Below are 71,190 nucleotides of genomic sequence, written 5' to 3' on the forward strand. Positions count from 1 at the left end.
GTGAATGATCTTGATGAACCTGTGAGAGTACACTATAGAGTGTGATGATGCTCATGAACAGGCTGAGAGAATTCAGGAGATTCAGGAGAAAGCTCACAAATTCTTGAGAAAGGCTCAAGAGTATCAGAAGAGATACTATGACTTCAAGCATATTGCAAAGAGTTTCAAGAAAGATGATAGAGTCTGACTGAGTCTAGAAAACATCATCATACAGAGATCTAGTAAGAAGCTGAATCTCTTGCAGACAGAGCCTTGTAAGATTATGAAGAAAGTTAGTCTGCAGTTCTATAGATTGAAACTGTCATCTGAGTTGCAGATGCACAATATTTTTCATGTCTCTTTGCTCTGTAAATACAAGGAATTCTTAGAAGAGAACTCTGTGACTCATCACCCTGTTCATGAAGCACTAGAGAGTGAAAGAGAATATCAGATCAAAGAAATTATTGACTCAGAGAAGTGAGATTGTGAGCTCTGATTCAAGATTCAGTGACAAGAGTATTCTGACAAGATGAATGAGTTCACTTGAGAATCATCTGGGCAGATAAGACATCTGCAGAAGCTGAGACATGACTTTCATGCTGTGAATTCTAATAAGCTAGAATGATGCAGTCTTTGCTAAGAATCTGATTGTGATAAAGATATTAACACTGTCATTTGTGAACTCTAGTCTATAAGATAATGAATTTCTACTGGGATGAACAGTCTGCAGTGTACACAAGAAAAGAAGAAAACATATTCTCATTAAAGCTAAAAAACAAGAAAACAAACAGGACTGTGAATGCAATTTAGAGATCAACAAAGAAAAAACAAAGAAAACTCACACTCACATTATCAATATTCACAACACTCAATTCTCTCACAACTATCAATTTCTCTCTTCAAAGAAGCAGAGAGCATCATGCTCATGATACAGACAATTATTACATTTGACATGAAGACTGTCAGAAATGCACAGACTTCAGAGAAGTCAGACATCAGAGCATGCACAGTTGCAGCAGAGTCTTGAAGACTGGTCATCTGTGCATGTGATCAGATACTTCTCATGAAGCTGTGTTCACTCTTTCAGTTATGCTGAAGTATTCAGCCTGGAAACAATGAGGACACAGAGAGAGAGCTCATCTGTTCAGGTCAACTCTCATCACAAATTCATAACATTCACATTGTCTTGATTACCCGGATTTTGCAGGTACTCAGGGACTCATCTTTCATTAGTAATGGGATTGTGGAAATGCGCTGCAGTGTGAGGATCATTGATAGAAAACCTAGACATATTTGCATATGCCTGGTCAGAGATTGTGCAGGCAGAAGAGAGGTGGTTGTAGGCCCGCGAGGCTGCAGAAGACACTGGCAACATCAGAAGCTTTACAAGAACTGTCAGCTAGAGTCTGTAAGAAATTACTTGTGAGAAGACTTACAGCAAAGAGAGGAACTGCACTGCTTGAAGCCAGAGGCTGGTCTGAAGAAGGCAGGGGATTGGCCGCTGACCTGAAGATTGAATGCAGTGGCAGGGCTGAGAGGGATGAAGATGCAGTCATGAGCAGCAGCACCCCTGCTTCACCAGCCAGCAAAAAGCAATCAGAGAAGTTGTGAGAATGCTCACAAGAAGCTCAGCAGTAACCAGACATTGTTTGTGAAGAGATTGAAATTGAAAAAATTTTTATTCTTGAGAAGTTCTTGAATCAATATATGAACACTGTCAGGAACACTCTCTCTCTGTCATCTGAGTGAAAACACTTTGTAAATGAATGAGAATACTCACAGTTTGTGAAGATGAGAGCTGTTACAGAAAAAGAGAAAAGAAGATGAGATTCTACAGACAGATCTGAGATATTTATACTACTCTAGAGAGGTTTGCTTACACTGTGAGTGATCTCATGAAACAGTCAGATCACTCTAGCAAATAAGAGTGATTGTGAATTGCAGGCCTGAATCTTTCTATATAACTACAAAGAGTGATTGCAGACTGCAGATATCTTGATTCTACAATTCTACAGAGTTGATGAAAGAATGAAAAATTTCTCACAATTCTACAGTGTCAAAGAGCAATGATTTGTGAGAATGAATGAAAGATCAACTCATAAATATTTCTCTTTGATAAGAGTGATCTCACAGAGAGTGATTTATCTGTGAGATGAATCTGTGTGATGATCACACAAGAATCTTATGAAAATGATTGAGAGTTAACTGAAACTCTTCTGTATGAAAGGTGTGAGATGAATCTGTGTGATAGTCAGAGAAGAATCTGTAGATTACAAAGAATCTTATGAAACAAGGAACTGAGTGACAGACTCTTTTCTCTTCATGATAACAAGGGATTTTTCCTCACTGAGGTTTTTTATAGATGTGAAGGATTTTTAGTGAGTATCACTGCAGTGCTGAGCTGACTATGAAGTCACTCAGTGAAAGGCTTCGCGGACAAAGCCTTAGAGAGAGGGAAGTATGTAAGAAATCCTGCTTCTCATGAATTCTTTACCCCTATTCCTATCTCTCACATAATCAATAGGGCTAGCGGCCCTTGGCTACACATAACTATATAGACTGGAGTTTGTAAATACTATTCACAACTCAGCTTGAATGCTATTATACATTTGATCTCTACATTTATCTTTCTACTGCGAACACTTCTAGTAGTTAACAGTACATATCACGCCAAGCTGCAAACACCCGAATAATCGCCTGCGAGCACTTATTCTTACACTTTTCTAGGCAGTTCAATAGAGATATTACTCTATATGACTTAGAAATTGAAGTTGTTCTATTAGGTTTTGCAAGAATCACTTCAGTGGCTTCTCTCCAGCATTCAGAATGATATTCATTTTTCAAGAGATTGAAAAAGAGCTTAAAATATTCATTCTTTAAGTAGGAGTATGTATTTTGAATAATTAAGTGATTAATTGAATCAGGCCCTGCAGCAGTCTTAACTGAACTTGAGAAGATAGCTGACTCTAGTTTATCTTGAGTAAGATCAGGCCATTCCCAGTCATTTTCATCAATATAGTTGAGACATGATATATTCTCTTCCTCTGAATCTGAATCTGATGAGTTTTGAAAGAGAGTTCTCATAAAAGCTTGACATTTTTCCTCAAAAGAGTTTGCTGTATATGATTATTATTATTATTATTATTATTCTTCAATTATAGATGTATGCAGTCAGAGACTATGACATCTACCTGAGAACTTTAGTTCTCAGGGTTTTTTCTATGTCTGTAAAGTTAACTATTGTACATTCATCAATTTCAGATATGCAAAATCAGAAAATTCCAGCCCAGAATACAAAAACTGTTTACAAATTGCAGTGTTTTAACATCTTTTAATACTTTGAAACCATTTGACAATATCATGACAAAAGAAAAGAGAGAAAGAACACAGTCTCAAAGATAGACACATTAAATAGATAGATAGAAAGAAATTGAAAGGAAAAGATACAGAAAAAGATAAAGTAAAGAGAGACTATAACAAAACAAATTATTAAAAGAGAGTGTATAGCTGTTTTAACAGACTATATCTGATTGATTTCCTCCTCTTCATATTCAGATAATTCTGAATTTAGCCATTTTCTTGTAGCTGCTTGAGTTTCTGATAGAAAGTCTATTAAGTATTTAATTCCTGTCTCAGTTGAGAATAAGAATCTCATATTTAATTGATTTAGATCATACTTCTCTTTCAATCTGGCTCTGAGACTATTGTATAATGCACAGTGCATTATAATATGCTCAGGGTTCTCATTTGTATTACAGAATGAGCATTCTATTGAGTCAAATCTATCATCAAATCTTTGTATATAAGATTTGAAATAGCCATGTCCTAGTTTCAGCTGTATTATAGATGAGAATATTTTCTTTTTACATTTAATTGAACAAGATTTCCACTTGGGTTTTATTTCAAATCTTGAATAATGTATACTCTTCTTTTGTTTCTGCCAGCTTTCATTCCACTTGTCTAAACAAGATTCTTTTATTTTTCTCTTTATAAAAGACCAGGACACAATTTTTTGAATAGATCTGCTTAATTCTGCACCCTTTTTTGCAGCTGAATCAGCCAATTCATTGCCATGAATATTCATATGAGCAGGAACCCAGTGCAGATGAATTCTCAGCTTTGATGTTCTTCTCTTTTGAATTTTTAAAACAGAGTTTAAGATCAGTTCAAGATTCATTTGACTATTATGAATCTGACTATTTCTAAGTCTTTTTAAAGCAGCTTGACTATCAGAGAATATCCATGCCTCTTTCAAACAATTTCCTCTTTTATGAGATTTTATTTCAATGAGTTTGAAAGCTTTCACTATTGCAAATAGTTCAGCATCAAAGACTTCACATTCAGAGCCTAGATTCCAGAAATCTGAGATAAAATTAATATTATCTTCAGTATAAGCAATGCCTGCGCCTAATCTATTCAAGTTCTCATTTTTTGAGCCATCTGAATAAATCAGAATAGAGTCTTTTATATTGATTGTAGAAATTCTCTTCAAATGCTGTTCATATTCTTTCTCTTTTGATAGTTCACTTATTTGTAAGTCTATAAGAGATTCAAGCTTTTTTCTCCAGGGAGATAACTTCTCATGATCAACTTTTTCAACATTTAAAGAAGAAAATTGATTTTTAATCAGAGAGCATAGTCTGTACAGTTGAGAAGGCATTTTCTTTGAAGAATTATTTTCATTCCAATCAAGAAATCTATTCCAATCCAGTTCATTTCCAGAGTTAATTGATGGAAATGAAGAAGAGACTCTTTCTCTGATTATATAATTTGAGCTCATCTTTACAACTCTCAGAGCATAGTTCATACAAGCCTTTTCAAATCTAATAGCAGGAGGAGGAATTGAAGCTTCAATTTCCATTGCTTTAATAGGAGATGATTTGAATGCTCCCAGAATTCTTCTCAAGGCTCTGTTTTGCAGACTTTGAAAGAGTTCAGTGAAATTCCCTTGATTATTCCATCAAACTTGAACTCCATAATCAGCTACTGATGTAATACAGGCTATATATAACTGTCTCATAGCCTGGAAGGATAGACCCCTCTCTGTATTTGATAGTCTGATTATGTTGTTCAATAGTCTTTCTGCCTTGACAGTTCTTTGTTGAATGTGATATTTAAAATTCAACTTGGAGTTTAACCATACTCCTAACCATTTGACATTTACACTGGGTTTAATCTCTCTATTTAAAAGAGTTAGAGATAGTTCTTTCTCATTGAATCTAGGAAAGAAATGAATTAACTCAGTTTTATCCATATCAAATTGAATTTGATTGATATCTGCTCTAACAAAGATTTCCTTTGCAGCTTCTTCAATTACTTTCAAATTCTCTTTGATAGTTTTTAAGCTGTAGACTAGACCAATATCATCCACATAACTCAGAGATCGCACTATTCTCATATTTCTATTTTTGAATAGATATGCAGTGTATATTGCAAATAAAATAGGTGAGATTGGAGACCCCTGTGGTACTCCTATTTTTATCTCAGTCTTGTCTTGTTTCATTCCATCAAAGAAGAGTTGTATAATTCTTTTAGACATAAAACAGTTAACCCATTTTATTAGAGAAAGTGGCAGTTTTAATATCTTCAATGTCTGAATTAACTTTGACTTTGAAACATGATCAAATGCTCCTTTTATATCAATAAAAACTGCAGTTGAGACCAGACCCTCATGCTTTGCTATTTGAATATCATGAACAACTGAGAGAACAGTGTCAATTGCAGAACACTGTTTTCTACCTCTCATTTGTTCACTGAATAAAAGAGAATCACCTATAGAGCTTATAAAAGATAGTCAAGTAGCTATTATCTTTTCTAAAACCTTTCCTAGGCAGTTCAATAGAGATATTACTCTATATGACTTAGGAATTGAAGTTTTTCTATTAGGTTTTGCAAGAATCACTCCAGTGGCTTCTCTCCAGCATTCAGAATGATATCCATTTTTCAAGAGATTGAAAAAGAGCTCAAAATATTCATTCTTTAAGTAGGAATATGTATTTTGAATAATCAAGTGATTAATTGAATCAGGACCTGCAGCAGTTTTAACAGAACTTGAGAAGATAGCTGACTCTAATTCATCTTGTGTAAGATCAGGCCATTCCCAGTCATTTTCATCAATGTAGTTGAGAAGTGATATATTCTCTTCCTCTGAATCTGAATCTGAATCTGGTGAGTTCTGAAAGAGAATTCTCATGAAAGCTTGACATTTTTCCTCAAAAGAGTTTGCTGTATATGATTCATTCTGAAACTCATATTCTAGAGCTGGAAGTTTTGCTACACTTCTTGTTTTAGTATAGTTAAAAGCTTTAAAAACTTCCTTCCCTTGTGCTTCTTCAAGAAATTTATTCCAGCAGTCTGTTTTAGCTCTTTTAATACCTGAAAAATATTCATTTCTGACAGCTTTGAACTCTTCATCAGATATTACATCATTCTTCCAATCTCTTCTAGCAGTAGCTAATTCTTTTCTTTTAGATGAGATATTCTCATTCCACCAAGGTTTTGAATACTCAGAAGATTTTCTTTTTGAAATATTATCTCTAACACTTGTTAGAATAATAGATGTAATAAGCTTCACTCTATTCTCAAGCATTTCATTTGAGATATCTTGATCAGAATTCCAATATAGCTCATTCTGTCTTTCAGATTTTAACAGTTTTATACTTTCTTCAACTGCTTTCCAATCAGCTTTTTCAAAGTTATACTGATTAGAGAGAAGAGGATTTTCACTCATTTGTTTTTCACTCAGTTCAATATCAAATTGAATAATCTCATGACCTGATCCTGATGTCTCATTTGAATCAATAAACCAGTTTACAAGTCTTCTTTCCATTAGATTTTGTGACATGAATGTTAGATCTATAATAGACTTCTGTTTCATGTCTTTTCTAAAGAATGTTTGTTGATCAGACTTATTAATCAAATCTATTGAATGCTCAAAGATTCATTCAACCAGATTATCAGCTCTCACTGCTCTCTTGCATTCTGAATTTCATCAGAGATGATGTGCATTGAAATCTCCTGCAATTATAGAGTTTCTTGATGAAGTTATGTTCAGAAATCCTCTATTAATTGTCCAGATGTTATTATTTTCCTTCAATGACTTTTCCTTATAGATATTTATAAGCTGTATAGTATCAAACTCATTCTCTTTATCTATAATATCACTCACCAGAATATCAGGGTCAGACATGATATCAAATCTTAGATTAAATTGATATCTTGATCTCTTTCTTTCATAGATCACTACTCTCAACTTTATCTCAGACTTTTGAGGTAAAAAGCAGTAGTAGCTTGAATGAGAAATGATATATTTTTGCTCAGCATCAAAATTTGGCTTCTGAAGCAGTACAAAATCAACTTTTTATTCAAATGCAATTTGAAGACAAGAATAAATGCAATTTGAGTTTCTATTCACATTATTTTGAATAAATGTGATTTTTGAAGAGTTTTTAAACTTTTTTTGTTGTTTTTGTTGTATATTCATACTAAAAGAGTGTAAGAAATCCCGCTCCTCGCGGATTCTTTACCCCTATTTCTATCTCTCGCATAATCAATAGGGCTAGCGGCCCTTGACTACACACAACTATATAGACTGAAGTTCATGAATACTATTCATAACTCAGCTTGAATACTATTATACATTTGACTTCTATATTTATCTTCCTACTGTGAACACTTCTAGTAGTTAACAGTACATATCATGTCAAGCTGCAAACACCTGAATAATCGCCTGCGAGCACTTATTCTTACATTTCAAGCTCAGTCAGTCAGCAACCGCCTGTTATGACTGAAAGAACTAGAAACTTGCATGCTTCAACCCCTGTGAACCCTACTGCAGGCACTCAGGAGCAGCCACTCAAATTATGAATAACCTCTGTGAAAGAGGTCTCAGAGAACTTATCAATCACTCACAGAACATCATTCTCTGCATCTGTGACAGAGGAACTCTCTGAACCCATGAACAAACTAATCTCAGTGAAGAACATTCTTGAGCATCTTCTGCAGAATCAAGCTATTTTTCTACAAGAAATACTTACTGCCTGCAAACACCCTCAAACTGAGTCTCTAGACATGATCTTCAGAGACACTCACAAACTGAAAAGAAACTTTCTCAAGCTGTGATCACTTAAGGCCATCTATTGAACCACAACCTATAAAAGCTTTTGCAAGTTTGTATTTGAAATTGACTTACAAGCCCGGCTGTGTGACATGAAAGATGAAGAAGCTGTCACCTACACAATGACAGGCCTCTATTACACTGAAGCCAAGGACTGACTGAACCATCTAGGAAATGATCATGAGAGATCTCAATGATCTGTTCTCAAGACCTATCTAGAGAATAAGTTGAGAAACTCTGTGAGCTGAACAGAGAACACCTGAACTGCAATCATCAATATTAGAAAAAGAGGTGAGAAATCTGATGAAGACTACTCACAGCACTTCATGAAATTGTGGTGTGAATTAAGACCTGTGGAAACAGGGTCCTGAAATAAGACCTGAATGATGATGTTCATAAAGAGACTGAATAAAGGCATGCAGAACAAGCTCATTGAGCAAGGCTCTAAGTCCTTGACTCTGAAGAAACTGATGACTCTCATCCATCACTTGCAGATCACTGTGAGAGCCACAGACCCGCGGAGAGCAGACCATCAATCAGCCTCACAAGGGCCAGGACAACAGAGGACAGATTTGTCAGAAAAAGATAACAAGATACAGAGAGATTTGTGTCTGACTGCTGAGCAGAGAGAAAGAGCTTTACAAGCTTCTGTGAACAGAGTGCACAACAGAAAGATCAAGAAAAAGAAACTCTGCTTTATCTGTTCTAAATCAGAACATCTCCGTGCAAACTGTCTGAACAAATCAAAATAGAAATTTGAAAAGTCGCGGACAGAGTCAGCAACAGCCTTCTTAAGGGTCTTAAAGCTGACACCTGAATCTGTTGCTTCTTCAATGAAAATGCTTGCTCACAGGAAGAGACTGCATCGCGGTGCTGCTGCCCTGCAAGCATGGAAAGCATTGATGAACTCAGGATCCCAGGTCACTGTGATGTCTCTAAAGCTTGTGGAGTGAATGAGCTGGAAGGTGAAGACTGAGAACCTGCTCTTGTAATAAGCAGAGTATGAGAACTCAGATCTGAGAGCTGAGAGACTTATGAGAGTCATCTTTGAATTACAAGATCTCTCTGAAACCTGAAGAAGATTTGTGAAAACTGTGATTATCATGAACATCACAGATGACATGTATTTGAAACTTGTATAACTTCAAAGACACAATCCACACATAGCTGTCTGTGAGTCAGGTTTATACTTCTGATCAGTGTTGACAGACTCACTCACAGAGATAGAAGCAGTTGATGCTGCAGAGTTGATTAGAGAAGACAAGCTCATCTATATGATGACTTTGTGAGTGTCTGAGAATCTTGCAGTCATGGAAACTGAGCTTCAGATATCAGAGAAATATCAAGATCTCACAGAGATGTTCAGCCCAGCTAAGGCAGCTGAGCTTTCTTCTCACTGTGAGGAGAATCTGGTAATAGATTTGATAGAAGAGCAGAAACTCTTCTGAGAATCAATCTATAAGCTCTCTCATCATGAGACAGAGGTCTTGCAGACCTATGTAAAGAAGAATCTGAAGAATGACTTTATCTGATCTTCACAGGCCTTCATGGGAGCCTCTGTGATGTTCATGAAGAAGAAGAATGAAGATCTCAGATTGTATGTAGACTACTGTGACCTGAACTTCAAGACAACAAAGAGCTGCTATCTCCTGTCTCTGATTGAGAATGTGATCAACTGTCTCACAGAAGCTGTCATATTCACACAACTGAATGTGATCAATGCATATACACAGCTGTGAATACAGTCTGAGAATGAATGAAAGACTGTCTTTAGAACTGCACTGAAACTGTTTGAATATCTAGTGATGTCTTTTGATCTGACTAATGCCTCTGCAGCATTTCAGTCTTTCATCAATAAAACACTTTGTGTATATCTGAATGTCTTCATGGTAATATATCTGAATGATGTGATAGTGTACTCTGCGAAGGAGAAAGAACACACTGAGCATGTGTGAAGTGTGTTGAAGGTCTTAGATGAGGCAGGACTGTATGTTAAGCTCATGAAGTGCAACTTCAGTGCTTATCAGATTAATTTCCTAGAATATATAATCACTGCAGATGATATTCAGATGAAACCTTTGCAGATTGAGACTATTCTATCATAACTGAAGTCAACTAGTATTCATGAGATTCAGATCTTTCTGAGCTTTGTGAATTTCTATAGATGATTTATCTTTGCATTCATGAGAATCTTCTTGACCCTTACAGACATGCTGAAGAATGAAAATAAGAAGAAGTTATCCTGTGAACAGAGAATGAAAAGGTTGTTGAGAAGAGAGAACTGTGAGGACTTTCTTATCTCAGAAGCTCATGAGGCCTTTGCAAGGTTGAAACAGGCATTCACAGACACAGTGATGCTGTTTCACTTTGATCTCTTACTCTTAATCAGATTGAAGACAGATGCCTTCTTCTTTGCAATTTCAGGAATAGTCTCATAACTACAGTCAAATGAGAACTGGGTTTCAGTGACCTTTTTCTCACAGAAGATGCAACTCACAGAGATCAACTATAGCATTCATGATCAGAAGCTTCTTACAATAGTGAAATCCTTTCATCACTGATATCACTACTTCAAGAGCCTTGCAACAGTGATTACTGTGAGAACTGATCATGACAGCTTATAACAGTTTACTTCAATCAAGGAACTCTCACAGCAGCAGGTTTGCTGAGCTCAGAGACTGAGTGAGTTCTGATTCAAGATAGAACATATCAAGAGAACTAAGAACTCAGTGGACAGACTCTCTCACAGGCCAGACTATGTTAAGAAGATCAGGGTGACAGACACAGAGAGACTAGAGAAGGCAGAAAAGCTTCACAGAATGCTTGAACTGAGTGTTGCAAAGAGATTGACTGAAGAGTCTTTCAATCCCTCATGAGAGAAGAAAGAGAAGAGAGAGAAGAAGCCTGCATAACTACTCTCTGTAACACTGAGAGTCAACACTCTGAGAATCTCTGCAAGAATTCTTGAAGAGAGTATCTATAATCTGAAGGATTTGCAGACTTTGAGAAGTGCTGTGAAAGACCTGATGCAAGGGAAAACAGAGTATAAGTCTTCATAAGATCTTCTATTCAGATTGTCTGAACTGCAACTGAAGAATGAATATGCTCAATATATTCAGAAACTGCTCACAGCAGGAATCAATCCTGCAGAAACAAAGAGTTGAAGAGACTTAAATAACCTCTTGCAAAGAGAGGGCTGGATTTATGTGCCTGTAAATGAGTTTCTATGTGTAGAACTCATCAAAAGGCATCATGACTCTTCTCTAGCAGGTCATTTTACAGACACTAGAACTCATGAGTTACTCACAAGGAAATACTTCTGACTGAAGATATGAGGACTTGTGAAGAAGATAGTGAATTCTTGTACTGTTTATCAGGGTTCATGAGTAGTGCAGTTCAGGTCATATGAAGAACTTACTCCTCTACTTATCTCACAGAAACCTTGAGAACAGCTAGGAATAAATACTCTTATGAGCCTCTCTGAAAGCAAGAACATATATGATGCCTGCTTTGACAGTGTGCTGATAATAGTGAATCACTTCATCAAGATGACACACTTTATACCCACTCACAAGGACTTGAAGTCAAAGAATTTGACTCACATCTTCATTCATGATGTGATCTGATTGCATGAATTGCCTGTGAACATTGTCTCAGACAGAGAATTAATCTTTGTAGAAGAGTTCTGATCTGATCTGATAATTATACTGAAGATCTCATGAGATTTAAGCACAGCTTTTCATCAACAGACAGATGATCAGACAGAATGTCTGATGAGTATATTGAAACAGTATCTGTGATACTTTGTCAATTACAATCAGAATGACTGAGTGCATTGATTATCACTCACAGAGTTCATGTACAACAACTCAAAGCATGTCAGCACAGATAAAACTCTCTTTGAGATGCTCACTGAGACTCATCTGCAGATAATCTTGATGAACTCATGAGAGTACACTATAGAGTGTGATGATGCCTGTGAACAGACTGAGAGAATTCAGAAGATTCAGGAGAAAGCTTATAAATTCTTGAGAAAGGCTCAAGAGTATCAGAAGAGATACTATGACTTCAAGCACATTGCAAAGAGTTTTAAGAAAGATGATAGAGTCTGACTGAGTCTAGAAAACATCATCACACAGAGATCTAGCAAGAAGCTAAATCTCTTGCAGACAGGGTCTTATAAGATTATGAAGAAAGTTAGTCTGCAGTTCTACAGATTGAAACTGTCACCTGAGTTGTAGATATACAATGTTTTTCATGTCTCTTTACTCTGTGAATATAAGAAATTCTCAGAAGAGAATTCTATAACTCATCACTCTATCTGTGAAGCACTAGAGAGTGAAAGAGAATATCAGGTCAAAGAAATTGTTGACTCAGAGAAGTGAGATTGTGAGCTCTGATTCAAGATTCAGTGACAAGAATATTCTGACAAGATGAATAAGTTCACTTGAGAATCATTCAGGCAGATAAGACATCTGCAGAAGCTGAGACATGACTTTCATACTGTAAATTCTGATAAGTCAGAATGATGCAGTCTTCACTAAGAACCTGATTGTGATAAAGATATTAACACTGTCATTTGTGAACTCTAGTCTATAAGATGATGAGTTTCTACTGAGATGAACAGTCTGCAGTGTATGCAAGAGAAGAAGAAAACATGTTCTCATTAAAGCTAAAAAACAAGAAAATAAACAGGGCTGTGAATACAATTTAGAGACTAACAAAGAAAAAATAAAGAAAACTCACACTCACATCATCAACATCTGTGATACTCAACTCTCTCACAACTATCAATTTCTCTCTTCAAAGAAGCAGAGAGTATTATGCCTGTGATACAGACAATTGTTGCATTTAGCATGAAGATCATCAGAAATGCACAGACTTCAGAGAAGCTGAACACCAGGACACACACAGTTGTGACAGAGTCTTGAAGACTGGTCATCTGTGTGTGTGATCAGATATCTCTCATGAAGCTGTGTCTGCTCTCTCAGTTATGCTGGAGTATCCAGCCTGGAAACAATGAGGACATGAAGAGAGAGCTCATCTGCCCAGGTCAACTTCTGTCACAAATTCATGACATTCACATTGCCTTGATTACTCAGATTTTGCAGGTACCTGGGGACTTATCTCTCATTGGCAATGGGATTGCAGAAATGCGCTGTGATGTGAGAATCATTGATAGAGAACCTAGGCATATTTGCATATGCCTGGTCAGAGATTGTGCGGGCAGAGAGAGAGTAGTCATAGGCCTGCAGGGCCGCAGGAGGCACTGACAACACTGAGAGCTTTGTAAGAACTGTCAGCTAGAGTCTGTAAGGAATTACTTATGAGAAGACTTACAGCAAAGAGAGAGACTGCGCTGCTTAGAGCCAGGGGCTGGCCTGAGGGAGGCAGGGGGTTGGCCGCTGGCCTGAAGATTGGGTGCAGTGGCAGGGCTGGGGAGAGTGAAGATGTGATCATGGATGATGATGTCTCTGCTTCACCAGCCAGTAAAAAGTGATCAGAGGAGTTGCAGAAACACTCACAAGAAGCTCAGCAGCAATCAGACATTGTTTATAAAGAGATTGAAATTGAAAAAATTTTTATTCTTGAGAAGTTCTTGAATCAACATGCAGACACTGTCAGGAACACTCTCTCTCTATTATCTGAGTGAAAACACTTCACAGATGAATGAGAATACTCACAGTTTATAAGAATGAGAGCTGTTACAGAAAAAGAAAAAAGAAGATAAGATTTCACAGACAGATCTGAGGTATTTATACTACTCTAGAGAGATTTGCTTACACTGTGAGTGATTCTGCAGAACAGTCAGATCACTCTAGTAAATAAGAGTGATTGTGAATCACAGGCCTGAATCTTTCTATATGACTACAAAGAGTGATTGCAGACTGCAGATATCTTGATTCTATAATTCTACAGAGTTGATGAAAGAATGGAAAATTCCTCACAATTCTACAGTGTCAAAGAGCAATGATTTGTGAGAATGAATGAAAGATCAACTCACAAATGTTTCTCTTTGATGAGAATGATCTCACAGAGAGTGATTCACCTGTGAGATGAATCTGTGTGATGATCACACAAGAATCTCATGAAAATGATTGAGAGTCAACCAGAATCCTTCTGTATGAAAGGTGTGAGATGAATCTGTGTGATAGTCAGAGAAGAATCTGTAAATCATAAAGAATCTCACAGAACAAGAAACTGAGTAACAGACTCTTTTCTCTTTACAGTAACAAGGGATTTTTCCTCACTGAGGTTTTTTATAGATGTGAAGGGTTTTTAGTGAGTATCACTGCAGTGCTGAGCTGACTATGAAGTCACTCAGTGAAAGGCTTTGTGAACAAAGTCTTAGAGAGAGAAGGGTATGTAAGAAATCCCACTTCTTGCAGATTCTTTACCTCTATTCCTATCTCTTGCATAATCAATAGGGCTAGCAGCCCTTGGCTATACACAACTATATAGACTGGAGTTCGCGAATACTATTCACAACTCAGCTTAAATACTATTATACATTTGACTTCTACATTTATCTTTCTACCGCGAACACTTCTAGTAGTTAACAGTACATATCACATCAAGCTGCAAACACCCGAATAATCGCCTGCGAGCACTTATTCTTACAAAGAGAGTAGAGAAGAATTTAATCACTATCATCAGATAGTAGATTATAACTGTTCTGAAAAGTAGAAATCTCAACTGCTTGCATTATATCTAGTTTATCATCAGAGTTATTTCTCAATTCTCTAATCTTAACAGGAGTTTGAGAATTCAAATTCTGTTTACATTTCACTGAAGAATTGGAGTTTGAAGACTTAGATAATTGAGAGTTTCTTCTTTTTGAGCTTGCAGTTGTGAGTTTACTGGCTTGACTCTTCTCTTCAGTTCTAGATTGACTTTGAGCTTCATCTTTTCTCCAGTTCTTTTGAGTTCTAGGAGCAAACATACATTCTTTTGAGCTAGATGCATGTTTTTCTTTGCAATTAGAGCACTTAAGCAGAGTATGTTGACAAATTTCATCTCTTTTTGAGCATGTTTCACATTTATGCTCACTAGTTTTATGATCTCTGGCACAGAATGCACATTTTGAGTCTCTAAAACATGAGATTGCAAAGTGTTCATATCTTTGACAGTTTGAACACTGTGTTTGAGCTTTGAGATTCATTCTCGAGTCTTTGTATTCATGAACTCTCATTTTCAAACCTGCTACTCTTACTTCAGAGATCTTTGACTGTTCAAGTGTTTTTGTATATACTAGAACAGAGGCATTTCTCCTGCTTTGTCTGAACTCAATTGAATTTAGTCATACAGGCTCCTTTCTCAGTTGAATGGAGTTGTATTCTTTCAATTCATTTTTGAGAAGTAGCATTCCTTCTTCACAGTCAAAAATTTCAACTGGAATATCATGAAGAATGAATTTGTCCCACTTTTCATCTCTTTCAGATAGAATTGTTGTGTTTAGCAAAGATTCTACTGCTGACTTCCAGAGATTCTCATTCTGAATAAGGAATTCAGCACTGAATTCAGGCATTGTAGTCAGAATGATGGAGTTTTCAAAGAATGATGACTCAATTGAAGCTATAACTGGTTTTTGAACTTCAATATCAGTCATCAACTGAGAAAAGAACTGCTGATTAATTTCATTTCTGATTCTGAAAATGAGATTTGAGTTTAGCTTGTTTCTTTGCAGAATGTCCTGGTTTGAGACTTTGAGAATAAGTCTTCTATTTCTGGAGATTTGGAAGTTTTTCTCTTTTTGCATTTTCTTTTCCACTTTTCTATGAATAGAGGCATGAGCAGTATTCTTCTCAGTTTTCTCAGGATTTTGAGCTGGTTTTGAGACAGCAGGTTTAGAGACAGCAGATTCAGCTGCTTGAGCATATGTTTTCTTCTGATTCAAAGAAGAAGAAGAAGTAGGAAGAAAGAAAGAAGAAGAGCAAGATGAAGAGTCAGTGATTGTACTAGGAATTTTCAAGGTTTTTTGAACTGTGTTTGAGATTCCAAGTTTGAACTTGATCACCTCCTGTAGTTGTCTAGCCTGAGCATGAAGAATTAACAGAACTTCTTCATTCATCTCACTCAGACACTGCTTTCCAAGAATCTTGCTTGCTTTTTCAAGTTCCTGTATTTCAAGAACTTGTTGTTTCTCTATTTCTTCTTTCTTTCTTCTCTTCAGAATTTCAATCTCAGGAATAGCATTTGAGAAAGCATCTTTTTCCACATCAACTGAGTGTATTTTTGAACTCATTGTTTTCACTCAATGAAAAGTTGGTCAGACTGTTTCAATTGAGATATTTCTAAGTCTGTTTTCAATTGAAAAGTTGGTCAGACTGTTTCAAAAGAAGAATAAAAGACTTTTGTGTATAAAACACCTGATTTTTTTCACACTAGTTCAGTAACTAGGTTAGATTTTTGAAGAGAATCTAATAAACTAAAATTGATTTTTAAGATAAATCAATAAAATCTTTACAATCTCTTTCTTGGGATACAGTGAGGAAAAGTATGATATCAATTGATAATAAATCAGATGATATGACAGTTTTTGAGAGAAAAACTGACAAAAAATAAATCAATTTTTTGCAGAGAAATTGATTAAAACTATTCAATTTTATTCTAAATCATTCAATTCTCCTCACACAACAAGTGTGCAACTCAAATCAGTTAATAAAGAGTGTAAAAAAGAATTAAGTATTAATGAAAGCTCTTCAGCCACTGAAAAAGTAATTCTTACTTAAAAGAATATGAAATTATGACAGAAAACAACTCTGTTTTTAATTCTTTGTAAGAATATTGTGTAAAACCCAGAGAAAAACACCTTACTTTTTCAAGAGAAGTAAAAAACTATTTCTAAGATCTTTTTTTTGCATTAACTGCTGCAGAAGAATGAGATAGAAACTGCTAAGATATGCACTACTGTATACCCCCTATCAAGACTTTCCCTCTTCAGGGTCTTGATATTATAGAGAATATAAGTCTGTTTCTATATAATAATATAAATATTGCCAGCGAGATGTAGAGGAACTGGTTATTTATATCTCAAAATAGAAGACTTTGTCAATGATTATATCAATATAGAGTTAATTCTCAAATTCAATAGAAACCTAGTGTTGCTGTTCTCAATCCCTTGCAGAATCTATTGAATATTGAGATATTAAAACTAGATTTAATATATCTCACTGTGCAGGGATCAAAGGCTCAGTCAGATCTTGAAATATACTGATTTTATAGTTGTTGATGTGCTGTTGACGTATTGAATACAGTTGTCAAGGTATCTTTTTGTACTTTTCTGCCGGGGATGGGCCAGATCGGAAAGGGGTGAGACTTGGTGTTGAAGTCTAGATACACTGGCGGCGGACCGTGGAGGTTGCACTTCAGAAGAGTCCGTTGATTATGTGCTTGATATTATCGCCGAGGTATCTTTTTGTATTTTTCTGCCGGGGATGGGCCAGATTGGGAAGGGCGGTACGAGGGTGAGACTTGGCGTTGGTGTTTTGGAACATCAAAGATGGACAGGGTTTTCGCGGAGGTCGCTCCTCGGATATCTCCACAACTACAGGTCGGGGATCTTCCAAAATCGAGAAGATTGGTGCATATGGCTAGGTCACTTCACCTTACAATTTGTATGGCACTCTGGCCCGGGGTTGTGGTGTGGTAGGGGAGAACGGGGGATAATCCCACACAGGAGCTTCGAACAACGTCCGGTTCACGTTTGGCTGGATAACTCCACCACCACACGGGGTATGCGGTCGGCGATGGGGTCAAAATGCTCGTATGATCGAGGGCTTTTCGATGGATCTATCGGCGGGTTCTTATTCGAAAAATCGAGCGAGTTCGTGGTGGAGCGGTTGATTGGTGGCTGTATATGATTCATTCTGAAACTCATATTCTAAGGTTGGAAGTTTTGCTACACTTCTTGTTTTAGTATAGTTAAAAGCTTTAAAAACTTCTTTTTCTTATGCTTCTTCAAGAAATTTATTCCAGCAGTCTGTTTTAGCTTTTTTAATATTTGAAAAATATTCATTTCTGACAGCTTTGAACTCTTTATCAGAAATTATATCATTCTTTCAATCTCTTCTAGTAGTAGCCAATTGTTTCCTTTTAGATGTGATATTCTCATTTCATCAAGATTTTGAATACTCAGAAGACTTTCTCTTTGAAATATTATCTTTAACACTTGCTAGAATAATAGATGTAATAAGCTTCACTCTATTCTCAAGCATTTCATTTGAGATATCTTGACCAGGGTTTCAATACAGCTCACTCTGCCTTTCAGATTTTAACAGTTTTATACTTTCTTCAACTGCCTTCCAGTCAGCTTTTTCAAAGTTAAACTGATTAGAGAGAAGAGGATTTTCACTCATTTATTCCTCACTCAGTTCAATATCAAATTGAATAATTTCATGATCTGATCCTGATGTCTCATTTGAATCAATAAACCAGTTTACAAGTCTTTTTTCTATTAGATTTTGTGACATGAAGATTAGATCTATAATAGATTTCTGTTTCATGCCTTTTCTAAAGAATGTTTGTTGATCAGACTTGTTAACTAAATCTATTGAATGCTCAAAGGTTCATTCAATCAGGTTATCAGCTCTTACTGCTCTTTTGCATTCTGAATTTTATCAGAGATGATGTGCATTGAAATCTCCTGCAATTATAGAGTTTCTTGATGAAGTTATGTTCAGAAATTCTCTATTAATTGTCCAGATGTTATTATTTTCCTTCAATGACTTTTCCTTATAGATATTTATAAGCTGTATAGTATCAAACTCATTCTCTTTATCTATAATATCACTCACCAGAATATCAGGGTCAGACATGATATCAAATCTTAGATTAAATTGATATCTTGATCTCTTTCTTTCATAGATCACTACTCTCAACTTTATCTCAGACTTTTGAGGTAAAAAGCAGTAGTAGCTTGAATGAGAAATGACATATTTTTGCTCAGCATCAAAATTTGGCTTCTGAAGCAGTACAAAATCAACTTTTTATTCAAATGCAATTTGAAGACAAGAATAAATGCAATTTGAGTTTCTATTCACATTATTTTGAATAAATGTGATTTTTGAAGAGTTTTTAAACTTTTTTTATTGTTTTTATTGTATATTCATACTAAAAGAGAGTAGAGTAGAATCTAATCACTATTATCAGATAGTAGATTATAACTGTTCTGAAAAGTAGAAATCTCAACTGCTTGCATTATATCTAGTTTATCACCAGAGTCATTTCTCAATTCTCTAATCTTAACAGAAGTTTAAGGATTCAAATTCTGTTTACATTTAGCTGAAGAATTGAAGTTTGAAGATTTAGATAGTTGAGAGTTTCTTCTTTTTGAGCTTGCAGTTGTGAGTTTACTAGCTTGACTATTCTCTTCAGTTCTAGATTTACTTTGAGCTTCGTCTTTTCTCCAGTTCTTTTGAGTTCTTGAAGCAAACATACATTCTTTTGAGCTAGATGCATGTTTTTCTTTGCAATTAGAGCATTTAAGCAGAGTGTGTTGATATATTTCATCTCTTTTTAAGCATGTTTCACATTTATGCTCACTAGTTTTGTGATCTCTGGCACAGAATACACATTTTGAGTCTCTGAAACAGGAGATTGCAAAGTGTTCATATCTTTGACAGTTTGAACACTGTGTTTGAGCTTTGAGATTCATTCTTGAGTCTTTGTATTCATGAACTCTCATTTTCAAACCTGCTACTCTTACTTCAGAGATCTTTGACTGTTCAAGTGTTTTTATATATACTAGAACAGAGGCATTTCTTCTGCTTTGTCTGAACTCAGTTGAATTTAGTCATACAGGCTCTTTTCTCAGTTGAATGAAGTTGTATTCTTCTAATTCATTTTTGAGAAGTAGCATTTCTTCTTCACAGTTAAAAATTTCAACTGGAATATCATGAAGAATGAATTTGTCCTACTTTTCATCTCTCTCAGATAGAATTATTGTGTTTAACAAAGATTCTACTGCTGATTTTCAGAGATTCTCATTCTGAATAAGGAATTCTGCACTGAATTCAGGCATTGTGATCAGAATGATGGAGTTTTCAAAGAAGAATGACTCAATTGAAGCTATAACTGGTTTTTGAACTTCAATATCAGTCATTAACTGAGAAAAGAACTGCTGATTGATTTCATTTCTAATTCTGAAAATGAGGTTTGAGTTTAGCTTATTTCTCTGCAATATATCCTGATTTGAGACTTTGAGAATAAGTCTTCTATTTCTGGAGATTTGAAGATTTTTCTCTTTTTACATTATTTTCTTCACTCTTCTATCAATAGAAGTATGAGCAGTATTCTTCTCAGTTTTCTCAGAATTTTGAGCAGGTTTTGAGATAGCAGATTTAGAGACAGCAGGTTTAGAGACAGCAGATTCAGCTGCTTGAGCATATGTTTTCTTCTGATTTAAAGAAGGAGAAGAAGAAGAAGTAGAAAAGAAAGAAGAGCAAACTGAAGAGTCAGTGATTGTATTAGGAATTTTCAAAGTTTTTTGAACTGTGTTTGAAATTCCAAGTTTGAACTTGATCACTTCCTGTAGTTGTCTAGTCTGAGCATGAAGAATTAACAGAACTTCTTCATTCATCTCACTCAGACACTGCTTTTCAAGAATCTTGTTTACTTTTTCAAGTTTCTGTATTTCAAGAACTTGTTATTTCTCTATTTCTTCTTTCTTTCTTCTCTTCAGAATTTCAATCTCAGGAATAGCATTTGAGAAAGCATTCTTTTCCACATCAACTGAGTGTACTTTCAAACTCATTGTTCTTACTCAATGAAAAGTTGGTCAGACTAATTCAATTGAGATATTTATTAAACTCTTTTGAATTGAAAAGTTGATCAGACTGTTTCAATTAAGAGGTTTCTAAGTCTGTTTTCAATTGAAAAGTTGGTCAGACTATTTCAAAAGAAGAATAACAGACTTTTGTGTATAAAACACCTGATTTTTTTCACACTAGTTCAGTAACTAGGTTAGATTTTTGAAGAGAATCTAATAAACTAAAATTGATTTTTAAGATAAATCAATAAAATCTTTACAATCTCTTTCTTGAGATATAGTGAGGAAAAGTATGATATCAATTGATAATAAATCAGATGATATGACAGTTTTTGAGAGAAAAACTGACAAAAAATAAATCAATTTTTTGCAGAGAAATTGATTAAAACTATTCAATTTTATTCTAAATCATTCAATTCTCCTCACACAACAAGTGTGCAACTCAAATCAGTTAATAAAGAGTGTAAAAAAGAATTAAGTATTAATGAAAGCTCTTCAGTCACTGAAAAAGTAATTCTTACTTAAAAGAATATGAAATTATGACAGAAAACAACTCTATTTTTAATTCTTTGTAAGAATATTGTGTAAAACCCAGAGAAAAACACCTTACTTTTTCAAGAGAAGTAAAAAACTATTTCTAAGATCTTTTTTTTTTTTTGCATTAACTGCTGCAGAAGAATGAGATAGAAACTGCTAAGATATGCACTACTGTATACTCTCTATCAAGACTTTCCCTCTTCAGAGTCTTGATATTATAGAGAATATAAGTCTGTTTCTATATGATAATGTAAATATTGTCAATGAGATGTAGAGGAACTGGTTATTTATATCTCAAAATAGAAGACTTTGTCAATGATTATATCAATATAGAGTTAATTCTCAAATTCAATAGAAATCTAGTATTGCTGTTCTCAATCCCTTGCAGAATCTATTGAATATTGAGGTATTAAAACTAGATTTAATATATCTCACTGTGCAGGGATCAAAGGCTCAGTCAGACCTTAGAGTATACTGATTTTATAGTTGTCATGTCTGCCGATTATGTATCGAGTACAGTTGCTGAGGTATCTTTTTGTACTTTTCTGTCGGGGATGGGCCAGATTGAGAGGGGTGGTACGAGGGTGAGACTTGGCGTTGATGTCTAGATACACTGAAGACAGACCGCGGAGGTTGCACTTCAGAAGTGGCCGTTGGTTATGTGCTTGATATTATCGCCGAGGTATCTTTTTGTATTTTTCTGCCGGGGATGGGCCAGATTAGGAAGGGCGGTACGAGGGTGGGACTTGGCGTTGGTGTTTTGGAACATCAAAGATGGACAGGGTTTTCGCGGAGGTCGCTCCTCAGATATCTCCACAACTACAGATCGGGGATCTTCCAAAATCGAGAAGATTGGTGCATATGGCTAGGTCTCTTCACCTTACAATTTGTATGGCAATTTGGCCCGGGGTTGTGGTGTGGTAGGGGAGAATGGGGGATAATCCCACACAGGAGTTTCGAACGACGTCTGGTTCACGTTTGGCTGGATAACTCCACCACCACACGGGGTATGCGGTCGGCGATGGGGTCAAAATGCTCGTATGATCGAGGGCTTTTCGATGGATCTATCGGCGGGTTCTTATTCGAAAAATCGAGCGAGTTCGTGGTGGAGCGGTTGTTGCAATCAGTGTCATAGAATTCTTACAGATTATTGAGAAATGAATGAAGCAATTCAAGCTTGAAGAGATTTGTAAATTATATATCAACTTTCTCTGATATCTTGCTTGATAATAGATAATTAAAAATCTTCAGAGCAATATGATCTTTTATTGACATTAACTTAACAGAGTAGTTCAGTGAATTATCATTCTCATCTTCAGCTTCTTCATTCATTCTCAGCAAATTATTGAAAAGTGCTGAGCAATGTGTATACAAATTCTGAATTTTCTGTATCAGGCATATGTCAGAGCTGTCAAAGAAATCTCTTAATACTAGTTATAAGATTTGCTGAAAACTCTTCTGTAAGAGCAGTGTCTTTTTCATATCTTAATAATTTATTCACTGCACTAGATTCTTATAATCTTAATGCCTATTCTCTTCTATCAGAATATTGTAATTGTTAGATACAGTATATTCTTTAATCAGCTCAATGTAGTGTAAGTTAATATGCATATTCAGTCAACTCTTCATATATTATATAAGCTTTGCTTTTTTAGTATAATTGCTGCTGCTGATATATATAGCAACTGTGCTCATAGTTGAAGCAGAGAATGATTGATAACTAACAACTGAACCAGCTTGAAATGATTCAAATGTTACTGCTGCTCTCACTGCAGCTTTAATAAGAAACTGTAACTGTCAGCAGGCTGTAAGTATGATTTAACAGGCCACTTCAGAATCATTTTCTCTCAGAGATTGAGATATCAATAAGACTATTACTTCTTGCAATGACTGCATATACCTGAATAATAAGAACAATAGATGATTGATTTTGACTTTGTGCTGAAAATGCTGCAGAAATAATCTGCTTAATCACTGAACTGAGTCATTTCTTTCTGAGCTCACACTATAAGACAAGAGATATAATGATTGAAGCTTAAGCATGTTCTTGAAGCTGATACTTCTTGAGATGAGTGATTGATAACTGTAAACAATTTCAATTATAAGAAAAGAGAAATGTCTATAACATTTGAAAGTATTCTTACTGATTATACAGTAACAAAACAGAACAGATCAGTAATAAGTGTAAAATCTCTAATATTTTAGTAAACTCACTATGATATGAATCTGAAGGAAAAAATGAGATCAAATTCAAACTTGAGTATATTTGAAAAAGAGATACTGTCTGTACTGTCATACCCTACTCTTGACACATTTGATCTCTGTGTGTGAGATTCAGCAGATCATCTAGTTTAGTCTGAAGATGCTGCATATGATGATGAAATCAGCTGTTACTATGTAAATCATAGTTCAAATTCAGCTGATTCTTGTCATTGATAAAACAGCTTCAGTAAGATCTTCTCATGATTAATTCTTTGATCTCTGCATTGCTATTTTGCTGTGATATATCTTCAAGAAATGCCATGCAAGGTGCAATCACTCTCACCTTTTCTTCACTGATATTTATCATAATTCTCTCATAATTCAATGTAGATAAGTCATGTGATAATGCAGTGATAGTATCAGAGAAATTGATGTTATGAGAATCAAAGATTAGAATAAAAATATTGTTTCACTTTAAGCACTCAACAACACTCAGTGCAGAAATCATATAAAAACTTATCAAGCTTCAGTACATGTTCTGATATAAATCAAATTCATCAATGAACAATTGATATGATAGAGAAATAACTTGTATATCAGAGTAAAATATACTTTTCAAAATATCTCATTTATATGCAGCAATTTTCAACTCAGTCTGAATCAGTGAAGATTTGCAATATAATCATATCTCAACAGCTTCAGTCTTGATTCTTATAATCTGATGAAGAAAATACTGATCTTTACTCTCATATTTCACTGATAGATTGAAATTCAATTCAAACATTGTATTCATATAAACATCAAGTTGATTCAGAATCTGAGTAATTAAGATATATTTTATCTCATCTTTCATTGTAATTAATTCAAATGAAATAAATGATGAATTCAAGAATGATAATCTTTATACTATCTGAGAAGTATGATGAATGACTGCTTGAACTTTCAGAACTATTATATAAGATCTTATTCTCATATCTGAATGTCAGTGATCACATCTGATAAAACACACTCTCTTAATATGAGATATATCATTCAACTCTGATTTGTAGTAGCATTTGAAATTTTCACACTGATACTGAATAAAATCAGAAGGAAAAAGAGGTTTATTTATTAATGAATATTACATGAAGTTGCTGAAACAATATTTGACAGAGCTCTCTTAACTGTGAGATTGCTATAACTCAGTGAGATTGTTAACAAGTTTCATCATTTCTATATGCATCTGGCACTGAAAATTTAAGGATTTGAGAAGAGCAGATATTAATGGAATTGAATTTTGAAAGTAGAGTGATCTCATGAAGAATACAGTGAGATTTTTCTAAGCAGAACTCAGAGTTAGTATTTATATTGATGATACTATTGAAATTGATATTTTCTTAACTGATAAAATTGGAAATTGTGCTCTGCATTGCTTTTTCAGAGTTGATAGGCCTTCAGAGAGCAGACTTATCAGTGATATATTCTTCAATAAATGCAGGATTTGCAGCAGTGATTGATAGTTTTTTCAGGAAATACCTGACTCTTCAGCTAGACTGACCGTGTGACCGTGTCTGGGACCAGGACCAGATTTTTTGATAGTCTCATTACCAATTCGACTGATCCCATTACACTGTTTTAACATTAGATAGTAGTCTCATACTGTTCCAGTGAGACTTACTGTCTACTCTTGTCACATTTTCCAAATGAGATCATGATTTCCACTTCTCAATTTAAATTATTTTTATTGCTTTAAATGACTTTAAATCTCATTTGAGTATTACCAAAAAGCGTTACTTTTTAAAAAATTAAAAATAGTCTAAAAAAAACCTTAAAATGTCTAAAAATAGTAACTTTATGCCAAGAATGGGACTAAATGGGACCAAATGAGACCACTTTCTCATTTTTTTCAAGTCATGGTTTCATTTTAAGATCTGATATATAGTCACTTTAAATGTTTTTTTGATAGCCAGTCCCAGCGGGATTCACGCCAAGAAATGTATGGGACCAGACCAAATGAGACCAAACATGAAATTCATGGTCCCGGCGGCCAGTCTATCTTCAGCTCAGAGTCTCATTGTCAAAACAAATGAATTCATTTCAAAGTTACTGTGTTTGTGAGCTATATCAATTACTGAATCAGAATCAATAAATTCATTAGTAGAATGAGAGACAGTAGTAATATCTTCAATAGTAGTATCTTTCATAGTAATATCTTTGATAACTGACTTATCAGAATCTTCTTGATCATCATTTTCTGAGATATTTTTCAGAATATTCTTCAGAATATTCTCCTCAGTGTCTGCTTTTAAAAGTCACTCTATATACTCAACATTATCAGCAGCATTCTCATTATATAGCTCTGTCTTTAGACAATATTAGTTTTTATAATAATAAGACATTAAAAGTGATAAATGTACTGAGAATAGCAATGCTTCTTCATCAGAAACATCATTATCTGAATCACTGTCAGTGAAATTCTCATTTGTAGTTTCTGGGAAAAGAGGGCTCTGAGATTGAAATTCTGATTAATCATTCTCAGATTCTTGTCTAGAGGCAGACAGCAGATAGCATTTCAGATTTTAATTAAACAGATATGACATTTTGCTTTCTGATATGATTTGTAGAAACAAGTTGTGTAGTTGAAAAGATATAATTGAAGTGAGTGAGCAGTCTTGATAAAATAAAGAGATGAGGTTGAATTACTGAAAAGAAGTATATTAATAAGAGCTGCAATCAGTAACAATCTACATTAAATTAATATTAATAACTAAACTGTTTTCTTTATTTCAAGATTATATTTCTGCAAGCTTCTGAAACCAGTATTATTCATTGACTAGAATTTCAATCTAATTTTAAAAATAAATACTCTTATTAACTCTGATATGCTAGATCTTTCTGAACTTTCTCATCTAGTAGGTTTAATGAGACAATTCACTGATTTCAAAGAAAATTCAATATTAACATTTCTTTGTGGTTCGGAAGAACGTACGACCGTCGGATAATAACGCGGCCGCTTCCGAACTTGCTTACGAGTGTAAAGGGGGCTATAGCAGCCACTAATTAATTTAGTGTACAATATTATGATAAATAAGAAGCCGGCGTACACCTGTAATTGTACACTGGCAAGCAACCTTTGAATCACATCTGATAGCATGTCTAAAAACTGGTGAGAAGCGCAGGCTTCTTCAGGGCGTGATAATTCCATCTACAAAGTGATTTGTAGTTATCATGCCAGTGTGGTTCTAGAATGCCTCAAAAGATAGTGTATGAAGAGCAGTGAGTGAAAGAGCATCTGATTGATACTGCTTTGCTTGTTGAGGGAAAACTTCATATTCAGATGAATGCCATGTATGGGACATGAACAGATGAGGTGTGAGAAAGGAAATAAGAGTGATGAACCAGATTCAAAGAAGTCTGCTCTCTACTCAAAAGAAGGATAAAAAGAGAGAAATGATCACCACCGGAGTTGTATGATGATATCAGAAATCATATAATGATATAGTGATATAACAATACAGCAATATAATGATAGACATTGTACAATCAATGAGAAATCACTGAAATGAATATCTTCTCTAGTCAATACAAATAACACCCTTCTCTGCTATCTGAACTGAAAGATATGCAGAATCTCTCAGAGAGTTTACTTAAAGTAGTAAGAAAAGCAGCTGAAACTGCTGAATCAGAATTGAAGCTCTGTATATGTACAAGAATTCTAAATGAGATTGAGATCTTGTGTATACAGTGACAGTCTGAGATGAAAGTCAAACAACAATTGATATTCACTGCAGATCAAGCATTTACTATGAAGAGCTTCACTGACACAATCACTATCATTAATAAGAATAGAGAAAACCAGATGTTAGATCTGTAGCAGAAGATCAAATGTTTACATAGATAGATAACTATACTGAATCTGAAGATTCTATTATAATTGTTCATGATCTCTTCAGAAGTATATACATTATCAGAGATCACTGTGCAGAATGAGAATCTAAGCATAAGATATATCAAGTCAGAAGATCTGCTGAAACTATCAAGCTTTAATAGTAACTGAAAAAATAATGCTGCAATCAGCTGACTAAGTCAGATGTGATCATATTATCAGATTGAATGTGAACTCACAGACAGACAGTTAACAGAATTTCAACAAGTCTTAAGATCTGCTGCATTTCTACACAGAAAAGCAAAGTCATTATAAATAACTAATGAAAAGATGAATCTTACAGACTCAGAGTAATATTCATTCTCATAAACATGAAATGAGTTTTTCAAATGAATCTTGCACAACTTTGAGAAAGTGAATATATAAGATAAGTGTTACAAATGCTTCACTGAGTATAGATAAGTAAGTGATCTTACATCATACTTTACACACTTCAGCTTACACTATCTCACATTGAATGAAGAGCTTTTAATATCTTTCTGTTTACAGATCTTTATTCATGATCTTATATCTGAGTTAAGAGTGAAATGAAAATGCTTAATCTCACAGTCAGACACAGTGAAAAAAGTATATAATATTCTTATCATACAGAAACAAGTGAGTCAATTATGACAGAAAATACTGCAATTGAGTATGTCTCAGTGAAGAATGAGTAATCAGACTTCTATGACACAAGTTATACATCTGAATACAATGAATCTAGATCTGAATGTCATTGTTAAAGTACTGAATTCTCTGAAAAAGAGATTCTCTGAGTGAAAATCTTGATATTATGAACATTGAGCTTGCTTCAACTGCAGATGTCAAAATCATAATATAAAAGATTACACACAGTGTGCACAGTTAAGAAAAGTAAGAGAGTTAAAAAACTAACAGAATCAGTGAGCTCAGAGACACTCACTGATATTCTATGAATAGTCTTCAAAGTGAAAGAGATGTCTGTGTTAGATGATTCTCTGAATTCTGTGAATATCAAGAAGAAGCAGACTTCTGACTGAAATGTGAGTGAGAATGAAGTAAATGCTCATCTCAATACCTTGAGACCTGAAATATTAATGTATAAGAAACACTTGAGTAAGAACAGAGAGATGACTGCAAAAGTGTTAGCAGACACAGAAGCTTCTATATAATATATTAGTAATTATATAATCTGAAGACTGAAAGAGGTCTGCTGAGTGAAGAATCCCTGATGTATAAGATTATCTGATAACTGATATTTAATATTACTTATAAGAGTAAGAGTTCTCTTACACTTTGAAGAATGATCTTGCTATATTTGAGTGCAAGAGCTGCAGAACATGAAATATGATCTTATTCTCAGACTCAATTGATTTCAAAGGTTCAATTCACAGATTCAATGATGTACATATTATATACAGTTGACTGATAGAAAGAAAACAGTTCATACAATTCTATCAACTGATATGAGAAGGACATTTCACATCTCTGATATAGAAGAATTAAATCTGCTTATATATTAATAAGTAAAGAGAATGATTTACAAGACCTCATCTGAAAGCATTCTGTATATCATACAGAATCTGAAAGTGAAGAAAACTAAGATAAAGAATATATAAGAGAATAAGTATATGAAGAAGCTTCTGAAGAAGTATGAAAAGATCTTCTGAACAGATCTTTCATCAGAATTGTCACTGAAATGAGAATTTGTACATGAGATTGACACAGAGAATGTAAAACCAGTCAATCAGAATGTATACTCTCTGTCACAAACACATCTTGAAGAACAGAAGCATCAGATTACAGACCTTCTAAAATGTGATCTTATACAATTCTCATCAAGTGTGTGAGGCTTTCCAGTTCTATTCATAAAAAAGATAAGTGAGAAGTGACAGATGTGTATTGATTATCAAGCATTTAACAAGCTTATGATCAAGAATGAATATTCACTGTTATGAATTCAACAATAGTTAAATACAGTTGAAAACATCTGATATCTATTGAAGATTGATCTTCTCTCAGAATACTGACAGATTCATGTAGACAAACTGTCAGTCTCATGAATCACATTTAATATATAATAAGAGAAGTTTGAATTTCTGATAATATCATTTAATCTGATAAATGCACCTGTTATCTTTCAAATGATGATAAATATGATTCTTCATAAATAAAATAAAACCTCATATCTTGTATATCTTGATAACATTCTAGTCTTTTCAAACTTATATAATGAATATCTGAAGCATCTTGATAAAGTGCTTACAACTCTGGCAGAGTATAAGCTCTACATCAAATCAACAAAGTGTGTGTTTGAAATAAAAGAGTTGAAGTTTGTAGAATATGTAGTGAGTGATGACTATATACATCTCATTCTGAAGAAATTGAATATCATAGTGAATTGACTGTGACTGAGAAATGTATATTATGTACAACAGTTTCTTGAGTTGATCTCATATTACTGCAGATTTATCAAGGATTTCACATGAATATCAGCATCACTCTCAGATCTCTTAAGAGAAATAGATACAAATCTGTGAAAGAAGAAGTATCATTCAATTATCTGAAATGCTGTGTGTGAAGAGGCTTTTCTTATACTGAGAGAATATGTAATAACATTCTCAGTGCTTATTCAATCAGATTATAATAAACCTTTCTACATTGAGATGAACACATCTGAATGAGCTATCAAAGGCGCTCTTCTACAGATGAGTAAGAACAGCAAGATGCACTCAGTGACATATAATGATAGAAAACTATCAGATACTGAGCTCAATTACTCAGTGTATGAAAAGGAATTGCTAGTGATTAAGCACACACTGGCATTGTGAGATAGATATATTGACAACAGGTATACAATAACAGTGATTACAGATTATGAAAGCCTTATCTATCTATAATTGATAATAAAATCTTTCAAACACTTAGCATGTTGAATCTCAGAGTTTCAAGTGTATAATCTTCATATTAAATACTGAAAGAGATCAGATACTGTGATATCTAATACAATCAGTTGCAGATCTGATTTCATGAGTGAGAATTCTGTGAATCAGGCACAAGAGATGTTCATGTTAAACATGCTGAGAGAATGCAAGAAATCAGAATGAATAAATATCATAATCTCTTACTTAAAGAATGACAAGATATCAGATAACAAGTGTCTTGTGAGAGTAGTAGAAGAGATACTTTCAAACTTCAAGCTGAGAAAATTGAAAAATAATGTTGTGCTTTACTACAATCTAGAATATGCAGAAGCTCTGTATCTAGAACTCTTATTTAGACATGACTTAATGACTCACATGCACAAGGAATTCAGTCACTTAGAAAGCTCTGAACTCATGAGTGTACTCAAATCAAGAGTATACTGGCCAAGCATGATCAAGAACATTCAGATGTATACTTACAAGTGTCTGAATTGCCAGGTTGTGAAAGAATCTAAGAAAGAGTTAGAATATGAGAAAGTACAACATCAGATGAAGTGTATGATACAACTGTTTAAACAATGAGAAGTGAATCTCATAGACATATTACTGTGAATATCAAATGAAAATTGATGAATAATCACTGCTATTAATTACACTACTGACTGATCAGTTGTGAAAGCAGTTTCAGAGATGACAGAGAAGATGATGATGAAGTTTCTACATAATAAGATCTATATCAACTATGAAATACTGTGTGAGATTCTAACTGATAATAGTGTAAATCTCATAGAAGAAGTAGTGAGGCATTTCATGAACCAGTTACAGACAAGACATTGTAGAACAATATCATATCATCTACAGATGAACAGGAAGATGAAACACTTGAATGAAATCTTGAGCAACATGCTAACAAAATATCTAGTAAGCAAGTCTATGAGATTATGAAATGAATATCTCAGTCAGGCACTATCAGTCACGTGAATTCAGCAGCATGTAGTCTTCAAGTGTTCATCATTCTACCTGTTGTGTGAATTGCATTCATGCATCCCGGAGAATGCTTCAGAAAAGATGAAGAAGGAAACAACAGTCACAGACACAGAACCAAGATTGAAAGAGATCAGTCACACACATATAAAAGCTAACAAGTTACTCCTGAACTGAGCAATTCAATCAAAAAGAATATGAGACTCACTAGTTAAGAAATTGAGTCTCAAGATAAAAATGTGAGTTCTCATATATAATGAGAGTTCTGAGAAGTTTCAATCTAGATAATTTAAGTTATATAAAATACTTAAATCACATTCTCTGAGAATATACACATTGAAAGAATCAGAGGAATGAGTCTTATGTAACTTAATCAATAATTCATGACTTGTGAAAGTAAAGATGCAAGATCTGAGTGAATCATGATCATCTGCAGTACTATTATCAGTGTTGAAAAAGAAGAGACTTATAATTGAAAAGCCTTGTGAAGTAAGAGAAATCATAGACACTTATAAATTAGATGATCTCACTTATTTCAATCTTTTCATGATTATAAGAAAAGAATGAGAAGTAATGAAGAAATCAGATGAATATCACACTTCAATAAGTAATAAGACTGTAGCTGATTGTATGATAACATGCTGTAGATAGTAGATGTAACATAGCAAAGAGCAGTCTCAAAGCAGCAGACTTGCACATGAGTCAGATTGCAGAAGAAAAAGGAATTCAGAGTTGAATTCAACTGTTTACATCAGTTCAATCACAGAGATCACAGAGAATGAACTATCTGAAACATCTGCAGATATGTGAGACTAAGCTATCTTAATCTCTGAGAATGCTCAGAGATCAGATAAGATTAGTTTTAATAAGCTGTTCACTGTAGTGATCTGAGTGAGTGAAGAGAGACAGTATAATGTGTGAGATAGAATTACAAAAGATGAAAGCTGCTGAATCTAGTCACTGAACACTGTATTATATAGAGATCATGTAAGAGTAGTGGCTAGCAAATAAAGAAAAAGTGTAAGAAAAGAAAAGAGATAATGAATTAATCATCAACTGTAAGAGTTGACTGTAAAAGACAAATATTATCATATATATCTCATTCATTTTCATACATCACACATTTAATCTATTTTCAACATCATGTCACCTGGAAAATGTCAAAAATAAAAGAAATCTCAAAACTTGAGATCTGTAAGAAATTCAAGAGCTGCAAGCTGCTCTTGCAACAACACTGTGCATGTCTCTGATTCCTCTATCACTCTGTGTACAACATTAATGTCATTTATCACAAGATAGACTGGAATGCTAATATAGAAATATGTACATATACACATAGAAAAATTGAAGAAGAGCACAGAACTCACAGAATCAGAAGTCAGAGTAGAGAGAATGAAGACAGAAGAAATAGAAGAGAGAGAAGACATAGAATCAGATAAATGACAGCAGAAGTCACTCAGAGCTGAATACTTATAATTCAATGTGTGCACAACCTTCTCTGCAGAGAAGGAAGAGAAAGTAATGAGAGAAGCTTAAGAGTAGAAGGAAATAGTCTCAGCAGTGTTATTATCTTTGATTAGAATGATCTCTGACACTGAAGCAACTAAGAATCATTGTTAGCATATAAAAATCATAAAATCAGAAATGAGAATAGTTACTGAATGAACACTCACTGATCTTAAAGTTATATACATAATTACAACATATACAAGACTTCTCAGAAAGAGAGAGAGAGACATAGAGAAATACAGGAAGCAGAATGCAGTATATAAACCACTCATTTTCATAACAATATCTCAGATAAGATATATAAGTCTTACATCTACAGGTGTAAAAGAGTACAATATCTGTGTTTCCATTTCTGAAAACACAGATATCTTTTGCCTGTATCACAAAGTCAGATAACAGATATCAGAGAATAGACTGATATAAATCTATTATTCTGAAGAAATTTATCAGAGTAGATATCTCTGTAATATTGAACTTTACAGTTGTAAAAAGCTTCTTAATGTCTGTGAATATCATGACTTCATACACAGTAAAATTCATAACAATTTCTTCTAAGAATAGAAAAATCAGTGTTAGAAAGAAAAGATGAAAAAGAAAAAGACTTATAATTTTAACACTGTTGAGAGAAGAAGTGATTCTCTGATATAAATGAATAATTATCTTATCATGAATATTTAAAATAAATGTAATAATCAGTGTCTGTGACTGAGCTTCAGATAGTTATATTATACACAGTCTTCATATAATAAATCATTCTGAGAGTTGATAAGAAGGGCAGAAGTGTACACACTGAGAAACATAGTTTATTAAGTCTATACAACATCTTCTTGAAACAGAAAGAGCTGATAATGAAAGCAGAGACAGTAAAACCAGAAGTAGCAGAAGTGAGAGTCATGAGAACAGAGGTAGCAGAAGCGGGACAATCAGACACAGAGACAAGTGTAGAAGATTGAGAGAGAGTAGCAGAGAAAGAAGCAGCAGAAGAAACAGAGAGAGACATAGAAGACTCAGTCACACATAATACAAACAATTTCTTCATTATTACATTCTTCAAGTTCTTGATCAATGATTCAACATTGAGTTCACTATTATTAGTAAATGTGAATCTGTCAACATATGAAAATTCTATATGAATAAAAACAATATATCAGCATATGCATTTATGTAAAATTATGCCAGAAAACATGATCAGAAACCCACTGAGAAGAAAACAGTTAAGAATGTATAAGAAGATAAAGAAGGTGTGCTATTTATAGTAGTATATTCTGATAAGTGTTAGAAGATAAATAAGTTCTGATCACATTTCACAATATATTACACTTACTGCTAATAAACTGCCTGGTATAAGCACTACAATGACACTTGTTATGAGAATGAGAGGCCATTGTCAGAAACATGTACAATGTGATAGATGAACAGATAGAAAGAGTTGAACAGAAGAGAGAGTAGAAATCTTGAATAAAGATGATATTCAATAATGATAATAATGAAGAAAATGATTGAAGAATGAGAAAAGTTAGTGAATAAGAGATGTAATATAGTGAAAGTTTCTTTGTAAGAGCATACACAGAATGCTAGCTGAATCAGAGATAGGTCACAAGATCACAAACACTAGTGGCGTGCTAATCCGCATGAAGCTAGGGCGGATGTCATGGTCATGTGAGTGTGACTGAATCTGGTGAGGAAGGATGTAGTTCGGAAGAATGTATAACTGTCAAATAATAACGCGGCCGCTTCTGAACTTGCTTATGAGTGTAAAGAGGGCCATAGCAGCCACTAATTAATTTAGTATATGATATTATGATAAATAAGAAGCCGGCGTACGCCTGTAATCATATGCTGGCAAGCAACCTTTGAATCACATCTTAATCATAGCAGGCACACAATGACATCAATGAAGAATGCTCAACAGATGAGAAGAATAGTGAGAAGAACTTAAACTTCTCACTGATAAGCAATTTATCAAGAAGGCATCAGAGAACTAGACACTTTGACACTGAAATGTATGAGAAGAAGATTCATCTGACAGAGTAATATCTGCAGCTAGAGATTAAATGAATATATTTTCTGTTCTTTATAAAGAAAAATCTTGATCAGACAGTTATAAAAATAACTAAAATTAATGATAAAATATTGTATACATTCTTATTCAGCAGAATAACAATGCTGAACACAGTTAAGACCTGGAAATCAAGGTCATTAAAGAAAATGAAGACAAGTATTTAGATTTAGTAAAATAGTAACTTTTCAGTGAGATATAACAAATTCTTGATAAAAGATTATAAATCTCTGATGAGAATTTAGCAGAGAATCTTAGAAAAATCTAAACTTTTATGATCAAGTTAACTAACTTAATTTCAATATAGAATCATGTTCAACAGAAAAAGATAAAGAGCAGGACAAGTTCAGAGATAATCAGCTTGTATAATTGTTATAAAGAAACAATCATCTTTAATTACTTTTATAAGTTATTCACTGCTGAAAAGTTCTTTCTGATTTTTTATTAAGTGTAGAGAGTTATTGACTTTGACTGATTCTCTGAGTGAGAATAATGATATATGAAATATAAATTAGCATAATTCAAATTGTTCTGAAAACTAGAAACTGATTTCAAAAATAGAGATATATGTCAATCTGACAACTCAGGTCAAAATATTTAATAATACTGATATGAATGAAAATTTCACTGCAGTTATAATGCAATGATAAAATATTCTGACATTTTGAGATCTGATAAGTGATGTTTCTGAATATCAGAAAATTGTCAGAGATGACTTTACAGAGACAATTCAGAATACTCTGACAGTTAAAAAGAGATGTACAGTGAAAGATGTGTGAAAGAAGATATGAAAAAAGATTAAATTTTCAGAGATACTTTCAGCAAAAGACAGATGATGTAGAGATTTCTGATACAATCTATTTCTATTTTAATATATTTAGTTTTCTATGTATTTTATATATAAATTAGTTAATATATACTTTATCATATATCATTAGAATACACCTGTCTTGATATTCACTGATAAAAGTTATCATATCATCTATCTTGCATTTGATTATAGTTATAGTCACAGCAGAATCATCAATTTCACTGTACTAGAAAATCTTCTTATTCATCTTGAATTCTGTAGATATATTTCTGACAGTGCATTGAACACTTGTTTCTAGTTAATAGAAATGATTTTATATTCAAAATAGCTGTAATTCAATTAATGATAGCCTGTGTAAAAAGTATTAAGATATGAATAGAATTCATCAGATATGCTGATTACACTCAGAGATGAAATATGAAAGTATTTACATTCATTACATGATAATCTGCAAAGATGAATTAACAATATATATAAAGACTTATATTTTTCTTTTTCTTCTTTTCTTCTTTCTTCTTCTTGCAATAATAATACACTGCAAAGATTATTCTCAGCTCACTCAGCTCACTCTGTTCTTCTTCATTTCTCAGTCTGATTAGTATTCTGTCAGTTGTAATAGAAAGCTTTTAATCAGAAAAGTTCTAATCAAGATATCTTATCTGTATAGTATATCAAAAATATCAGTAATTCATTATATCAGTATTAATCACAGTAACAATAATAACAGTAGCAGTATTAAAATAATAAGTAATACTCTCAAGCATACTCATACTGCTACTGCAAAGACTCAAGAGAAAAAAGCAAGCAGCTGTCTGAATACTCTGACAAAGCAGCTCAGTAAATGAACAATGTATAAGTACTGTATTAAGTATATTTTTTTCTGTCATTTAAATGTCACTTGCAATAAGATGAAGAGAAGCTCAAAGTCTTATACAAATTGTAATTATAAGAAAAAGAGATGCACAATTATCTCTGAAGAATTAAAAGAATAAGTTAATAATCTGATTTAAATTCATGACTTTTATCTTTCTGTGTTGAATGATTTTAAGAAAACAATAAAGAAAGCTATGTTGAAATCAGTGAAGAATCTTTTAAAACAGATTAAGAAAGTTAAAACTTACTGATAAAAAGTGAAAGCTTAATATATGAAGAGTATCACTATTGCTCTGAAAGTCTTAAATATCATCATCAGTGCTGCTGAAAAAGCTAAAATCAAGATTAAGAAAATCAAGTTGAATATTGAAAGAGTGAAATTAGAAATTGAAAAGAAAAAAGTTATCATAGAAAAGAAGAAAATCATGATTAAAAAGATAAAACTTAATATTGAAACTATCAAGCTTGAAGTATATCATGAGCTTTTGAGAATTATAGTCAGTTATATTGAAGGATAAAAATCAGTGATGAAGAATCTTATAAATTTGATAAATAATGTTAATACTGAAGCTAGCTATATTATCATTGAGATGTATAAAATAATGAAGTATGTTCAGAGACTTGCAGATTATCTTGATAAGAATTCAGTTATAGTCAGTGACAGTAGCAGTAGTAATAAGAAATTTGATAACAGTGATAATTCTCTTTTCACTTCTCTTACTGACATCTCTGCTACTATTATTGATTCTTCTCTCTCTTTCTTCTCTGATCTTCCAACTTCAGTTGATTCTCTGACTATAAGCAGCACTGAAACTCTTAACATTCTCAGTGAAAAAGTAAGTTAGAATCAGTGAAATGATTCTCAGATTTATACAGAAGTTGATAATAATATATATAGATGAATAAACACACAGCTTCTGATTTCTCTAAAATCCTCTCTTTCAAACAGTGAATAATCATTGATACTGGTTCTTCATAAACTTCAATATCAATTTGCAAGTTCTCTGAAATAAATGTTGATGTTGAATATGACAGGAAATGATGACAATGATATAGAGATGATTCAGAGAATTCAGGAGAAATTACAGAGAGATGTGACAGATTTTCAATAGAGAACAATTTCAGTGAATGAAACATTTTTTAGAATTAGTGATTATGTAGATAGGAATCAGTGATATTATTAATATAATGATGATTTTGTTCTGTTCATAACTCATTTACAGTGATTCCACAGCTAATCCACCATTATATTATATTTTACGGTTCGGCGACGGTGTCGGCGACTGACACGGCGGAACAACCATAACCCGGTCGTATAATAAGCCTACGTTTTTCCGGTATGGAGGGAGTAGGAGTAGTTATAGAGTGAAGCTTGAATGATTGAGATATCAAAAGAAGAGGGTAACAGTGCACTGACTTATTGAACACTAAATACATACATAATTAAGTAGAGAAGTATTGGGAAAAAAAATAAAAAAATGAATAGCCTGCTGTTCCAAGTACTCATATTCAACACTCATAAATCCCCAAAAATATTTTCCCTATCCAAAAAATATCAAAAAATATCAAAAATGTCAACTATGTCCGTAACTTAGCTCTAATTCAACGAGAATTATCAACAAAATCATCTACTTCCCTCTCTCTTTCTTTTTACCCTCTCTCACGTCCCCCTCATCCTCCGTAAACCTCAAACTGATGCTGTTGACACAATGCCTCTCATCCGTTGGCGTCGGATATCCCTCTCCCTTGAAAACATGTCCCAAGTGACCTCCACAGTTGGAGCACATAATTTCTGTCCGATCCATGCCAAAAGACTTATCTTCCGTACGCACCACGGCGCCCGGGATCGAGTCAAAGTACGCTGGCCAGCCGCAGCCGGACGCGAACTTGTGGGAGGCCTTGTAGAGCGGAGCGTTGCAGCCAGCGCATCTGTAGACGCCTGACGAAGGGGAATGTTTGTTGTATTTACCGCTGCCGGGGGGCTCTGTGCCTTTGTTGCGGAGGATGCGGAACTGTTCTGGGCGGTGCGGAAGAAAAAAGGTTAGCGCGGTTGGTTCACATAAATATATATCAGGTGGGAGCGTGGAATAGCAGAGTTCGAAGGGATGGGGAAGAGAGTATTTTTGAGTATCTCATGGCGCTATGTGTACTTACCCTGGGTCAAAACCGCCTGCCATTCTTTATCCGTTCTTTTATCGGGGAACTCCATTTTCTTCTTGTTCTGGGTGGATGAACTGAAAGCAGAGAAGAAGGAAATCGTTGGCATCCAGCCGATTAGGACGGTTTTGTGACCAGCTAGTGATGGAGGACCTCCACGCGCAAAGCAGGGAAGACAGAGTCGGAGTTGAGTTGAGTTAGAAGCGAGCTGTCGGGATATATGAGAAATGTGGAGAGGACGTCTTTGGAGATGGAAACGGAGATGTTGAGGCGAGAAGCGCATGAGCGGGAAGTGATACGTACTAATCACGAAAGGGTCGTTTACAGCGTATAGGGTGCTGCTAGAAATATAGGGAATGATGCCAGCGCTAAGTGGAGCATAGAGTTGGCGGCAGACGCATAAGCATAAGGATGAAAGTATAATAAATAACTAAGCGTTCCGTGGTGTAGAGTGTGCTGGGTCTGTAGTCTCATTCCACTCCATAATGATGATTCCAAAAATGTTCCTGCAACTATGACCTCATATATCTAAAATTTGACCCCATCTCATCTGCGGGGCAACTCGGTTGAGGGATCTCTTGTGAAAACAAATGATCAATCCAATATGCATTTCTCTAAATATAAATACTCAATGAGTAGTAATCGAGTAGCCAGATACATGTATATATGGAAAATTTTGAATTTTAAATATTAGCTTGTTATAATCTGTCATTGAGGGGTCATTAAATAGCACAAGTCTTGGTAATATTTACACACATACACCAAACAAACCTGAACTACAAAGTTCCTGGAGCAATAAAAGGCGTCTCTTCTATGAGTCTACCCTGTAATCAATGGCAACAAAGAAATAGTAAGTCCCCCAGTAGGAGCAAATATCCCGTCAAAGCCCAACGAGGAACCCACGCTCACCGGCGCCTAGCCATCCCCATGACCGTCAAGTAGCCCTCACCAACCTCAACCTTCCACCCTTCATTAGCCAAAGCCCGCGCAACCGCCGGACCCACCCTCGCAGTTCCATTCCGGGAATGGCGACCGAGGCCCGTGATGATGCGATAGCCCTCCTGCACGGGGCCCCAGCCACCAGGGGCATATTTGGTATCTCCAAGTGAATCCCACCATGCTTCCACCTTTCTCTTCACGATGCTAACAGCATGTTGGACACTTACGCCGTGCAAGTCCAATAATCTGCTATTGGACTGAGACTCCACAAGTGCGTCCGCGGCAGCTGCGGCTTCCTTTTTGGCCTTTTCCATATGGTCCCGACCTACTGCGGAGTAGTACCCGGCCGCACCGCCCATCAGATGATCCGATTTGGCACGGCGGTAGGCTGAATTGGCCTTGTTGAAAGCGCTGTGGCCTGCGATGATGTGAGAGTCTGCTATCGATCTGCTTGTGAGGTGGTCGCGGCGAGGCTGCGGTGTCCATGAAGGGGTTTTCTGAGAGTGCGCTGGGGAGTCATCCAGGTTTATAGGGGCTTGTTTTATTTGGACAATTCCTCTGGCTAGTGGGGGTGGTTTGACGGTTATCATCACGGTTGCAAGCTCGCTTGCTGCTGAGGTTGAGTTCCTGGCTAGTCGAAGCAATCCGGCAAGTTTCTCGGGGGAAACTTTATGGAACTCTTGCTGGAGTTCTGTTATTTGGGTGATTGTGACTGAATTATTCATCATAGCCTTCGCGTGTTGTTCTGCCTCTGTGGATGCAAGAGAGTGCAGTGTGTTTGGGAGGGATGCTCCATTCAGATGGTACGCAGAAGTCACAGAATTAGGCGATAAGTAAGTTCTGGAGCAGATAAAGTCGACATCTCTTTTACTGTTTTCCCATTTGTTGTCCACCTTGTTGATTTTGTGATGCGTCAGGGCTGATGATGCCCTCATCTGACGTTGCGAAGCCTGCTTTCCCGATGACTGCTTATTCCTTGTTCTTTTTCGACCTCTTGATTGGATGTTGCTTTCGAATCCATCGATTCCCTTCGGTATTGACACTCTACCCTCCTGGTCATCCGCGCTTTGGTCTTCAAAAAATGCTAGGTTGAGCAACACATCCATCGAGCGATCAATATCCTCACCGCATTTTCTTAGAGTATGAAGAATCGTGTACTGATCAATTGACGGAAACATATCCATCAAATAAGTCATCTTGCCCTCGGCAGTCAAGCCTGCAATTCGAGAAACACGGTTAGAGGGTTGTTCGGTATCGGTATGATGTCCACTCCACAGTCCACCATAGTGCGAGGGATTCTGGTTTTCCCCCAAGCTAGCTGCCGAGAAGTCCGACTCGAGGCTCGTGAGGTTCGACGTTAAAGAGTCCAGGGTTGGATGCGATCCATCTTGCTCTGACGCAAGCTCGTCCTGATCCCCTGCGATGTGACCCTGGCCGCTTGTGCCAGAGGGGTCAAATGCAGTATTTTCTTGCTCATCAGCGGAAGCCTTCAGGGCGTCTAGCGTGTCGCGCAGTTGCCGAACGGTATCTTCGTCGAGCAGGTTATAATCGCTTGCGATAGCCACGAAAAGGGCCGGGTCGAGCGGTGGGCAGTATTCATATTCCAAGCCCTACCGCATCAGGACGTACCATATAGCTGTTAGCAAGATTACCGCTCAGAGCTCAGGTATGTTATGAGTTTTAAATTACCACGAACTTTCATGAGGCTTTCAACAGGTTCATCCATCAGGGAAATCGGAGCACTTAGGTCTGGGTGCTGGTCTATGAAGCAGTGGCATTGCTCTGCGAGAAGTGGAAATAGCAGTAGATTGACGCGGGGCTTGCATGTACCGTAGAAGCAACGACAAGAACAGCGCACAATGAATTGAAATATGGTCCTGGGAACACGAACAAATGGAATTATGCGGACTAGTCAGAATGTGTAAAAAATGCAGGCTGAAATGCCGGCTACCATCAATGACGAATACTAGGTCATCGCGAGATAGTGATCAATCGAACCAAAGGTAGCCGCTCGCGAAAATAGAAAGCAGTTAGAAATCAGGCCCAAATGATAGGCATCCATATGGCTGTTTATTGCTGGCCGTGCTGCGGAACTGATGAACATTATGCCAATTAAATCCAAACCGCAGCCATCGTCATGGAGATAGAAGTCACTTTTCGACGTCGTGAATCACGACCACCGGCTGACTAATCCAACCCCTCTTGGCCTTATTCCCAACCAACAGTCAACGAACATTCATCTTAGAACATCCAACCAGTGTCATTGGCGCAGTCAGACAAGGAGTCGACTGCCCAAGGAAGCAAATATCTTCTGCAACCTGAAGAAGGCTGAAGTTGATGCTTTGATCAGCATACACTGCCAAGAATAACAGCAATCAACCCATGATAGACTTGGGTGCCCAGCTGCCGTAAGCCAATTTCCCCCCTCTGAAAAGAAGAAGCAAGGAGAACAATTTGACCAGCTGACCGTTCGTTGAGCTCTCTCTTCGAATGAGCGGTACGAAAAATACGAGCATCAAAGGAGCATGTGGGTGCGCATTTAATTTCCCGTCCGCCTACCAGGCGTGTTGTTGGAACATTCTTCTTGCGCGCGCATCTTCATCGATTGTTTTTTCGTATATTCAATGACATTGCCTGGATCCCGACGATTCCGGCGGCGGATTAAGAGGAAAAAGAAGCCACACGCTCTCTCTCTCCGGGGTCTTAATCTTAATTCCTTCAGGCAAATGTTGATTTGATACTTTCTTCATAATTTTCACTGCTGTAGATCTTCATTATTCTCATGAAATCTACTGGGCAACTGCTCCAATATTTTCTTTTATTATATCTTGGTCCGATATTAGTTGTCAAATGCATATTGCATATCTCCACTCTTCTTTTTGGCTATTTTTCTCTAGAATTCAGCAACAAATGGTCGGGCGCAAGTTACAGGTCGCCCTACATATTTGAATCTTCAGAGAAAGAAATTTCACCTCCTTTTCTTCTTTTATACCTTGGTGTTGTTTTGGTTTTAGCTCCTCAGGTTAAATCCGAGATCTGAAATCTGAAGAAGAAACACAGTGTCTAGTTCATACTATGTTGTTGTCTCTTCTCCTTTCATAATTGTACAGGTCTTTTTTTGTTTCTCATAATCAAAAACAAATCTCTATATATACACGCACACACACACACACATCTTCACTCTTGAGATCTTCTCCTCTAGTAGTTTATGCACACTGAATCTCTCTGCATCTTGTCATCACACTCATATTCCTTGAGACATCTGGCAATATCCTATATTCTCTTCCCAACTCTCTGCTGAACCTGAAAGTGTCCAATCAACAATGTGCCAGCTCACTATGGTTAACATGAAGCATCAGTGTGGGCATTCTGTTGACAGCTTTGGATATCTCCTGCAATGCCCCGTGTCTATCTCGAACATGACCACCTCTTGCCAGTCTCCATCGACGAACTGGAGCTTCGGAATCCGGATCTTGCGTAGCCCTTGCCCTGACTGCCTCGACAAGGGTGGCTGGCAGCAAAGTGCGCTGGGAATTTGGCGACAGGTAACGCACAGTAAGTTATCTGTCCTAAAAAAAGGAACGGATTTGCATTGACACAGAGAGCCTTGCTTCATCTATAGCAGGCACAGCGGTTTCCGCAGGTTGACTACAATTACGGGGTGGAAATATCATCAGTTTTATGAATACACCAATAGGCATGTATGAATATCAATTCTCAGATCTGTGTGGACAAAGCTAATCTATTCATCTTCAGGTGTGAACTTGCTAGTTTTATGTGAAATTCAATCTCAATGAATGCAAATGACAAATGTTCAGTGTTAATATTCATGTTGTTTGAAGAAGTATAAATTTATTGACTTATGGAATCGGTGTTTTATTTTCTATTTTATTTTCTCATCTTGCTTGATCTTCATCTTTCTTCATTCCTTTAATATCAATTTTCATAGTTTCTCATCAGAGCAATTATCTCAGAAGCAAGTGCCTTCTCTCTCTTATTAATAAATTCATCAGCTCCATCACAAACCATCACACACAATGGTACTAAATGAATATAAACTCCCCTTCAGGCTCACCAGAGCTGACATCATTAGCTTAGGGTCAGTGAGCATTGTCTTTGCTATTGGGGGTTGCATTGCACTAAAGGCACACATTGCCCACCAAACATTCCGCTCACCGATGAGCAAATCTAACAATCTGCAGAATCCCTCACCTCCCTCGAGCGTGAGAAGCGCATCTACGATATCCTCAACCACCACCCCCACCCCAACACCCTGCAAACAATCCTGCACTGCCCTGGCGGAATTTTCATGCCCCGGATGTCCTGCAACCTCGACCATAGGATGAAAAACGACTCAAATTCCATCTCAGCACCCTTGCGCCTTCGCTGGGTAAAAGAGCTTGCCAGCGCAGCGGAACACTTAGAAAGCCACGGGTTGGTGCATGGTGACATTCTCCCCGCCAACACCCTCCTAGATAATAACTTGCATATCAAACCCGCCGACTTCGGCAGCCGCGTCAGCACAGGCGAAGCCTGTCTAGCCTTCATCGTGCCGTGCCATGATGCCTTTGCGGAGAAAGCCAGCTACACCGCGGAACAATTCACCATCGGCTCATTCATGTACACCGTGTTCATGGGCGTTGAACCAGAGTTTGAGATTACTGGCAGGAAGCTGCGGGATGAGAAGTTCCTGGAGACAAGCGGGATACTTGGCGAGGATATCATTGCGAGCTGCTGGCGGAAGGAGTATGTGTCCATCGCGACTTTGGCTGGGGAGATTGAAGAGTTGGAGTTGGAGTTGGCGTTGGATGATGAGAGGGATAGCGATGGGTGCGAGATGTGGTTTGTGGCTAGCTCGAATAGTTCGCGTTCTGTGTAGAGGGTGAGTGGACAGGCTGATGCGGAGGTACTTGAGGAGGGTAGAATTGAGAAGCTGCAGGTTATTTGCTGAGGCTTGTGCAGTTGTTTAAACACAGTAATTGATGTGATTGATTGTACTATGCTGTTCGTGTATCCTTCTTTCATATTGACTACTTTGTACGCGTTATTAAGGCTGTTTTTTGCTGGGAGGGTTTGGCGAGTAACGATAAATATGTTGGGCATAGTCCTTCAAGCAAACTTTCCCACGTAACTAACTGCTTTTGATCTTCTCTCTTCATCCATTGGATGCTTCATTGTGGGAGACTACTACGTCTACTCCATACTGCACCCATATACGGAGAAGCTACCATTTTCCGCTATGATTGCCTCGGTGAGCAGATGGAGGGCGACCACCCAGGGGGGATCGTTAAAGTTAGGACAATTGAAATACTATCCATTAACAACCAACGCGTAGAAACGGAACGGGCACCGGGACAGAACTGGGTGGCTAATTGAGGCCACAATCCAGCTTCCTGCGCCCAACAACTCCCACGCAGAGTTAAAAAACCCTCACAGTTAAAATTGGAATTAGTAGGTAGATGTTTCATTTGATGAAAAATAATCCTCGATCACATCTATTATGTGTTTATTCTGCTTGATTGATTGCTTACTTTCATCAATCGCTCCTATCAGGGAGACACATTACAATAGGAATATCAAGTGTAACATTAAAGGATGTTCATCCCTCCATCCATTTCTAAAAAGAGGCCATGTCTGGAAAATGTCGTTGAAAGTAAGTGGAACCAAAAAAGAAATGTAAACTGCGCATGGGTTTCACGCTTCTTAACTTTTATCCTCCAAATTCGTGTGCTCATTAGGCAAAAGGAAATAGGACGGAAAAAAAGGCAGGAAAGCTGAGAGAATAAACCGAAAACAAAATGTCGCAACTCAACATGGAACAGTGAAGCCACCAAATGTAATGTATGCATGATCCCAGTCTCCGTTTTACGCCGAAATTTCGGCTCGAAATTTAGAGGAGACAAAGACAAAAGGGAGAGAAGAAAGAAATAGGCAGATCCCACACTCGCGTAAAACGCCTAGCTGAAGTAGGTAATTTTGGGTACTGGCACAAGAACGTAGCAGAACATGGGAAGATGTGCATCCCGGGATAAGGGTAATAGATGACAACTGTAGGTATTCTAAAAAATTGTACCTCTTGATTCTGAAGTGACGAAAAATAACGAAGTAGAAGAAAGGGAAAAGATCTAAGAAGATTTAATCTCAGCAACAAATTCAAAGATATCACCGCGAAGTGTCGGATTATAATCCGCAATTTCTATCAATTTATTCTTGGAAGAGAAGAAGAGAACATAATTCCACGACTTATTCCCATGTTTTGGGCCAGCAGACTCCTTTGGCAGATTGCGAATAATGTTGCGCAAGATGAGGATGGCCTTGTACGCGATTCCGACGGGGTCACCTTTCTCGTCGACAGGGGTCGGATAGTAGTCGAACATTCGCGTAAGTTTTGGCTGGATGATTTTGCGCGAGGGAGGCGGAGGTGGTGAGCTCATATCCATCAGTGGTGGTAGGTGGGTGGAAACATGGCCGGCGACACGCGCAGTGTTGATCGTGGGGATTTGGAATTCCCCACATGTCTCCCAGGCACAAACGTTGGTCGGACGATGGGCATCTTGCAAGTTACCTAAATCAGCCGGGTTGAGAAGCATATGCTCGCGGAAAACGTGATCTTTGAGCTTCGCGGGGTCAATGAATGCTACTCTGCATTGGCCACTGGGACCGTTCCACTTGCACTGGTGGTATGGATATCCGTTGAAGTCGTAAGACGTCTCGAGAGGGCGGATACCTCTAATAATGAATTTGGCAACTGCGCCGGGGACAACCTGCGCCTGAGCTGTGGAGAATGTGCGGCTAACAGTATTAATAAACTCCGCCGCTGGAAGGGTGCTTACACCAGGTACTCGCTCATCCGCGAAACAGTTCTGATAAGCGTGCCAGAGGGCAAGTTGAGTTATATCACACTCCGGATCTTCAATGAAGCAGCACTTGAGCCAGCGAGAGCAACGTTCAGGTTCAGGGAGCCGCAGTAGCATAGCGTGGAGATCGGGTGGGACAATAGGAATAGTGGTTGTGGCGGGTGCCTTGCATTCTTCTTGATCCACTATCTCGTTGATGTCTCGTTCGCCCTCGAATAAGAGAAGATTCGTCAAGCGAGGGATCAGAGTTGTTGGAAGCGAGAAATTGCTAAGGAGATCTTCGACATTCTCTGGAATGGCTGTGTACTGATAAAAGAAATCGAGCGTCCCAGAAAGAAGTTCTTTGTCCTGTTCGAGTAGTGTGTAACTCATGAGCATACTGACTTTATCATCAGGGACGCCTTGAAGACGCTTGATCGTCTCAAGTTCCATCGAGTAGAGGATCATAATTTTTAAAGCAGTCAGGATATGGTATCTATCAGATGATCCCAAAAGTTCAAATAGCGTATTGAAAAGAGGATCGCCTGGGTCAGTTTCCCAGTAGGGGCAGACTTGCTCGATCGTGTCCAGAGCATAATTTAGAATTTCATTAAAACGTGGTTGTCGGGGGCTGTTCAGTACGACAAGCATGCCATCCTTGAAAATTTCTAAAGTAGACAGAAAAACGGCGTTTGTTTCCAGCATCGACATGTTCCGCAACGTCAGAGCAGCTTCCTTGATATTTCTAAGATGGTGTGCAAATTCCTCAGTCTCCACGTTGTCACCACCGAGCGTGATTGGAAATTTTGCCATTTTTTCTAGGATGTCCGTATTTCCAGTGCCGTATAAGAGATTGTCCCTTGGCGCTTCGAGCGAGGTGTAATCAACCTCCCATCTGATACCGGACACGAGATAAGTAATCTCCATTATTTTCTCGACAAGCTCCTCTGCGAGAAAAGGGAAATCATCGAACTTGAACTTGTCCCCTCTTTCGTCTGATATAACTACCAAGTGATGCAGCGCGAAATCAACTTCGGAGGGGATGCGGGATTGCAAACCCTTGACACAGTGATTGTAGATGCGAGGAGCTAAAGGGGGAAACAGCATTCTTAGATTCATTGTCTATCAGGTGGCAACAATGCATGACAATCGCAAAACAAAAAGCAAAAAGGTAGAACTGGCACGCACTTTTTTCGGGTATCATTGACACCATCATTGGATCCATAGTGCGCGGAAGAGGCGGCTGGTCAACCTGGGAGTATCTACCCCGGCGGTTTGAAGGTGTATCGACAACAATTGTGTGCATGGGCGTTCTATTGTCCATGTATGGAGAGTGTGTTGTAAAGGACATCGTAGCGGTGGTGTTATTGTTGGTGGCTGTTGTTGCAGGTGTCGAGGAGGGAGAATACGAGAGAGTAGAAGGGAGCGAATTGTTCAAGTTGGCGGGCGTGCCTGGCGGATTGCCCCCGCTCCGTGTTTGTCTGGTTGCGGGGCCCGTCGCGGTGTAGGGTTGTCGCTGAGGAGGAGCCCGTCGGAGGCCTAGTAACAGAGCGCAACCATATGTCAGTATTGTTCAAGCACCGGGCGGGGACAAAGAGAGCCGGGAAAGGTGAGGCCTTACGGGGGCCGGAGGGAGGGGTGGGTGGTGGAAGGGGTGGGTGTTGAAAATCATCAGACTTACCCCTCGCGGCCCGGGCGTCCGCAGGGCTCCCATCAGCCGCCACTGGACCATTCATGAGCACCTCCAACGGCCTATCAATTTCCTCAAGTAAGAAAAGAAATGTCCGCTCATTCAACTGAGACTTCCAGCCCTCGGGTGCGCGTGTTGAGTACTCACAGGAGCCACTTATGGTAGAGGTCCTTAACGTTCCACGACAGGGTAGTCGCCTGCGTCTCAGGTACTCCCACAAGACCGGCAATAGCGCACCAATTGTCTTTGTCCCTGGAAACCTCCGCAAAGCCCCCGCGGTCAAGGACTTCGACAAAGAGGGTATGGGGATTTATTTTCTTCCGATTTACCTCCCAGTAATGTCCTTGGATTAGCGGGACAGCGATCGGGTAGCTATAGAAGGCAAAAGAGAACGAAAAAGAGAAAGTTACGGATTAGCTGACGCCAGGTCAAACAAAGGTGTATATAGGGACGAAGGGGTGTATAGATATCAGAGCGCAGGAGAAGGAGGTATAGGCGCAAACCTACTTCCGGCCATGGTGGACACGGCGCAACGCGAAATAAAAAGCAGCAGGGTCAATCCGGATCTGGTCTAGCGTCACTGGCGGCTCCATTGGTGGGTCTTGGCGAAGAGGAGGTCACGTGGATTAGCTGGCCAACCAGCGCGAGACGAGAGGAGCAAGAAATGGAGGGTAAAACAGAAAGGTTTGCTAAGACAAGGAAACTAAAAAATTATCACTGGATTTTCTCATTCATTAGGATGTGCACAGAGAACTATGTGAATTGTGCTCTGATATCTCTCTCCACAAAGAGCTTTAGGCTCCTGGAACAGGGAAGATGATTGGCAAAAAAGGCAGGGTTGATTTGTTGATGAAGCTGTTCACGTGACAAGAAGTGGATTGTTTTGAGAAGGCGGTGGGGAATGCTGGCCTGTTGGGATTAGGTAAGATCGCGGTCACATGACAATTCCCAGTTGCTTCCCAAGAGTCTCAGCTTGCAATGCATTCAGCAGACTTCCTCTATTATTCTACCACAGACGCTAGCGCAGTTATTTGGGATTAACTAACCCATTGTTCTGCTCATTTCCCCTCAGAGAGCTTCCAGGCAGAGATAATACGCCTCCAATCTAGTAGTACCTCCCTACCACCGTCGTGCACGGACGGGAGGGTTCTAACCAAGTTACCATCCCCTTTAGGAAATTGAGGCTCTTCGCATCCAATGAGCTTATTTCATCCTCACGTCGTCTTCTCCCTAACTGCTACCACAATGGTAACAACTAGGATCATTTCCTTGCTGAACAAAGAGTTCAATTTGCTGGTGTTATTATACCTCTCCTTGCAGAGTTAGCTTCTCGTTAGAGGTGTTGCAGGGCAGCACAGTGCCCCTACCCCTTTTTAGGTAGCCGCAGCAAGAATTTGTCTACCTATTATGTCCACGAAATGGCTTCCAGCACCTTCACAGGGATCATTGAGTCCAGAATAGACTCGCTGAATATCCCCATTTTAAAATTTTCCTACTCCACTACTTCAGCAGACCGTGCCTCTCCCTTAGGATGGACGCACCTCTCCAGCAGCGGTGACCTCGCGGTTATTTTCGATCATATCTTACCCCACGAGACCTCCTCTTCGTTCTCGCAGGGGGATCAGCATCTGAGAGTGCTTCGGGGGAGTGATCTCTTGGTATGTAGTTCCATGGTTACGCTTATAGAGATTTGTCTCACGCTGGGAACCTGGCATCTAGGAACAACTTAATTTGAATTCTTTGGCCAGAGAAGCAGCAGCGGGGTCATCCCATTCCCTCATGCAGACTGCGAAATCCCCGGTGGCCATCATCGTAAAATCTCCTTGTCTAGCTGTGCGCTACCCCATGAGAAACGATCAGGTATAACCAGAAGAACGCTTTGGCTATCTGTTTACTGCTAAGCGCTCTTTAGACCCGCCGTTTCCAGATCAAGTTCCCCTCCGATGCTGATTACTCCCATGCTGTATCCGTATTGAGTCAACTTGGCTGCCCAATCACACATTCTGCAGCAGTCCCCCCTCACCAGGCTTCGTCCAATCGTCCATTCTCTTCCTCGTCCCAAACTCCTTCTCTATTGCAGGTAGGTAAGGGCGAACACACAATGTCGCCTGCAATCTCAAATCGACCAACAGTGGACCAACACCGGGTACTCCCATGGTCCCCTTCCTTGACAGAGCCCAGCACGTCAGGGTCATGTATTAGTTCATTCAACAACAACTCAACAAATCCAAGCTCCTCCGAAGAAGCCCGAGGGCGACCACACACCTCGGCGCTGTCTATTCCTCAGACAGGCACTCCCGGCATTACTACAGCTCGTTTGCATAACCTAGCTACAGACGTACCATCAGCCACCCTTTTCCATCCAATGCATCGTCATATGTCCCCTCTCTCTTCGAATTCTGCAGGCACTAGACAAACAAGCGACTGGTCCTCCAAAGAGCGGCCTGCCGCAGCCCCCGTAATGCCTGATGTAGAATCTCTTAGTCTGATTTTGCCCCCCAAAAGAGAGTTGCCTTTCGCTAAGCCTGGAAGAAAAGCCGGTTCGAAGCAGCCGTCTCGTTCTCGACCACCTTCCGGGAAACAAGCATCAAAACCTACTCAGTCTTGTGGTAGTTCCTCTTCCATTTTCATCTCTCAGTCACGGGCCTCTACTTCGAATACGACAAACGAAAACCCTCCGTCCGTCACCAAGCAAGGAGGTGGCGAGGCCACGATTACTACTGAGGCAGTCAATAGCAGCTACGCAAATCCCAATCCACGTTTCCGTCGGCACTTGCCCCAGGAAATTCTTCTCCCGGATACTCATAATGTTGGGTCAAAATCGATAGACATAGCTGTGGCCGAATCCAGTACATTGTTCGCTAACAGCGTATCACTAGCTTATCCCAACGACGGAAACAATGCATCAAGCACAAAATCCCTCACCACAGCAGCAATTTCAGCTAACCCACAGGCCTCGGCCGAAAGAGCCGTAGGAGGACTCATTCCCCTTACATCGCGGGAAAATATAAGCGAGATATCCCAATCCGATTTATCGGCCTACCTATCAACTCCAAATTCAGAACGGACCGCTTTGGTCGAGTCTTGGGTTTGCTCGCAGCTAGAGAGTGATGCATTCCTAGCTCTCTGTCAGGATGTCGAGGGCGTGTGGGGGAGAATAGCCTTTGGCTATTGATATCCATACACATACGCATCAAAATGTGTTGGTGGGATTTCATTGAGCTAACTGCTGTATCATTTTGATATTTATCTTCACTATCCCAACATATATTTTAGACCCATACCAGAAGTCAATCACAGCTATACAAGAATGACCCCAGCGTATTCCATCACACTTACCTCCAAGCCATTCCTTAGTATCCATCACGTGTCTATGGTTCAATTTTCCAGCGCACCCGCCATTATCTTTATTGCTAGACTTATAAAAATTTTCATTAATACTTAGACAGTGATTGCTGTTTGATCGGAACACAAATCAATTAAGGCTAGTTAATTCGTCGAATGACAAATGTACAGTACATATGATTAATGACACACTGAAGAAATTGAGTAGCCGAAAAGGAACAAGGCTGCCAGATCCAATCAATAAGCACTCTTAGCATCTCATCTTCCCGGATGTATGCTCGATGGAAAGCATAGAATAGATAAAAAAAATTAAAGAGGCAGGCCAAAATAGATGAGGATAACACAATTAAATTCAATATTAATTCATATATTTTTCATATTGCCACCCACCCTTCAATCAATTAATCAATTAATGTAGCCAGCCATAAGAGCAAAGATAAAACCAAAAGTTCATACACACGCCCAAGCTCGTACAAGTACAGACAAATGACCAAAGCCGCAGTTCTGCAACTTGAGAAGTAGGAGTTAAAAATAGAAAAGAAGCAGATAAATAAGATACAAATAAAATGAGTATGAGATTAAATGTGAGAGGAAAAAAGACCTTATGGAGAAAATATGCGCCATGGATACTAAATGTAACGCAAAAATCAGAAGCAGAGGGGTTAAACGAATCATTGAAATTTGAGGTGAAGGAGGAGGAAGTGGTGGAGGGTGTTGAGTACAATCTAATATATATATATATACATATATATATAAATAAACCCGCCCGCCGCCTTAGAAAACAAAAGAACGTTAAAAGAAAAAAAACCGAACCCCCATGTCCCAACCCCGAAAAAGCAAATAGAGATTTCCCATTTGGCCTCAATCAATTCTGTTCTACAAGTTGTGCTCACCTTCTTTCCACTCTCTGTTTTGAACAGAAACCCGCCATCCGACGACTGCCCAAAATTAAAAAGGGTTAAACAGGAGAAAAGAAATTCCACACCAACATGCAAACCAACACATCAATTTCAGCTTCAGCCTCCAGCAAGCACATTCAAATACCCCTTCCTGGTCAGCCTTGTAAAATCAATGAACATCGGAAATGACGGTGCCAACGCCTGTTTCTGCTGCTCCGCGCCGGACGGCTGCTGATGAGGTAACCCATCCGCAATTTCCCCCGGACCACCAGAAGTGGCTGCAGCGTTAGTCTCCTTCTCGTAGGCCGGGACATTACCAGCAGATGTACCCGGTGGCGACGATGCGTTCCCACTACCAGCTCCACCAGCTCCAACGGCTAAATCGGCCAAATGCTGCAGCGAGCGCTGTTCCTTCGGCCCCACAACCGGCGGAAGAGCCGATCCGGGCCCCATCGCGCCGCTGCTACCGCTAGTGGAGGCGCCTTGTGGGCCCGATTGTTGGGGTCGGCCCTTTGCAAGCTTCGTTTGGATGAAGGCATGTATACACGCATCCCAGCTGGGCGTGGCGAAGATATTCTCAAACTCTCCCGCCGTCGCCGAGTATTTCTCGCGATGCGAGATGACCTGTAGTGCTTTCTCTAACGACTCCCACGCGTCATTTGCGAGGTCTGGCAGATCGGTGATTTCAAGGAGTGTTAGTACGGCAAGGGAGAGGAAGTGAACGTGGAATGGTGTTGTTGGGGTCTGGGTCGTTATTGCTGTTGTTTCAGAAGTCTGCGATTGTGACTGTCTGTGAAGGAGGTCGATGATGACTTCTGCCGGGTAGAGGATTTCGGAAGGGGTGTAGGTGAACAGATGTCGTTTGAGGAGGAGAGTGATGAACCAGAACATGAGTGGGGAGAGTTCGTCGATACGTGCAGCGGTCAAGTTGTCACCGCTGCCGTCGAGAGGGAGCTGTTCGACATCTCTGATACGATTCAGTTGACCGTACATGTTGCGCTTAAGAGCGCGGCTGGTGCCGTAGTTCGACAGTGTATATGGGGTGATATCGAAAAGGAGTTCGTGGATCTCTGTTAAGAGTGTAGAATAACCTGTGGTAGAAATATTTTGTCAGCCCCTATATCCATTGGAAAAAAAGAAAAAGAAAAGAAAAGAAAAGAAAAAACCAAAGATATCAAAGATAATATAAAACATACGCGATATTTGCAGTGGTCCAACACCAAAAGTCTGTCGATCTTCAAGCGTGGCAGTTTCGTGGGTATCAAAAAGGTCAGGACCCGCTACAGCAACGGCGTGCCAACGTGATAAAATTCCGACGACAATCCAATTCCGCCGTGCGATATTCCCATCAGAATCAGAATCCGTGTCATCTGGATTGCTAGTCCTGATCTGACCCAGATTTTTCGCGATATGATACGACAGAGGGTATGCGAACTCCAAAAGAAGTGATTTTGATAGACCATTCTGACCACGCAGATTTTCCGGGCCACGAGTGTCCGCTTCAAGTACCATCAATAGTATGCTTTGAAGAAGCACAAAGTTAGTTGACATTGACCTGGAAGATGGCTCTTCTCGAAACGAGGAGTATATCCGATCTTGAGCTTTTTCGAAGGTTGGGATTTGTTGGAATTGATCCCCAGCACGGAGCAAACTTGCTCCAGTGACTGCATAGAGACAGTGCAGGAACACCTCTTTGATCTGACGATTAACTTGTTGGAGATGATCCCGGAATCGATCCCTTGAATTGGGCAACACGGGTAAAATGGGATGGATATGATTATAGTAACTATTCGGAGGAGGTAATCAGCAAACTGAAATGCTTATCGGGTATCGGAGCGACATGCGAATGGAATGTTGACTTACGCGTCTAAAACCTTGTCATCTAACTCAATCGGCCGCTGGGGTTCATGACCCAACCCGCTGATATCGGTTTGCTGTCCTGCTGTAGTACCTTCTTGTGACCAGAACGGCTGACTAACCTTAGCAGATCCATTGGTCAGGAGTGTACTGGAATACATGTCGACGCCAGCGCCGCCATCTCCCTGGGGAACCTGAGACTGGTCTTTACTAGGCGTTTGGACAGGCCAACCTCCAACTGAAGAGGGACGCCCATTTTGGGAAAATTGAGGTTGCATAAAAGTGTTCGGAAGACCTTCTGACATAGAGTATGTCCTCTTGCGGGATAGAAGATTGGCGTCCACTGGGGATGAAAAATCCTGGTATCCACGAGGAGACGTGTCATCCTGCATTGGTTGGTACTGCATATCAGATTGGGCGATTCCAGGATGCATCTGATTTTCAAGGCTGTTGATACGGTCGGCAAGCTCTTTTATGTACCTATTGAACGATATTAAGCTCTGAAAAAAATTATATTTGTTTGCGGCAAAATCAGGGGGAAACGACGGGGCGGGGCGCACCCTTTACTAGGACCACGTTTCATGGGGACCCTACTAAATTCACAAGTCGCATTGGTACGGCGGCAGTTAGAGCAAGTCTCAACCCCTGCTTCTGAGGTCGCATCACATCGAACCTGTATTTTGTTAGTTAAACATGAAAGTTTACGACTAGAGGACTACGCATTCGAGTCACCTTCTTGCGCCTGCACTCGTCGCACGCCCGTGACACCTTGGATCGTTTCCGTCGCGCACTTTGATCACCATAGCTCAAGTCATGATTTGGGTCAACTCCAACTTGCTGATTGGGTGTGAACTGAATGAGATGCGATTGTTGGTGTTGTGGTGGTTGCTGCTGTTGCTGCTGTTGCTGCTGCTGCTGCTGTTCTTGTTGTTGTTGTTGTTGTTGTTGCTGATGCTGGTCATCTGGCGTAGCGCGATTCATGTCGGCCGCGCCAGAATTGGACTGGCCCAAGACCATTGGCTGGCCATGGCCAATTGCATTAGTAGAGCCATCGTTGATATTCGCAGCAGAAGCCTCGCGCGACAATTCAGCGGAGAGATGCAGTTCATCCGCGGTCAAATGTCTGGACTGGTTGGCGTAGTAGGACATGGTGGCTTGGCCGATTTGCGCCGCGTTGGGAGAAGGGTACGAGTGAGCCGGAGGGATCTCAGAATGATCTCTGGAATTCATAGTATCCGGATCACCTGCAGGAACGGCAGAGCGGGAGGGTTGTGGTTTAAGCGGATCTCCGGAAGGCTGGTGCGCGGTATAGTCTTGAACAACGCGGTTGTTAGCCATGTGCAGATGGTATTAGCGTAATGGCAGGCGTTACTTGAGTCTACGGAGCCATTAGAAGGGAAATATGGAGAGTTAGCCTCGGGTACCAGCAATTGCAACTTGGGGGGTCCCCACTGGCAGCCAGTGTTGGCATCACCCGGGTAGACAAGACTCACGATAGCATACTCGGGAGGCAGCTTTTCGATGATGATCGCATCCGCCAGTTAACGTTCTGTGGACGGGGTCGAGACGGAGGACGGGGATTGTTTTATGCGGATGAGAAAAGGGCGAAGGGAGGAACTTTTCGTGCGGGATGATTAATAATGCGGAAGGCGAGGCTAGAGCGGATCAACAAATGTCCGTGGATCATGTGACTCGCGGCAGTGTTCCAACCTGTGTGGGATGGATGGTTAATCTGTTCTTGTGGGAGGAGCTAGCTACATTAAATTACATATGAGATCACGTGTAGGCGGAGCGATTCATACCGGAAGAACGTAGGGTTATTACACGACTGGATTATGATTATTTCATCATTTCAATCAGTGGCACAGTCACTGAGCTGTAAATCATAGTATAATAATAAATAAATAATGAAATCACTGTAAATAAGTTATAAACTGAAAAAATCAATTATTATATTAATAATATTATTAAATTCAATTTATATAACTATTAATTCTAAAAACTGTCTTATTCACTGATATTATTCTTTATTAAAAATTATAAATACTTCTATTTAAATTCTTTTAAATTAACTGAATTAAGTTTATTATTATTATTATTATTGTTTTATTATACTTATATATAAGCAGAGCTTATGATAAGTTCTTATGTAATGTTAAATACAGGTTAAGTGTTATTTATACAGAAGAAAATACAGGTGTTGAAATCATTCTAAGATAATAAGAACATAGAAAAATACAAAGAAGTGACAATTAAATACATATAATAATAACTTTTCAGCTCAGAAACTGTAAGAGGTCTATATTGAATAGATCAGTATAATATTGATAGATCTTATATAACAAAGAGAAAAATATTAGAGAAGAAAAGAAAGAGAAAGTGTGAGAATCAGCAATCAGAGTAAATATTTATACATATATATAATAATATATGCAGTGAAGCTTCAGAGTGAAAGAATCTATATATATTTATAGCAGCTGAGAATCAGTGATTGAGAATGACTGAGAATTGAAGTATACATATTCAAGACTAAAGTAGAAGAATCTATAAAGTGTAATGAAATAATAGAGTAGTGATCTATGAGAGAAAAAGATCAAGGTATCAATTTAATTTGAGATTTAATATCATATCTGACTCTGATATTCTAGTGAGTGATATTATAAATAAAGAGAATGAGTTTAATACTATTCAACTTATAAATATCTATAATGAAAAGTCATTGAAAGAAAACAACAATACCTGGACAATTGATAGAGGATTTTTGAATATAACTCTCTTAAAAAACTCTATAATTGCAGGAGACTTCAATGCACATCATCTCTGATGAAACTCAGAGTGCACAAGAGCAGTAAGAGCAGATAAACTGATTGAATGAACTTTTAAGCATTCAATAGATTTAGTTAACAAGTCTGATCAATAAACATTCTTTAGAAAAGGCATGAAACAGAAATCTATTATAGATCTAACTTTCATGTCACAAAATCTAATTGAAAAAAGACTTATAAACTGGTTTATTGATTCAAATAAAACCTCAGGATCAGGTCATGAGATCATTCAATTTGATATTGAACTGAGTGAAAAATAAAGAAGTGAAAATCCTCTTCTCTCTAATCAGTATAACTTTGAAAAAGCTGATTGAAAAGCAGTTGAAGAGAGAGTAAAACAGCTGAAATCTGAAAGACAGAGTGAGCTTTATTGAAATCAAAGTCAAGATATCTCAAATGAAATACTTGAGAATAGAGTAAAGCTGATTACATCTATTCTTCTAACAAGTATTGAAGAAAATATTCCAAAGAAAAAGTCTTCTGAGTATTTCAAACCTTGGTGAAATGAGAATATCACTTCTAAAAGAAAGCAATTAGCCACTGCTAAGAGAGAGTGAAAGAATAACTTAATATCTGATGAAGAGTTCAAAGCTATTCAAAATGAATATTTTTCAGATATTAAAAAAGTCAAAACAGATTGCTGGAACAAATTTCTTGAAGAAGCATAAGAAAAAGAAGTCTTTAAAGCCTTCAACTATACTAAAACAAGAAGTGTAGCAAAGCTTCCAACCTTAGAATATGAATTTCAGAATGAATTGTATACAGCAAACTCTTTTAAGGAAAAATGTCATGATTTTATGAGAATTCTCTTTCAAAACTCATCACATTTAGAAGAGAAGAATATGTCATTTCATGAATATATTGATGAAAATAACTGGGAATGATCTGAGCTTACATGTGATGAACTAGAGTCAGCAATATTCTCAAGTTCAATTAAAACTGCTGCAGAGCCTGATTCAATTAATCATTTAATTATTCAAAACACATATTCCTACTTGAAGAATGAATATTTTGAGCTCTTTTTCAATCTCTTAAGAAATGATTATCATTCTGAATGCTGGAGAGAAGCTACTGGAGTAATCCTTGCAAAACCTAATAGAAAAGCTTCAGTTTCTAAGTCATATAGAGTAATATCTCTGTTGAACTGTTTGGGAAAAGTTCTAGAAAAGATAATAGCTACTAGATTATCTTTTATAAGCTCTATTAGTGATTCTCTTCTATTTAATAAATAAATGAGAGGTAGAAAACAATGTTCTGCAATTGACACTGTTCTCTCAGTTATTCATGATGTTCAAGTAGCAAAGCATGAAGACCTGGTCTCAACTGCAGTTTTTATTGATATAAAAGATGCATTTGATCATGTTTCAAAGTCTAAGATGATTCAAACTTTGAAGATGTTAAAACTGTCACTTTCTCTAATAAAATGAGTTGATTGTTTCATGTCTAAAAGAATTATACAACTATTCTTTGATGGAAGAAAACAAGATAAAACTGAGATAAAAATAGAAGTATCACAAGGATCTTCAATCTCACCTGTTTTATTTGTAATATACACTGCATATTTATTCAAGAATAGAGAGATGAAAATAGTGAGATCTTCAAGTTATGTAGATGATATTAGTCTACTCTACAGTTCAAAGACAATCAAAGAGAATTTAGAAGTGATTGAGAAAGTAGTAAAGGAAATCTTTGTTAGAGCAGATATCAATCTAATTCAATTTAATATGAATAAAACTGAGTTAATTCACTTTTTTCTCAGATTTAATGAGAAAGAACTAAGTCTAACTCTTCTGAATAAAGAAATTAAACCCAGTTTAAATGTCAAATGACTAGAAGTATGATTAAACTCCAAGTTGAATTTTAAATATCATATTCAACAAAGAATTATCAAGGCAGAGAGACTACTGAATAGTATAATCAGACTATCAAATACTGAGAGAGATCTATCCTTTCAGGCTATGAGACAGTTATACATAGCCTGTATTATCTCAGTAGTTGATTATGGAGTTCAAGTTTGATGAAACAATCAAGGTAACTTCACTGAACTGTTTCAAAGTCTATAAAACAGAGCTTTAAGAAGAATTCTGAGAGCATTCAAATCATCTTCTATTAAAGCAATGAAAATTGAAGCCTCAATTTCATCTTCTGCTATTCAATTTGAAAAGGCCTGTATAAACTATGCTCTGAGAGTTATAAAGATGAGCTCAAATCATATAATCAGAGAAAGAGTCTCTTCTTCATTTTCATCAGTTAACTCAGGAAATGAACTGAATTGAAATAGATTTCTTGATTGAAATGAGAATAATGCTTTAAAGAAAATGCCCTCTCAACTGTATAGACTATGTTTACTTATTAAGAATCAATTTTCTTCATTAAACATTGAGAAAATTGATTATGAGAAGATATCTCTCTGAAGAGAAAAGCTGGAATCTCTCATAGACTTACAAATAAGTGAACTATCTAAAGAGAGAGAATATGAACAGCATTTGAAGAAGATCTCTACAATCAATATAAAAGACTCTATTCTGATTTACTCAGATGGCTCAAAAAATGAGAATTTGAATAGATTAGATGCAGGCATTGCTTATACTGAAGATAATATCAATTTTATCTCAGATTTCTGAAATTTAGACTGTGAATCTGAAGTCTTTGATACTGAACTATTTACAATAGTGAAAGCTTTCAAACTCATTGAAATAAAATCTCATAAAAGAGGAAATAGTTTGAAAGAGACATGAATATTCTCTGATAGTCAAGCTGCTTTAAAAAGACTTAGAAATAGTCAGATTTATAATGATCAAATAAATCTTGACCTGATTTTAAACTCTGTTTTGAAAATTCAAAAGAGAAGAACATCTAAACTGATAATTCATCTGCATTGGATTCCTGCTCATATGAATATTTATGGCAATGAATTGGCTGATTCAGCTGCAAAAAAGGGTTCAGAATTAAGCAGATCTATTCAAAAAACAGTGTCCTGATCTTTCATAAAGAGAAAGATAAAAGAATCTTGTTTAAACAAGTGAAATGAAAGCTGGCAGAAACAAAAGAAGAGCATACATTATTCAAGATTTGAGACAAAATCAAAGTGGAAATCTTGTTCAATTAAATGTAAAAAGAAAATATTCTCATTCATAATTCAGCTAAAACTAGAACATGGTTATTTCAAATCCTATATACAAAGATTTGATGATAGATTTGATTCAACAGAGTGCTCATTCTGCAATACAAATGAGAATCCTGAGTATATTGTAATACATTGTGCATTATACAATAGTCTCAGAGTCAGATTAAAGAAGAAGTATAATTTAAATCAATTAAATATGAGGTTCTTATTCTCAACTGAGACAGGACTTAAATACTTAATAGACTTTCTATCAGAAACTCAAGCAGCTACAAGAAAATGACTCAACTCAGAAGTATCTGAATATGAAGAGATGGAAATTGATTAGATATAGTCTGTTAAAACAGCTATACACTATCTTTTAATAATTTTATTTTGTCATAGTCTCTCTTTACTGTACTTGTTTCTTTCTGTTCTTTTCTATCTATCTATTTAATGTGTCTATCTTTAAGACTATGTTCTCTTTTCCTTTGTCATGATATTTTCAAATGGTTTCAAAGTATTAATAGGTGTTGAAATACTGCAATTTGTAAACAGTTTTTGTATTCTGGGCTGGAATTTTCTGATTTTACATATCTGAAATTGATAAGTGTATAATAGTTGACTCTATAGATATAGGAAAAACTCTGAGAACTAAAGGTTCTCAGGTAGATGTCATAGTCTCTGACTGCATACATCTATAATTGAAGAATAATAATAATAATAAGTAATGAAATAGTCTATATAATTGATCAGATGCAGTCTGTCATATTAGTTTCTTTCTTTCAGAAGCAGTTTTCATCAGTGAAGAATCACTATTTCAGATAATATAAAACTTAAAGTTCAGATTAGTTAATTATAGCTGATTCATTTTATAAAATATTACTGACTGCAGCTGCAGAGTCTCTTATCAAGAATATTCTCAAGCTCTCACTTACACTCATTATCTTCTTCCATGATGTCTGACAGTTGTCAGTCAGAAGTCAGTTGAGAAGAAAATGAGTTAGTGATGACATAACAGAGTAAGCTTGTATAAAAGATATCATGAATTTCTGATGATATATTAAGATGATAGTTGTAACTATCTAGAACTTCTATCACTTTATACTTGATATAGTAGTAATTCAGTGTATAAGATGAATATGTAATCTGTATATTCTTAAGATTCAATTATATTAAGTCTTCTATCTTATACTGTTCAGTGAGGTCTCAGTGAATATTGATTTGATTCTCTTAATCTTGTTTCACAGTTATTATAAAGATCTCTGCTCAGTTACAGACATCTCAGAGCTTTATTACTATATTATCAGTAATCTGAATCAGACTGTAAAGATTCAGTGTGAACTATGTAATCTCTAGAAGATTTAACATCTTCATGTGATAATCATGAGTAAGAAAGAACAGACTTAGATCTGTTGAAACAGCATCTCATTCATTAATAGTGATCTCTGTGTGTAGAAGCAGATTATGTTAATTATCTTACAAGTGATTACAGAACTTAGAGAGATAGTTTTTTACAGTCTCAATTATTCATTCTGATGCATTATCAGTCTCAGAGTGATAGACAGTTGACAGATAGTATATAATCTTGAGAATCTGACAGATTCTTGTTCAGAGAGCACTCATAAATTAACAGTCTTAATCTGATACTATAGATCTCAATAACTCATGCATCTGATAGAATGAACTCTGTAAGAAGACTTTAATAACTTATTCAGTATTCATCTTATTACAAGATTTCAATATTATATCTTTACTTAATCAGTTAACAATGATCAGAATGTTTCTATAACTCTTACTCTTAAATAGATTAATAGTGAAGTTAATCACTACATCTCATCAGATTCTATCAGAGACATTGAGTGATTTCAGTAGATTTTTTTTATAGTTCTTTCATGAGATAATGAAAGAACAGCAGTGATAGTTTCAGATGAAGTGTCTGATACTGTTTAATATCTCAGGTTAATAGAACTCTCAAGAGATCATTCTATACAGTTATTCACAGTCTGAATGATCAGTTATATACAAATCATACATCTCTTGCATTATTCAGATGTGTAAGAGTTTGAAGTGAGAGACTCAGCATCATTTGTGAAATCATAGAGTGTTATTATCATCAATTGAATATTCTGAGATATCAGTTCTTATATGTAGTTCTGAAAGAAATCAGAGTGTTTCTTGTCATACTGCTTCAGTGAGTGTTTGAAGAAGTTCATCAGTTTGAGCTACTGTATATCATAACTCATCTAATATAGATTCAGAAGAAGTTGAGATATCAGTGACAGTTCTAATTAAAGAAGTATATATAGTGTCATGAGCTGTTCTATCTTGATTAACTAGTATCTTCAGGTTCAAGAGCTGATGCTCTCAGTTTATTCAGTAAGTATCTATTACATCAGATGATATATCTTACTCTTATTATAAGAGAACATCTGTCATTGAGTTCTGACTATCAGAATGATAGTGTATCATAAAATGAAAGTAGCTTAAGAACTCAGATTATTATATCTATCATTCAGTGAGTTTATAGATTGTTATGAAGTATTTAAGGTTTTTATAATCTGTGACTATCTCAAATTCAGAGACACTTCAGAGTTCAGAGTCTTATTCTTCTAAACAGTATATAATTGTGAGAAGTTTCTTATCATAGATCTCATAATTACATTCAGCAGAACTCAGTTTCTTAAATATAAAGATATTTAATTGTAGAACACTTTCATTATTATATTATAATATCACTTCTTCTGTCATATAGTCAGAGAAATCAGCTTCAATAACTATTTTATAATCAGAATTGAATATTATCAGCAGAGAGATATTAATCAATATTTTCTTTATCTGTGTAAATACAGCTTCAGTGTTCACTGATCATTGAAATACTGAATCTTTCTTAGTGAGTTCTGTAAGTAGACTGACCGGTGGAATCATGAATTTCACATTTGATTCCATTTGATCTGGTCTCATACATTTCTTGATGTGAGTCCCACCAGGACCAAGTCTCAAAAAAATCTGAAAATGAATCATTTCTGAGAGAAATGGTGTGAAAAATGATCAGATTTAATTCAAGAACAGTGAAATGAAAGTAATTTCTCAGAATAAACTGTGAAAGATAATTATTCTTTCAAAATCAGAATGAGACTGAGACTGAAGATCAAAATCAGTCTCATTCAGTTCATTCAGTGATTGCTTATATAATCAGAATTTGATAATAATTATTAATAATACTCATGAAATAACTAAATACATTCTTGTATAAGTTTATTTTTCACTTTCTCATGAAAACTACACTTCTCTGATATACTGTGATCAGAGGTATTAAACTATCTGATAATTTCATGTTTTACAATCATGAGTTTCTTGATTGTTTCTTCTTGTAATTGTTCTCAGTGATAGTGATAAATATCTTGACTTGAGTTGAACTTTGACTTCATTCTCACCTCTGCTAATGAAATTGTCAGAATATTATACATCATCAGTGCAACAGTTGAATATATACTATCAACAATTTTTCATAACTCTAGAATTGATTTAGCATGTAAATTCATCAGATTATCTTGAAGATAGTGATCAAATTCAGTTTTATAAGCATGTAGTTTTGTCTGATTTTTGATTGCAATCAATGTATGCAAGTTCTGTTTCAAAGTTAGTATTATAGTTCTATGTGATATGAAGTGTTATCAAAGATTGTTACTTACTAGGGAATTGTATTTCACTGTCTTCACATCTCAAACATCTGCTTGTTCAAATCTCTGATAGTTGACATTGTAGTAGTCTCAGGCTAATTTGATATATGAGTCTTATTCCTCCTCTGTTCAATCTTGAAAAGTGTAGATATTAACTATTATTATTATTATTATTCTTCAATTATAGATGTATGCAGTCAGAGACTATGACATCTACCTGAGAATCTTTAGTTCTCAGGGTTTTTTCTATATCTATAGGGTCAACTATTATACATTTATCAATTTCAAATATGTAAAATCAGAAAATTCCAGATCAGAGTATAAAAACTGTTTACAAATTGCAGTATTTCAACACCTTCTGATACTTTGAAACCATTTGAAGATATTATGACAAAGGAAAAGAGAACATAGTCTTAAAGATAGACACATTAAATAGATAGATAGAAAAGAACAGAAGGAAACAAGTACAGTAAAGAGAGACTATAACAAAATAAAATTATTAAAAGATGATGTATAGCTGTTTTAACAGACTATATCTAATCAATTTCCACCTCTTCATATTCAGATACTTCTGATTGCAGTCATTTTCTTGTAGCTGCTTTAGTTTCTGATAGAAAGTCTATTAAGTATTTAATTCCTGTCTCAGTTGAGAATAAGAACCTCATATTTAATTGATTTAAATCATACTTCTTCTTTAATCTGACTCTGAGACTATTGTATAATGCACAATGCATTATAATATGCTCAGAATTTTCATTCACATTGCAGAATGAGCACTCTGTTGAATTAAATCTATCATCAAATCTTTGTATATAGGATTTGAAATAATCATATTCTAGTTTCAGCTGAATTATAGATGAGAATATTTTCTTTTTACATTTAATTGAACAAGATTTCCACTTTGATTTTGTCTCAAATCTTGAATAATGTATGCTCTTCTTTTGTTTCTGCCAGCTTTCATTTCACTTGTTTAAACAAGATTCTTTTATCTTTCTCCTTATGAAAGATCAGGACACTGTTTTTTGAATAGATCTGCTTAATTCTCAACTCTTTTTTGCAGCTGAATCAGCAAATTCATTGCCATGAATATTCATATAAGCAGGAACTCAATGCAGATGAATTATCAGTTTTGATGTTCTTCTCTTTTGAATTTTCAAAACTGAGTTTAAAATCAGTTCAAGATTCATTTGATCATTATAAATCTGACTATTTTTAAGTCTTTTTAAAGCAGCTTGACTATCAGAGAATATCCATGTCTCTTTCAAACTATTTCCTCTTTTATGAGATTTTATTTCAATGAGTTTGAAAGCTTTCACTATTATAAATAGTTCAGCATCAAAGACTTCAGATTCACAGTCTAAATTCCAGAAATCTGAGATAAAATTGATATTATCTTCAGTATAAGCAATGCCTGCGCCTAATCTATTCAAATTCTCATTTTTTGAGCCATCTGAGTAAATCAGAATAGAGTCTTTTATATTAATTGTAGAGATCTTCTTCAAATGCTGTTCATATTCTCTCTCTTTAGATAGTTCACTTATTTGTAAGTCTATGAGAGATTCCAGCTTTTCTCTTCAGAGAGATATCTTCTCATGATCAATTTTCTCAACATTTAATGAAGAAAATTGATTCTTAATAAATGAACATAGTCTATACAGTTAAGAGAGCATTTTCTTTAAAGTATTATTCTCATTTTAATCAAGAAATCTATTTCAATTCAGTTCATTTTCTGAGTTAACTGATGAAAATAAAGAAGAGACTCTTTCTCTGATTATATAATTTGAGCTCATCTTCATGACTCTCAGAGCATAGTTCATACAGGTCTTTTCAAATTGAATAGCAGGAGATGAAATTGAAGCTTCAATTTCCATTGCTTTAATAGAAGATGACTTGAATGCTTTCAGAAGTCTTCTCAAAGCTCTGTTTTGTAGACTTTGAAAGAGTTCAGTGAAGTTATCTTGATTATTTCATCAAACTTAAACTTCATAATCAGCTACTGAGATAATACAGGCTATGTATAACTGTCTCATAGCCTGAAAGAATAGACCTCTCTCAGTATTTGATAGTCTGATTATACTATTCAGTAGTCTCTCTATCTTGATAATTCTTTGTTGAATATGATATTTAAAATTCAACTTGGAGTTTAACCATACTCCTAGCCATTTGACATTCAAACTGGGTTTAATCTCTTTATTCAAAAGAGTTAGACTTAGTTCTTTCTCATTAAACCTGGAAAAAAAGTGAATTAGCTCAGTTTTATTCCTATCAAATTGAATTAGATTGATATCTGCTCTAACAAAGATTTCCTTTGCTGCTTTCTCAATCACTTCTAAATTCTCTTTGATTGTCTTTGAACTGTAGAGTAGATCAATATCATCTACATAACTTGAAAATCTCACTATTTTCATCTCTCTATTCTTGAATAGATATGCAGTGTATATTGCAAATAAAACAGGTGAGATTGAAGATCCTTGTGATACTTCTATTTTTATCTCAGTTTTATCTTGTTTTCTTCCATCAAAGAATAGTTGTATAATTCTTTTAGACATGAAACAATTGACTCATTTTATTAGAGAAAGTGGCAGTTTTAACATCTTCAAAGTTTGAATCATCTTAGACTTTGAAACATGATCAAATGCATCTTTTATATCAATAAAAACTGCAGTTGAGACCAGGTCTTCATGCTTTACTACTTGAATATCATGAATAACTGAGAGAACAGTATCAATTGCAGAACATTGTTTTCTATCTCTCATTTGTTCATTAAATAGAAGAGAATCACTAATAGAGCTTATAAAAGATAATCTAGTAGCTATTATCTTTTCTAGAACTTTTCCCAAACAGTTCAACAGAGATATTACTCTATATGACTTAGAAACTGAAGCTTTTCTATTAGGTTTTGCAAGGATTACTCCAGTAGCTTCTCTCCAGCATTCAGAATGATAATCATTTCTTAAGAGATTGAAAAAGAGCTCAAAATATTCATTCTTCAAGTAGGAATATGTGTTTTGAATAATTAAATGATTAATTGAATCAGGCTCTGCAGCAGTTTTAATTGAACTTGAGAATATTGCTGACTCTAGTTCATCACATGTAAGCTCAGATCATTCCCAGTTATTTTCATCAATATATTCATGAAATGACATATTCTTCTCTTCTAAATGTGATGAGTTTTGAAAGAGAATTCTCATAAAATCATGACATTTTTCCTTAAAAGAGTTTGCTGTATACAATTCATTCTGAAATTCATATTCTAAGGTTGGAAGCTTTGCTACACTTCTTGTTTTAGTATAGTTGAAGGCTTTAAAGACTTCTTTTTCTTATGCTTCTTCAAGAAATTTGTTCCAGCAATCTGTTTTGACTTTTTTAATATCTGAAAAATATTCATTTTGAATAGCTTTGAACTCTTCATCAAATATTAAGTTATTCTTCCAATCTCTCTTAGCAGTGACTAATTGCTTTCTTTTAGAAGTGATATTCTCATTTCACTATGGTTTGAAATACTCAGAAGACTTTTTCTTTGGAATATTTTCTTCAATACTTGTTAGAAGAATAGATGTAATCAGCTTTACTCTATTCTCAAGTATTTCATTTAAGATATCTTGACTTTGATTTCAATAGAGCTCACTCTGCCTTTCAGATTTCAGCTGTTTTACTCTTTCTTCAACTGCTTTCCAATTAGACTGGCCGGCGGGACCATGAATTTCACATTTGGTTTCATTTGGTCTGGTCTCATACATTTCTTGGCGTGAGTCCCACCAGGACCAAGCCTCAAAAAAATCTGAAAATGGACCATTTCTGAGAGAAATAGCATGAAAAATGATCAGATTTAATTCAAGAACAGTGAAATGAAAGTAATTTCTCAGAATAAACTGTGAAAGATAATCATTCTTTCAAAATCAGAATGAGACTGAAACTGAAGATTAAAATCAGTCTCATTCAGTTCATTCAGTGATTGCTTATATAATCAGAATTTGATAACAATTATTAATAACACTCATGAAACAACTAAATACATTCTTGTACAAGTTTATTCTTCACTTTCTCATGAAAACTATACTTCTCTGATACACTGTGATCAGAGGTATTAAACTGTCTGATAATTTCATGTTTTACAATCATGAGTTTCTTGATTGTTTCTTCTTGTAATTGTCTCTGATGATAGTGATAAATATTTCAACTTGAGTTGAACTTTCACTTCATTCTCACCTCTATCAATGAAATTGTCAGAATATCACACATCATCAGTACAACAGTTGAATATATACTCTTAACAATTTTTCATAACTCTGAAATTGATTTGATATGTAAATTCATCAGATCATCTTGAAGATAGCAGTCAAATTCAGTTTTATAAGCATGTAGTTTTGCCTGATTTTCAGTTGTAATCAATGTATGCAAGTTCTGTTTCAAAGTTAGTATTATAGTTCTATGAGATATGAAGTATTATCAAAAATCATTACTTACTAGAGAATTGTATTTCACTGTCTTCACATCTCAAACATCTGCTCATTCAAATCTCTGATAGTTGACATTGTAGTAGTCTCAGGTTAATTTGACATACAAGTCTCATTCCTTCTCTGTTCAATCTTGAGAAGTGTAGATATTAACTCAATGAGAGAAATCTAGTAGAGCTGCTACAGCATAGTACTCTGTAAAAGATTGTTCAGTTTTGCTGTAGTAATATCTCAGTTTATTCCTTGCAGTAATAATAGTCTGCACTATAGCATTATTTCAGACTGAATTTCTTTTTGAGTGATTCAACTGCTTCTGAAGATAAGTAAATAAACTGTTATATATTCATCAGGCTGACTGCAGCATTGATGTATAAGTGATTGAGACTGTCTTTATTATCTTATAAAACTGAAACAGTAAATTAATCACATATTTCAACTGAGTTCACTTCATATCAGAAAGTTTTAATATCTGAATCTCTTCTCAATCAGAGTATTACACTCAATGATCAATTATCTGACACAATTGAAGAGTCTGAATAGTTATCTTATATGTTGAACTTCACTGTGTTCTAACATTCTGTATCATATTCAGTGATGTGACTGATTTGTTTGTTTATTAAATATTATAAAATTATTGTTATTATTTAGAGGAGGTACAAATTGCATTAGCAATGTTTCAAATCTGTGATATTTAAATTATTAGTCAATCTATTCAAAATTAACAGTAGCATTATCAAAAAGTATTATTAAAAAGCAATATCAAAAAGTGTTATTAAAAAATATTATCTTTTACAAAGTGAATGCAAAAGTTACTTGAGTAATTACTTTCATCTCATTTTCATCTCAAGAACCAGCTATCTCATTATTCTTTGTCTTGATATTAAGATTCTTTATCAGTGTTTGCATCACAAGTTGAATCACATGAGCAATGCAGAGAATATGACCTTGTTTATTATTTCAGAAATGTAAAGTCAATTTTTACTTCAAGCTCTTCATCATAGTGTAGTTATTCACAGTATTGTCAGTTGTAATTGTAAGAAGACTGAGACTAATATCTCAATAGTCATTTTTAATCACAGTCATTAATATCTCTGTTATATAATTCTCAGTATAACTACTGATCAATGATTCAAATTCAATTAATGTCTCTTAATAAGTTCAGTTCTCATCAATGTAATAACATGTAACTCTCATAAATGTAAGATTATTTATACTAGTTCATGCATTCACTGTGAGAGATACTCTTCAATGATTCTTCAACTCTGATTCTAGATATTGTATATTGACTTTGTAGTGTGTCTCAAGATTGAACTGAAGACAGAATCAATGTGAAATATAAAGAGTTGAATTAAGCATTTGAAGAAGTGTTCAGAATTCGGGGTTTTCAATTGATCAAAGAGAAAGATTCAGAGATATACATATGCAAAGTAATTATTCACAGAAGTTATCAGATGAGAGTTGTGAAATCAGAGTACTGATACATAATTATTTTCATATAATTTTCTTCAAATTAGAAAGTTAGCATTATCAAAAATCATTATCTGATAGAGTAACTTATCAGCTCAGTAGTAATTTTCTGATTATTTTTCTTTTATTGTCTGTATTCTGATGACTTCAGATGTCAGGAAAGTTCTTCAGAATCATAATCAGTTTATGATGAATATTTCTGAATACAGTTGCAGTGATTGTAGCAGAGAGATGACTCTTCAGTAATCTGTAATACAATCTGTTGATAATTATTTCATAGTTCATCTCAGTGTTTGTGTTGAGTTTTTCATAAATTTCATGACCTGAAATCAGATGTGAAGAATGAAGTAATTATTTATCATGATTGAAAGAGAGCATTCTGTGTTGAATTGTAAACAATATAGACTTTGTAATTCACAGTGATTTCTTGAAGAGTCTGTGAATCTTTAATAAAAGTAAAAGAAGTGAAAGAAGTGAATTCAGAAGATATGATAATAATTTAAGAAAGATGATAATTTATTTTCAATAACTAATCACTGATGTGTGTAAGAAGAATTAATATAAGAGAAAATAATCTTATTTCTTAGCTTAGTTATAATTTTAGTACTAACTCAGATTGAATATCATTAATGTATAAAAGTAAATAAACAATCTTGATTAATCTCTGTTATATTTCTTGAAATATATTAATATTGTGAAAGAGAGTGTTACTAAATTACATTATCAGATAATATCATTAAAAATATATTAATATTGTGAATATCAATGTTGAAAAAATGTTGATACTTATACATTATAGTGATTTGTGAATCATGATAGTTAAATATATATATATATATATATCATTCCTGACTTGATTACAAGTTGTACAATAATTTTTGAAAACTCAAAATCAATTTTAATTATTAATAATTATGAACTTAAACTTATAACTAACTAATATAAAAAGAAAAAAATCTACTTCTTCTCTTTCTCATTCTTCTTATCATTCTTCATAATTCACTTCTCATTCTTCTTCTTCTTCTCCTTCTTCTCATCTGAGATGATAATCATCTCAAAATCTCTCTTCACTGCCTTCTCAGAGAAGGGTTTCTGCTGCTTTCTCTCAGCCAGGTCAATCTGTGCTTCAAAATCCTGCATTTTCTGATCTGCTGCCTCGGGTTTCATCTCAGCAGTAAGTAGATTGACATGCTCAGAGAGCAGAACTGTCTTCTCAATGTTCTGAATTATAAAGTGTATTCAGCACCTGAACAAGGTCTCAATTTCCTTCTTCTCTGCCAGCTTCT

General features: G+C 36.3%; 9 protein-coding genes across 11 annotated transcripts; 3 read left to right on the forward strand and 6 right to left on the reverse strand.

The window, feature by feature from the left end:
• Positions 1-1,278: 1,278 nt before the first annotated feature.
• On the forward strand, positions 1,279-1,590 carry BDBG_17025 (uncharacterized protein; the record flags this gene model as incomplete). Its single annotated transcript, XM_031724839.1, has 1 exon — positions 1,279-1,590. One exon carries the CDS (start codon positions 1,279-1,281, stop codon positions 1,588-1,590), a length of 312 nt encoding a protein of 103 aa, XP_031578263.1.
• Positions 1,591-12,553: 10,963 nt separating this feature from the next.
• Positions 12,554-13,555, reverse strand: BDBG_04350 (uncharacterized protein; the record flags this gene model as incomplete). Its single annotated transcript, XM_031721633.1, has 2 exons — positions 12,554-12,643; positions 13,436-13,555. 2 exons carry the CDS (start codon positions 13,553-13,555, stop codon positions 12,554-12,556), a joined length of 210 nt encoding a protein of 69 aa, XP_031578264.1.
• A 1,602-nt stretch (positions 13,556-15,157) lies between these two features.
• BDBG_17026 (uncharacterized protein) lies at positions 15,158-16,340 on the reverse strand (the record flags this gene model as incomplete). The annotated part of the gene is made up of 2 exons (XM_031724840.1): positions 15,158-15,983; positions 16,113-16,340. The coding sequence occupies 2 exons, from the start codon at positions 16,338-16,340 to the stop codon at positions 15,396-15,398; spliced, it is 816 nt and encodes a 271-aa protein (XP_031578265.1). The 3' UTR covers positions 15,158-15,395.
• A 21,655-nt stretch (positions 16,341-37,995) lies between these two features.
• Positions 37,996-39,450, reverse strand: BDBG_04351. Of its 2 annotated transcripts, XM_031721634.1 has the most exons (3): positions 39,107-39,450; positions 38,801-39,011; positions 37,996-38,663 (listed from the first exon to the last, which is right to left on the reverse strand). In XM_031721634.1, the coding sequence occupies exons 2-3, from the start codon at positions 38,910-38,912 to the stop codon at positions 38,275-38,277; spliced, it is 501 nt and encodes a 166-aa protein (XP_031578266.1). In that variant the 5' UTR covers positions 38,913-39,011; positions 39,107-39,450; the 3' UTR covers positions 37,996-38,274. The 2 variants fall into 2 exon arrangements, with proteins under 2 accessions (XP_031578266.1, XP_002625482.2); XM_002625436.2 differs by having other exon boundaries at positions 38,801-39,450.
• Positions 39,451-39,452: 2 nt separating this feature from the next.
• On the reverse strand, positions 39,453-42,094 carry BDBG_04352 (smr domain-containing protein). Its single transcript, XM_002625437.2, has 2 exons — positions 41,439-42,094; positions 39,453-41,352 (listed from the first exon to the last, which is right to left on the reverse strand). The coding sequence occupies exons 1-2, from the start codon at positions 41,466-41,468 to the stop codon at positions 39,709-39,711; spliced, it is 1,674 nt and encodes a 557-aa protein (XP_002625483.1). The 5' UTR covers positions 41,469-42,094; the 3' UTR covers positions 39,453-39,708.
• Positions 42,095-43,080: 986 nt separating this feature from the next.
• Positions 43,081-44,861, forward strand: BDBG_04353 (serine/threonine protein kinase; the record flags this gene model as incomplete). The annotated part of the gene is made up of 2 exons (XM_002625438.2): positions 43,081-43,297; positions 43,945-44,861. 2 exons carry the CDS (start codon positions 43,081-43,083, stop codon positions 44,619-44,621), a joined length of 894 nt encoding a protein of 297 aa, XP_002625484.2. The 3' UTR covers positions 44,622-44,861.
• Positions 43,555-49,132, reverse strand: BDBG_04354 (the record flags this gene model as incomplete). 2 transcript variants are annotated; one of them, XM_031721635.1, is made up of 5 exons in its annotated part: positions 48,776-49,132; positions 48,416-48,640; positions 48,260-48,330; positions 47,767-48,117; positions 45,868-47,666 (listed from the first exon to the last, which is right to left on the reverse strand). In XM_031721635.1, the coding sequence occupies exons 1-5, from the start codon at positions 48,859-48,861 to the stop codon at positions 45,868-45,870; spliced, it is 2,532 nt and encodes an 843-aa protein (XP_031578267.1). In that variant the 5' UTR covers positions 48,862-49,132. The 2 variants fall into 2 exon arrangements, with proteins under 2 accessions (XP_031578268.1, XP_031578267.1); XM_031721636.1 differs by having other exon boundaries at positions 43,555-47,666; positions 48,416-49,124.
• A 246-nt stretch (positions 49,133-49,378) lies between these two features.
• Positions 49,379-51,970, forward strand: BDBG_04355 (uncharacterized protein). The gene is made up of 3 exons (XM_002625440.2): positions 49,379-49,926; positions 49,988-50,128; positions 50,181-51,970. Exons 1-3 carry the CDS (start codon positions 49,687-49,689, stop codon positions 51,441-51,443), a joined length of 1,644 nt encoding a protein of 547 aa, XP_002625486.1. The 5' UTR covers positions 49,379-49,686; the 3' UTR covers positions 51,444-51,970.
• On the reverse strand, positions 51,721-56,078 carry BDBG_04356 (C6 finger domain-containing protein). The gene is made up of 6 exons (XM_002625441.2): positions 55,863-56,078; positions 55,102-55,747; positions 54,930-55,042; positions 54,376-54,849; positions 53,709-54,298; positions 51,721-53,603 (listed from the first exon to the last, which is right to left on the reverse strand). Exons 2-6 carry the CDS (start codon positions 55,705-55,707, stop codon positions 52,630-52,632), a joined length of 2,757 nt encoding a protein of 918 aa, XP_002625487.1. The 5' UTR covers positions 55,708-55,747; positions 55,863-56,078; the 3' UTR covers positions 51,721-52,629.
• Positions 56,079-71,190: the final 15,112 nt, after the last annotated feature.

The sequence above is a fragment of the Blastomyces gilchristii genome (genome assembly GCF_000003855.2).
Source record: "Blastomyces gilchristii SLH14081 genomic scaffold supercont1.7, whole genome shotgun sequence".
NCBI lineage: Eukaryota > Fungi > Ascomycota > Eurotiomycetes > Onygenales > Ajellomycetaceae > Blastomyces > Blastomyces gilchristii.

What these genes read in the sequence shown, in the direction of transcription:
- BDBG_04356 (XM_002625441.2), bottom strand. Translation starts at nt 55,707, where the DNA reads ATGGCTAACAACCGCGTTGTTCAAGACTATACCGCGCACCAGCCTTCC. An exon ending in ACGAGTGCAGGCGCAAGAAG is followed by an intron (nt 55,043 to 55,101) that starts GTGACTCGAATG and finishes AACAAAATACAG; the next exon opens with GTTCGATGTGATGCGACCTC. An exon ending in GATGACAAGGTTTTAGACGC is followed by an intron (nt 54,299 to 54,375) that starts GTAAGTCAACAT and finishes TCCTCCGAATAG; the next exon opens with TTACTATAATCATATCCATC.
- BDBG_04351 (XM_002625436.2), bottom strand. Translation starts at nt 39,086, where the DNA reads ATGCGCTTCTCGCCTCAACATCTCCGTTTCCATCTCCAAAGACGTCCT. An exon ending in GCAGGCGGTTTTGACCCAGG is followed by an intron (nt 38,664 to 38,800) that starts GTAAGTACACAT and finishes CGCACCGCCCAG; the next exon opens with AACAGTTCCGCATCCTCCGC.
- BDBG_04352 (XM_002625437.2), bottom strand. Translation starts at nt 41,468, where the DNA reads ATGGATGAACCTGTTGAAAGCCTCATGAAA. An exon ending in CTGTTGAAAGCCTCATGAAA is followed by an intron (nt 41,353 to 41,438) that starts GTTCGTGGTAAT and finishes CTGATGCGGTAG; the next exon opens with GGCTTGGAATATGAATACTG.
- BDBG_04355 (XM_002625440.2), top strand. Translation starts at nt 49,687, where the DNA reads ATGGCTTCCAGCACCTTCACAGGGATCATTGAGTCCAGAATAGACTCG. An exon ending in TTCGGGGGAGTGATCTCTTG is followed by an intron (nt 49,927 to 49,987) that starts GTATGTAGTTCC and finishes CCTGGCATCTAG; the next exon opens with GAACAACTTAATTTGAATTC. An exon ending in ACCCCATGAGAAACGATCAG is followed by an intron (nt 50,129 to 50,180) that starts GTATAACCAGAA and finishes AGCGCTCTTTAG; the next exon opens with ACCCGCCGTTTCCAGATCAA.